This window comes from Oratosquilla oratoria, chromosome 10, assembly GCF_046742065.1.
Source record: "Oratosquilla oratoria isolate Oo_2021 chromosome 10, ASM4674206v1, whole genome shotgun sequence".
Taxonomy (NCBI): domain Eukaryota; kingdom Metazoa; phylum Arthropoda; class Malacostraca; order Stomatopoda; family Squillidae; genus Oratosquilla; species Oratosquilla oratoria.
The window spans coordinates 43,491,272-43,552,219 of record NC_134786.1 but is presented as its reverse complement, the minus strand read 5'-3'; the positions used below and the strand labels follow the sequence as shown (position 1 = coordinate 43,552,219).

Sequence of the window (60,948 nt, the reverse complement as noted above, 5' to 3'; positions counted from 1 at the left end):
CCGATAGATTAATATTAGCTTTCTTGTACCATGACTGATACAACCAAACGTTTGATGGCAATTGTAGTTGTTGGTGCAGGGCGGTAGACTTTCGTTCATAATCGAAATATTTTAAATGTATTTATATTATTCAAGTAATCAACAATAACATATAAAAAATATTTTTCATGATATGGTCAAAACATTACACTATATAATGACAAAATAATTTTATTTATTTCATTATGAATCAAAAGCAGTCTTAATATACACAAGATTGACACAAACTTGTGAACTGCCTCCTCGCACATTTATACGGCCTGGTTATGGAAGGTGCTTGTGCTAACACAGGCAGAAATACGCGTTATATGATGGAAGGTGTTGGCGCAAGGGTGATCCGTGGTCCTGACTGGAAATGGGGCAAACAAGTATGTTTTGTAGAGGTCTCAGATACATTCACAGATTGGGGCTGGTTTCATTCTTGGACCAGATTTACAATGTGTCTATGTACATTTTCCGGCAGCCCGTTTAAGTATTTGGTCATGCTTTCTACTTCACTGTAATTGCATACCATTCTAATTTTAATCTGAGAAAGTATTTTAGTCAAACAAATAGCTTCAGATTGGGAATAGGGAGATGTAGGAGAAAGGTATTTTCATTGCATAGACATAATGTAGTTATATTACATTTAATTTTGTTTGATTGTCATTGGCTTTTTTGGCAAACATTCTTGAGATTAAGTTAGGTTATTGTTTATATTTCATAAAATCTTAAAGTTTTTATAAAACCTATATTGAAATTAGAATTATACCCATTACTATGTAGTAGACGGATATAGCATGATAAAGCCAAGGTAGTCGTAATGTGTACAATGTCTGGGCTTAAAGGGATTTTGTGTAGATACTAAAGAACCTATGACAGTTTTAACAAGATGAAAAATATGGAATGGAGGGAACATTTGTACAAGTTTATCCAGTCATGTAATTCATTGCCACAAATCATTGAGGAAACCTGTGGTTCCAAGGTAACCAGCCACATAAACTAATTTAGCTTAAAATTCACTCGGAGAAGAAGTTTTGCATTACTTGGATAGGATGATAGTATCACAAATTAGAATGAGGTGACAAGTGTGTGATTGTTACATCTGGGGTAAGCAAGTCTCCAAACAGGACAGTTCTCTGTTGGTAAAGTTTTAATGCAGGGAGGTTACCTGAATTCAGTCATGCCTTTGTGCTTTGTACTTGCCTTCAGAACTTTCTAAATTTGATTAATGTCTGGAGGAGCCTAGATATTTTGAAAACTTCAGGGCCCATTATAGAATGTTTATTTTGTGATCAGAGGTTATGTACTCTAGTTTGGGTGTGTCGAGCCATTGAGACAAGTTGTTATAGATGTTTGAGTAGTAATTTGCTGGGATTATTTTATTATTATTATTTACTTATTTTTGCTCCGTTGTATGGGCTGCACTTGATATGATGTGAGGATTCAAAGGGTCTGAGGGCTCTTCTGTAGAAGTGTGTGCTGTTCAATGGAAAGGTTTTTAGTGGTTCACATGAAGAATTGTCATCCCAGACTTCAACAGGGTGACAATTCTTTATGTGGGTTATCCTAGGGTGACAATTCTTTATGTGGGCCATCCTGGGTTTAGGATTCATTGGTTGTATATGTTGATGACAATAAGCATAACCCTCATTCAACCTAACCTAACCTAATCTTTATTTTGCTATTGATATTCGGTGTACTGGGGTGACAATTCTTCAGGTAGGATTTCATGGGGTGATGATCTTCATGTGGGCATTCTGTGGTGACAATTCTTCATGTGACCCTTTTTAGTTACAGTATAGATGTTTTATTAAGGTTTAGTGTGGCCAGTTAGTATTCTTGATACTTTATTTTATTTATATTATGTCTTTCTTTTCTTAATTGTTAGGTGTCATGCTTTGAATTGTAGAGGTAATTTTGTTAATGATGAAATTGTGAAGTGACTTTTGGGTCAAACTGGTGGTTGTGGCCAGTTATATGGGGCAGTGGATTGTAAAGCATTAAGTACCCACATTTTAGGTGAAATTTATACTAAAAAGGTAATAGTGAAGTTTTTGGTCAGAGGGTAAAATCTTTTTAAACCACTTGATAGATTTATTGTTTTTTGAGCATACCTAACAGCTGTACAGTTTGTATAAAACTATACATTTATATATTTTTTAACCTCTTGACAGATTTTATTAAAGGTAACTATACCTTGTGCATTTTCTTGCAAATGCTGCAGTCTTTTTTTGCATTAATTATTCACAGTTGGACAGGTTTTAATTCCTGCCAAACTTTTTGATTTGTGAGATTTTTCATAATCATCACAAACCTAAAGTCTACAGATGGAAATATTGTGAAATTAATTATATACTACTAAAGTAAGAAAACATCCCTTTTGTTTCTATAAATAGCCCTTGATGGGAAGAGAGGGAGCTGTAAAGGTCACATGTTAGTATAAATACAAATGGATACTTACATACATATACCAAGGCTTTTTCCCCCTTACAAGGGAGGTAGCCAAAAAGGAAAAGGCATAAAATCATTCCCACCCATTCCATCCCTGAATACACTCCACACCCCTCCACCCCTCTTATCTTAGCACCTCCTGGAATACAAATGCACTAAAAGGAAATGTAAACCCTTCCTCCAACATACAGTACATCAAAATGATAACAAGCTTCCTTCTAGATTGGTAGGACACAGGTACACAGAAGCTTCCAAAATCAGAAATTAGTTCCTGTCCAATGAACGATTAGTACAAAAGTGATTGCAAGTAATTAAACAATGCTGAATGTAGTGTCACTTTCAACAACATCTGTCTGCATGGAGACTAGCTATCCATTAACATTTTAAATTATTTGAAATACTAATTTCCAAATGTGTAAAACTAAAGTAGCTGTAGGGGTCATTTTATTTTTTAAAATTTCATAATTATAAACAGGATGGTGGTGAGGGCCATGTCGGGACTGTTCGCAACTTTGAGTCCCCGGAAGAAGTTGTAGTTGTCTGGGACAATGGCACAGCCGCCAATTATCGCTGTGCTGGTGCTTATGACCTACGGGTCTTGGAGTCTGCACCAACAGGTGAGATTGTGCTTGACTGGCAGCATGCAAACTGTCATGTGCATTCATCACATCAGGTAAATGTTTTGCAATTTTTATAACTGGAAATAATGTTCATGAACAGTAATTGCATACAGTTTGTAAACATGTGGCATCATAGCATACATACTCATTGACACAGGTACAGCATTGAATTGAATCAAATCAAGGCCCTTCATCATATTTCATAAACAAAGTACAATTTCCTAATTGGGAAATAGCATATATAAAGATGGTGTAATTTTGGGGTATATTTGGTCATTTGAATTGTATAATCCTCGTATTTCATCATAGGGATCCCCCATCTTACCAGCTGTTACTTGTTTGGTATAATCTGATGAATTATGAGGTGGAGACAGGAATGATATGATTTTGAATAGGTGGGGTCTTGGTCAACATGGATACAATTTTGTTCAATTTTGAATACAATTGTGTGACGAGATCCAGAACAATATTTGAACTGCATTGCCATGATGAAGAGGTTATACCCTTCTATTTAACGATGACATATACTAGTTTTTTTTAGGTCAACATCAGTCTTGGGATGAAATGGCTCTTCATTGGTCGAGACCTTGAGTCTGCCTCTCAACTAAATAACATCTGGTGTTCATTGGAACAAAGTCTGAATGGCATGTGAATTGATTAGATAAAGATTAATTGTTAGTAATTGTATGTCTATACTGGCTTCATTTCAGGTCAGGTTCTTTCATTCTCTTGTTTATACAAGGTGCTGAGAGGGAAAATAAATTGCTTTCATTGGTATTTTTCATATACAGGGTCTAACAGATAAATCCGTACAAACTTTGAAGAGGTTTTAAGCACTTAAAAAGTAACATATGGCAATTCTGATTGTTTCCAGATACTTCCATTTGTCTAATAATTTAGCCAGTTGTATACTAGCACCGGTGCAATAAACATTAAGCAATGGAACAAGCCAAACGTTCAGCCATATGCGAACTTCGTCGCGCGGGTCACACTCCTAGCGCCATAATAAGGATGCTAAAATACTCCAGACAAACTGTTTACGATGTTTGTAAACGTTTTGATGAGACTGGCGAAGACCAACGAGCTGCTCACAAGCACAGAAGGGGCAGAATTCTAACACCTCGCTTTTTAGCTGGTCTCAAGAGAAGTGTCAATGCAAATCCAGCCTTACCATTATCGACATTGGCAAAGAAGAGAGGTGTCAGCACAATGACAATTCACAAAGCATTAAAGAAATTGGGATTACCCTCATTCTCACAAGGAAAAAGACATCTTTTGACACGAAAAATGAAAGAAATCCGCTTGACCAGGTGCCAAAAGCTGTTGAACTGGATGAAGTCGAATGGCTCAGTCATCAATTTTTTTTCCGACGAGAAGATTTTCACGGTTGATGCGACTTTCAATAAGCGGAATGATCGCTGGATAGCCTCCTCATCCTCAGAGGTTCAACACAAGACAACGACAAAGAAACCAGCAAGTGTCATGGTGCTCTGTGTGGTGTCAACTGAGGGGGACGTCTTCACTCACTTCTTCAACAACAAGGAGAAAGTCAATGCCGTTGTCTATTGCAAAGTTCTAGAAGAGAAAATAATACCCTGGATGAAAGATAAGGCTAGTGGCAACCAGTTTGTCTTCCAACAAGACTCGGCTCCAGCCCACACAGCGAAGAGGACCACCAACCTTCTCGAAGGGTCAAATGTGCAGTTCTGGAACAAAGAGTTGTGGCCCTCAAATTCGCCAGACCTAAACCCTTTAGATTATTATTTTTGGGCGCGAATTGAGGCCAAGGCATGTGACAAGCCACACAGAAGTATAACAACCCTGAAGACAGACATCAAGAAGGCTGTGGGTTCATTATCAAAGTCTGAGATCATCAACGCTGTATCCAAGATTCGTAAACGCGTTGAAAGCGTCATAACAGCTGAAGGTGGTTACATTGAATGAAATCATTGTTCTTATTGCCTTTTCTAAATATACTGAAAATTTCATAACTCTCTGTTTATTATAACCCGAGATATTAATCTTAAAACATGTGATAAGAAGTTGTACGGATTTATCTGTTAGACCCTGTACAGTGAATTGAGAAGTCACAGTGCAGTGTAGAACTTTATTTGTGTCTGAAAGCTTTTAGAATTTTGTATGTGATTATTGATATGTTGAGATAAAATCAGTAGCCCTGATGCCATTAAGTTTATTTAGGAAATTGGTGTTTCTTTCCTTGAAAATGTCCACTTTGGTGTGATGTCTTGGAGATTAATTAAACAGTTCAGATGTCTTTTGGACAAAAATTGTGCCCATGTACCTTCACAGTCATGTTGCTTGGTAACTTGAAAAGTCCTGATACAAACTGTTGACTTAATTAATGTATTCAGTATGGCCCCCCAAGCTTGATAAAAAGTCATTAGTTATTTAAATTATATATATGGATATATATATATATATATGTATATATATATGTATATATATATATGTATATATATATATATATATATATCCATATACATATGTATATGCATGTATGTATATATACATATGTATGCATATATGTATATGTATATATAATTTACATATGTACATATATATGTATGTATATATATATATATATATATATATATGTATATATATATGTATATATATATATATATATATATATATATACAGGTAAACGTCGACTTACGATGGCCGCGACTTACGATTGTTCGACTTTACGATGACGACGACGACGACGATATGATAATTTAACCCCTTCCATACGGTGCCGCACACGTAGGCGTCTTGATTATATTTATTGTAGTCGCCCCTGTGTTTTTACATTCTCTCAAATGATTCATTCTCTGTGGTTTTCAAAATTCGCGGGTGAAAGAGAGAACGATCGATATAAGCGGTGACTATATTTTATGATGCGAGTATTATTACGTCACGTCGTACGGCTGGCATTGGCTGAAAATACATATTATAGTGTTTGAATATGGTAAAAAGGATAAAAATAATTAAATAAACTACTGTACATGTTTAATAGGCTATATTCAGTATCTCTGGTGGTTAATATACAGGTAGGCTAGGTACAGTGACCACGGAACAGAGTGGGGATCGACTTACGATGAGATCGTCTTACGATGGCTCTATCGAAACCTAATGCCATCGTAAGTCGACGTTTACCTGTATATGTATATATATATATATATGTATATATATGTATATATATATATATATATGTATATATATATATATATATATATATATATGTGTATATATATTATATATGTATATATATATATATATATAGATATATATATATATATATATATGTATATACATATATGTATATATATATATATATATGTATATATATATGTATATATATATATATATATATATATGTAGATCAGATGTGGGAAATACTTCAAAACATGCTCACTAAGATGATTCATACTTACATTTCTTTTAAGGACAGACGTCCCCCTAATCAGGCTCGCCCAAAGTGGCTCGACAAAGAAACTGAAAAAAGTATTGCTAAAAAAGAGACAGGCTTATAAGAAATATAAGTGCTCGGGTACATCTAATGACTATGAAAGTTATGTATCAATGCAGAGAGATTTAAAAAAGACAAGAAAAAAAAGAAAGCGACAATACGAAATGAATATCACTGATAAATCCAAAGAGGATCCCAAAGAATTCTCTAGTTACATTAGAGATAAAGAGGTTGTTAGGAATCACATTGGTCCACTATTATCTGCTGACGGTCAACTTGAATATTCAAATGAAGGAATGCGTAATATTTTAAACAATTATTTTAGGTCTGTATGTGTAAACGAAACACCTCAAAGTGAACTCCAAACTGAAACCTGTGAACAGTCTAGGGTAAACTTTCTACGGTAAATATAACAAAAGAAAAAATTAAAATGTGTATAGAGACACTCAAAGTTAATAAAACACCAGGTCCTGATGGTTGGCATCCAAGAATCTTATAGGAAATGAAAAATGAGATTGTTGTTCCAATAGAAATTATTTTCAAGAAATCCATCATATCTGGAGATGTCCCAAGAGAATGGAAGCTAGCTAACATTACTCCCATATTCAAAAAAGGTGACAAAAAGAAGGAAAAATAATGGAAACTATCATCAGAGATGCTATCGAACATCATTTAGAAAGTAACCGTTTGATAAATGATAGCCAGCATGGTTTCAGATAGAAACGTTCTTGCGTGACTAACTTACTCCAATTCTACAACACAGTTATCTCGAATTATGACAAAAGAAACAATATAGATTTAATATATCTAGACTTTGCGAAATCTTTTGATATCGTCCCCCACGAAAGACTATTCACTAAATTAGCTTCACATGGAATAAGTGGTAGCCTATTAAGTTGGACTAGTAATTGGTTGAATTGGTCAAAAACAGAGAGTTGTTTTAAATGGAAAAACTTCTAGATGGAAAATTTTTATGAGTGGAGTTCATCAAGGTTCCGTTCTTGGACCACTTCTATTCATAGTATATATGTAAATGATATAGACCAGTGGTTCCCAAACTTATTTTGGCTGTGACCCAAATCCAGATCTGGTGAAGATGTGGCGACCCAAGCATCAAAAAGCAATTTCGAAAGTCTTCTTTTATTGAAAACACAAGTGTAGGGTAGCTTTTAATTGAAATTATTTTTTTTTCTAACAAGGTCTCACGACCCATTCTTGAATACTTCGCGACCCATAGTTTGGGAATCGCTGATATAGACCATGGACTAAAATCTATTGTTTCCAAATTTGCTGATGATACAAAACTGTGCAGAATGACGAATGATCACTTAAACCAATTAGATATTCAAGAAACCAATTAGATATTCACTGAATCTCATTAAAGACATTGACAGACTGGAAAAAGTACAATGGCGAGCCACAAAACTGATTTCAAATATCAAAAATAGATCATATGAAAATCGACTAAAACATATGAATCTGTTTTCCCTAAAAAAGCGTAGACTCGGAGGTGACTTGATACAAGTCTTTAAAATTCTAAAGGGAATTGACAACATCAAAAGTGACCAAATTTTTACACTGAATGAGAATCAGACAAGAAACAATGGTCTCAAACTGTCCGGAAATAGATTCAATTTGGAAGTGAGTAGAAATAACTTCGCCAACCGTGCAGTTAATGAATGGAATAAACTTCTTGCAGAGGCAGTGCAATGAAGTTCAGTTCGAAGCTTTAAGAATCATTTAGATAAACACCTAAGCAAGATGCTGTAATGATTATCATTTATTTTATATTATTTGTTTTTGTTTTGTTACCATTTGTCCGTTTGATTCTCATTAATGATTAGTTATATGTCAGTTTATTATCATTTACTATTTATCTGTTTGTTTATTATTTATACCTTTGCATTTATTTATGTATTTTATTTGTTATTTATATTATTATAGTTTTTATTTATTCATTTATTATTATTTTGATTTTTTTTTCGCATCCAACCTAGATATGGACCAAAAGGTCTCCTGTTGGCATGCTCCGCCTTTGTAATCCTTTGTAATATACCAACAGCCTTTTCTCCATTATAAGGGTGGTAGCCAAGTCAAAGGCATGTACCTACTTCACCCAATCCACTCTCTCATCTTAGCTCCTTATGGATGATGGGTCATCACTGTATCCTGCCCACTGCCCTGGCTCAGAGGCAATGCAGCAAGACACAGTACATCCACAGCAAGGCCGCTTCACTTAATCAGTGACACACACCCCTCTATCCCTTCATGCAGAAAAAGAGAAGACTGGGAGAAATTCCATAGGACTACATCAAAATATTTTTCACAAATAAGCTCCCCCATCCACCCCACCCTGCCTTGCATAACAGTAACAAAGCTATTTGAATTAAGTGATAAAATATATGTTCATGCATCCATAAATTTTGAGAACTTTCCTAACTTAGTTTGTATACTTAATTGATGTTAAATTTGCCAGGTGTGAAACATGAAGGTGCTATGTGTGATACCTGTCGACAGCAGCCCATCTTTGGAATCAGATGGAAATGTGCCGAATGTACCAATTATGACCTGTGTTCAGTTTGTTATCACAGTGATAAGCACCATCTCAGACATCGCTTCTATCGCATTACCACCACAGGATGTGAAAGGTATGGTTGAAAGTGGCATTAGTTATATATTACTAATTTTGTCTTTATTCCTTTTTAATTCAAATTTGATAGATATTATCCCATTGTCATTATCCAGGTATTCTATTATTTTCATTATGTCAGTCATGCTGTAATTAATAGAAATTGTACTACAATTTTTCTAGGTTCTTTTTATTACTTTACAGTATGCTTTATAAGCAGTTTTCCCCCATGTGCAGGTGACATATAAGATCTCAAGAAAGGTTTTATAGATTTTAAAATGCAATAAGAGGAGATTGTATGAAAGGGTAATTGTGCCGATAGCATTGTATAGGGCAGAAACATGGAACATAAGAGAGGAAGAGTTTAAATGTGTTTGAGATTAAATGCCTGAGAAGTGTGGTAGGGGTTACTAGGCTGGATAGAGTGAGAAAAGAGGAGGTGAGGAGGAGAGCAGAGGTGGAGAAGAAGTTGGGACATAAGGTTGATGGAAGAGTATTGGGATGGTTTGGACACAAGAAAAGAATGGGTGAAGAAAGATTAGTAAAAGTAGTGTGGAAGGCACAGGTGGAGGTAGTGAACATGAGGGAGTGACCAAGGATAAGAGGGATGGATGGGGTAAAGGGGTCATTGGGAAAGAGGCGGATGTCTGTTGAGGAAGGAAGGGAGAAGACAGAAGATAGGGGCAAGTGGAGAATGGTTGTGTATGGATGATGCTGTGATGTATGGAAGGGAGAGGATGGGGGATGGGGGTGTAGGGAGTATGTGTGAATGATATTTTGATGCAGCGTTAAGGGATTTCTTCCTGTCTTCTCTTTCTCTGCATGAGGGGATGGAGAGGTGGGGTCACCAATTAAATAAAGTGGCCTTGCTGTGGATGTGCTGTGTCTTGCTTCATTGCTTGTGACCCAGGGCAGTGGGCTAGATGCATGGATGACTATTGACCAATTATCTAGGAGGAGCCAAGAAAAGAGGAAGGGACAGATGATAATGGGATTGGAGTATGTGGGGATGAAATGTGTGGGAGTGTATTTATACTTTTGACTTTGGCTACCTCCCTTGTAAGGGGGAAAAGGCCCTTGGTAAATGAATGTATGTATGTAAGATGCAATAAAGCAATTACATAGAGTTTGAATTACTAATAGAGTTTGAATGAAAACAACAGAACCATGTAGATAGGAATGACAAACATAGAGAAGGAAGATTAATGTACAACAAAACGGATTTTGTAAAACTAAGAATTTTTTTCCAAAACACATAAATACATACATATACCAAGGCTTTTCCCCCCTTACAAGGGAGGTAGCCAAAAAGGGAAAGGCACAAAATCACTTCCACCCATTCCATCCCTGAATACACTCCACACCCCTCCACCCTCCCTCTTATCTGAGCACCTCCTGGATGACGGGTCATCCCTGCACCTTGTCCACTGCCCTGGGTCAGAAGCAGTGTCGCAAAACACAGCACATCCACAGCAAGGCTGCTTCATTAAATCAGCGACCCCCCCTCTCCGTCCCCCCATTGCACAAACTGTGATAAATTCTCTAAAGAGGAAACAAAGATGGAAGACAAATGGAACATATTCAAAGAAAAGTACAAGGAAGGAATTAACAAATATGTTCCAAAAAAGAAACAAAAAGAGATCTACATAAAGTGTTGGTTTAACAAAAGATGTAGTGAGGCTAGAGACAGGAAAGAAAGCCTGGAAAAGATGGAAAAAAGGATGAAAAAAGCATCCAAATGGCAAACATGTACAAAACTTAGGAACGAATATGTGAATATACGCAGGAAAGTAAAAAGAAATTATGAAAAAGATATTATAGACAAATGTAAGGATCAACCTAAACTCTTTTACTGATATATAAATGAAAAACTAAAGGATAAACATGAAATAGTGAAATTGCGTGGAGATAAAGAATATATAGATGACACAGAGATGGCAGAAGTTTTGATCAGACATTTCAGGTCTTTTTTTACACTAGAGCTCACAATCTTGGGAAGATGGACAACAAGAAAGATCACCCATGATGAAAGAAATAAAGGTAACACAAAAAGAAATAAGAGACCAGATAAAAAACCTAGAGGTCAGGAAATCGCATGGACCAGATGGAATCGCAAATTGTATACTGAAAGAGTGTATAGACAAAATGACAGACAAATGACCTCTCACTCAAAGAGGGAAAGGTGCCTCAAGATTGAAAAGATGCAAATATAGTACCAATATATAAAGGAGGAAATAGGGAAGATCCTACAAACTTCAGACCGGTATCCCTTACAAGCACAGTAGCAAAAATATGCGAAAAGGTCATCAGAAACAAATGGACCAAACACTTGGAAGAAAATAAAATAATAAACCCCAAACAATTTGGCTTTAGAAGTGGCAGATCGTGCACCACAAACCTAATCTGCTTTTACTCGAGATTAATTGAGATAATACAAGAAAGAGATGGCTGGGCAGATTGCGCCTTCTTGAATTTGCAGAAGGCGTTTGACAAAGTACCACAAAAAATTAATAAGAAAAATTGAAACACTAGGAGGAATACAAGGTGAACTGCTGGAATGGATGAAGGATTTCTTAACTGGGAGAAAAATGAAAGTGGTACTTAGAAACAAAAATTCGAACTGGGAAGATGTGAAAAGTGGCATCCCGCAAGGCTCTGTATTGGCTCCATTAATGTTTGCCATATATATAGATGATATGGATGAGGGAGTAAATTGTTACATGAACTTCTTTGCTGACAATGCCAAATTACTTAAGAGAGTAAGAACAGAAGACGATTGCAGATTACTGCAAGATGACCTAAACAAAATATGGGAATGGAGTTGGAGGTGTGAGATGAACTTAAGCATTAAAAAATGTAGCATAATGGAATTTGGAAAAAGTAAAAACAGAGTATTGGGACAGTATAAAATTGGAAACAAAGAAGTCAAAGTCAATTCAGAAAGGGATCTAGGAATAATTATCTCAAGTGACTTGACACCTGTTAAACATGTCAATAAATTATTCAGAGGGACTAACTTATTGAGATCAATGAAAGTGGCCTTCGGCTACATAGATGAGGAGATGGTAAAAAAAAATAATGGTACACTGATAAGACCTAAACTAGAATATGCTGCAACACTATGGGCACCTAGCACAAAGAAGAACATAAGAAAATTAGAAAGAATCCAAAGAGCAGCGACAAAAATGTCAAATCTGATATACAAACAAAGATTGGAGAAATTACATCTGTTAATCCCTTCCATACGGTGCCGCACACGTAGGCGTCATGAGGAGCAAGTGGATTTGCGACGCTGCCATATCGGCGTCTTGATTATATTTATTGTAGTCGCCCCTGTGTTTTTACATTCTCCCAAATGCGCCCTTAATCCCATTCTCTGTGGTTTTCAAAATTCGCGGGTGAAAGAGAGAACGATCGATATAAGCGGCGACTATATTTTATGATGCGAATATTATTTCGTTACGTCGTACGGATGGCATTGGCTGCTGCCCGCGAGATTTAAGTCCCGTATTGAAGTGGTTAACAATGGAACAGAGAAGAGAAAGATGTGATTTGTTGACAATTTTCAGAGTTATGAAAGGGATGGAAATTCTTGATAGAGACAACTTATTAAAGTGGGACAGAAGAGAAACAAGAGGACATGAAGAGAAACTAAAGAAAGACAGTTACAGAAGAGACCTGAAAATGAATAGCTTCCCACATAGAGTGATTGATGTCTGGAACAAACTGAATGGAGAAACAGTGAATGCCAGAACTATTCATGATTTTAAGAATAAACTGAATGTAGAGAGATACGAAAATGGGTCACTATGAGCATAGCTCTCATCCTGTAAAATACAACTAGGTAAATACATAAATTGTATAACTAAATTGAAATTTAAGGTAATGGGAATAGAAGGGATGAATGAATGGTGTATGCATATATTGTCAGACATAGAGAGTATGGTTAGGGAGCTATGTGAGGCTTGAGAATACTTACAAACATGACATGAGCACCTTGATCCTATTCTTCCATAGGGTCTGCAGCTTCTTTTGCTAAATTGTCTATAGAATATTAAGACCTGGGAAGAGGGTGCAAAAGATACAAGCATTTGGAGGTAGATTGTGAATTGATGAAGGGATAACATGACCAGAGAGTATGTTCTTATCTGTTAGTTAAACGGTTCTTGAGTGAATGAAAAGGGAAATCATGATATGATGAAGTGGTAAGGTGAATCTGTTCTTGATTATCTGGCCCTGCTGTGTAAAAGTGAAGCCTCATTTAGCCTTTGATTGATACATTGTGATGGGGACAGGAATGACCCTTCCATCTCTGGGGTACAGGTTGACATTCAAAAATCCGGCAACCATAAATCCGGGACAGATTTCGGGAGCGCATTTTGATTTTCATATTTCCCGCGTTGGTGCGCCACTGTTTTCTGGAGCTGCTGCTTATGCCAGAATCAGCTGTTGGTTCATGCTTCCACCTGCTAACAAGTAATCCTGCTAATTTTTCTCAATATTCTCCTTATTATAGCATTTATTTGTTGCTGTATAGCCCCAATATGGAATCAACAAAGAAGAAAGGTGGCATAAAACGCAAACATCATGCGTTATCGATCGCAGAGAAAGTGAAAATATAAAAAAACTTGGTAATAATGTGTCTGTGCGAACCATTTGTGAAACTTACGACATTATATGTAAAAAGCCCATCTGCTATTTAGCTTCTTTCCTAAGAAGTACAGTATGGAGTATTTTATTTAGTTTAATTAAAATTCTTCGGAGGATCAGTTTTATATATTTTATTAGAATTGAATTAAAATTCTGTATAACTATCTTTACTGTATTTTATTTAGTTCGTGAATAATAAAACTTCATTTGCTTATCACTAAGTGTTTATTTTTTCCATTAAAGGACTGTACAAGTGGTAATTTTCTTTAAATATATACAGGGTACACCATACAAAATGATAAACTTCAAAAATCCGGCATTTTCAAAAATCCGGCAGTCCTCAGGTCCCGAGGTTGCCGGATTTTTGAATGTCAACCTGTACTAAGGTGGGAGGGGTGGTGAAACATTTTAATTGTGTACAAAGTGGACCTCTGTAAGGGACACTGTCCTAGCCTCCTGATAGTAGGAGTTTCATGATATTAAACCAAATCATCACTAAGTGGGTGTGTGCTTTGACTTGGCCAACCCCTTTTTAAGGTGGAAAGAGTCTTAGGTATATGTATGTACCTCTTTGAACTATATTCCTGTTAGTTTTGTTTAACTATATCTTCACTCCAGAGTATTGATGGAACCACGACGAAAAAGCAAAAAGATAGGAGTTCGAGGAATCTTTCCAAGTGCGCGTGTCGTGCGTGGTGTGGACTGGCAGTGGGAAGACCAGGATGGTGGCAATGGACGTCGAGGAAAAGTATCTGAAATCCAGGATTGGTCAGCTGCTTCCCCACGTTCAGCTGCGTATGTCATCTGGGATAATGGAGCCAAGAACCTATATCGGGTTGGCTTTGAAGGAATGGTAAAGGACATTATGGTTTTGGTTATATTCATTAGAAGGAAACTGTGTTAACACAATTAATTTATTAAAAAATATATATATTTTTGAGCAGGGTACAAGGGTACAAGGAACTAAAGGCATGTTTTGCTTGGTACAATTATTAGTCTACCACAGCCAATGGCTGGTGACACATCATACCTGGCATCATATTTGGATAAATTATCAGGCTCCTATTTTGCAGCTTGAAGCAAAATAGCCCCATTCAGAAACAAAGAATTAGTGTCCAAGCCAATTGTTTGATGATCAACATCAAGCCATGAATGATCATCGTTGAGCAATAATCACACTGAGCAAAACATGTATACATACATAATACATACATATACCAATGGCTTTTTCCCCTTACAAGGGAAGTAGCCAAAGTCAAAGGCATAAATCCACTCCCACTCATTTCATTCCCACATACTCCACTCCCATTCACCACCCCTCCCTCCCTCTTTTCTTGGCTCCTCTGGGATGATGGGTCATCCCTGCATCTTACCTACTGCCTTGGGTCAGAAACAATATAGCAAGACACAGCACATCCACAGCAAGGCTGCTTCAGTTAATTGGTAACCCCCCTTCTCTGTGTCTTCATCTAGAAAAAGAGAAGACAGGTAGAAATCCCTTCAGACTGCATCAAAATATCCTTCACATCACATTAACTCCCTCAATCCCTAGTCCCCCACACACTCCCTTCCATGTACCACAGCATCATCCATACACAACTATTTTCCACTCATCCCTATCTTCTATCTTCTCCTTTCCTCAAAAGCAAAATATTCCTTAAGATAAAAGGGACAACAAATGGGTCTGGCATTGGTAATAGTTGGGTGAACCAACCCACCCCCCCTTACATGAGGAAAAGGGTCTTTAGGTATATTTGTATGTATGTATTGATATATATATATATATATATATTTACCTAGTTGTTTACCTTTTTTTGCCTACCCTGTGGTGGGGGAAGAGAATGCTACCACCAAGTCTTTCCACTTGAGTCGTAAGAGGTGACAAAAAATGGGACGGGGGATGGGATTAGGAGTCCTACTACCTGTAGCCCCAAATTGGACATTCCTAAAAAAAATTTAAGTCATAAGAGGGTCTGGGAGTTTTCCAACTAGTACCCTAAGGTTTGGGTCTTTTAATGTGTGTGGATGTGGTACAGATGAGAGTAAAAGGGAAGAGATAGGCAGTATGTTTGCAAGAAGATGGATGTGCTGGCTTTGAGTGAAACTAAAATGAAAGGGAAGGGAGAGTGTGAGTTTGGGAGTGTAGCTGGGAGGTACTCAGGAGTGAAGAGGGGACGAGGGAGAGAAGGGGTATACTGTCACGGAGTGGAGATGGGAAAGGAGAAAATTTTAAAAATGGATGATGGCAAATTTTGCCTAAGTCAAGAAACGACTGTTCTAATCCCCAACCCTATCGCACTCCGTGTCCAGGTTCTTTAAAAGAGGGGTAAGTTTTAAATATTTATTTACAAAAATAAACAATATGTAAATCGAATAAACAAACCCCAAAAACTATACACATCTGACTGAAACTATCACTGTATGAAAATGAATTTACACAAGATTGATAACAAAGAAATTTATAAAGGTAAAAAGATCTTACAAATTTACATTCAAAAACAAATCTAAATTTAAAAATTCACGTGAGATATAACCCGAATCGGATTGATTGAATTCAAAACTATTAAAAACTGCTATTAACACAAAGGTACAAAATATGTCACTTAATGAAGTTCAAAATGAAACTAGAATAGAACACATACGGGTAAGAAAATGGACAAGCCAGAAAGACCCTCCTACATTCTAATTTTCCCCAAAATGTGATCTAAGAAAAATGGTAAAATACCCCGTAGTAAAAATGACACGTAAGTTAAATATAAAATAAAAAGGTGGAGAGAAAAACAGAGATGAACTAAAAGTCTAATTGACAAAGTTCAACTCAAAACTATCCCCAAAAGGTATCTACACCAAGGGAAATAGAAACAAAATTTGATCACCCACGAGAAAACCTAATCTAACTTAACCCAAAAAAAAGGAAATTTCCACAGAGTTAATAAAAGGACACTGGCAAAAGCCTTCCGACACGCCAGGTCCAGAATTGGTATCTCCAAAAGGGGATCCTACCTCTCACACACAAAAAAACTTACGGTACTACCTAGGTGCCTTGCACACCTTAGGTGACGGGGGAAAATGTCTCCCTCAAGGAGACGAGAGCGGCACGGATTGTCGACCCGTGGCCGATGAGAACGAAAAAGCTCTCGAAACGAGAAGGTTCCGGGTTTTATAGTACAGGGATGACCCAAGATGGTCAGAATGCCAAAAGTTACAGAACAGGAAGAGTTTCCCTATTCTATATGCACACGGCACAGAAATCTAATCCTAACTACACTTTTCTAAGGGAACCCATACAGAAAACATATACAAATACATACATAAAAAATAAATCTTAATTCTAATACAATAAAAAGTATATAATATACAATTGGATGGCAACATCAACGACATATCTGTGTGTGACCCAGCCGACCGGGCAATTGAATGTTGCCATACGCGGTCAAATTAAGATATTCAAGGTGTCCAGGATTGTGCGACGCAGCGCATGTCTGGACACAGAAATACAACAAAAATACAAAAAGGAATGCACAAGTGACCAGTTAACCACTTCAGTACGGGACTTAAATCTCGCGGGCAGCAGCCAATGCCAGCCGTATGACGTCACGTAATAATATTCTTATCATAAAATATAGTTGCCGCTTATATCGATCGTTCTCTCTTTCACCCGCGAATTTTGAAAACCACAGAGAATGGGATTCAGGGCACATTTGGGAGAATGTAAAAACACAGGGGCGACTACAATAAATATAATCAAGACGCCGATATGGCAGCGTCGCGAATCCACTTGCTCCTCATGACGCCTACGTGTGCGGCACCGTATGGAAGGGGTTAAAAGTAATCTGGTTACACACAGAAGAAAAGAACATTCCACATTAAAAAGTAAAAGAAAATATTCAACTTAGCAATAAGTCGAGACGACACAAACGGCTACGGCCTGTCTTGACCCAAAGCAATTAGCCAAGACCTGACCGGTTCTGACCCTGCTTGGGTCAACTTGGACCAGGTGTGTGAGGGGGGGGTGACGTGACGTGCATGTCGACTGTGTGCAACCATCCACATCACGAAAGAAATCACGTGACGCTTTGAATACGTGACAATACTAGAAAGTGAAGAGATAAGTAAGCATGTAGTGAAGTGGAAGGAGGTTTCATCAAGGTTGATGTAGATGAAGGTGAAGCTGGGAAGGGAGATATGGGTATTTGTAAATGCGTATGGGCCTGGTAGAAGAGCGTAGATAAAAGGGAGGTTCTTTGGGTAGATATAAATGAGTGCATAGAGGGATTAGGGAGAAATGTCAATATAGTTGTTTTGGGAGACCTTAATGCTAGGGTAGGGAATGAACCAATAGACAGAGTGATTGGGAAGTATGGAGTTCCAGGTAAAAATTGTAGTGGATAATTGATGGTGGAGATTTGTCTTGAAAGAGAGTTGATGATAGCAAATACAGTGTTTAGGAAGAAAGTCAAGCATAAGTACACATGGGAGAGGGTGGTGGATGGAAGGGTGGCAGATAGAGCATTAATGGACTATATAGTGGTGACCAGGAGTATGGTAGGAAGAGTTAAGGATGCACATGTTTTAAGGGGGGAGAGTAGCGGAATATCAGATCATTTTCTGGTGGAAGGTAAATTGAGAGTGGAGAATAGGTGGAGAAAGAGGAAAAGGGGCAGAAGGTAGGGAGGTACTTTGAGTGAACTTCTTAAATGAGAAAGAAAAGGAGGAGTATAAGAAGCTGAGAGAGGAGTGGGAAGGAGTGAAGGATAGAGTGGAACTAGGAGTGGAGGAGGAAGGGGGATGGTTCAAGGAGGGAGTCATAGGGTGTACAAAGATGGTGTGTGGAATAAGGAGAGCAGGAGAAAATAGAAGGAAGGGTAATGATTGGTGGGATGAGGAAGCAAAGAAGGGTGTAGAAGAGAAGAAATAGGCATTCATAGATTGGCTACAAATTAGGAAGAGGGAATTGTGTGAGAGGTACAAAGTAAAGAGAAGGAAAGTTAAGCATAAGATAAAGGAGGCAAAGAGGAGAGCAGATGTGAAATGGGATAAGAGTATGACAAATTTTGAAAGTAATAAAAAGATGTTTTGGAAAGAAATTAAGAGAGGAGGAGGAGGTGAATGTAGTTGCAGTGGGAAGCACTAAGAAAATGACAGTGATGAGTGAGGAAAATTAAGGAGAAATAGGGAAAGATGAAGTGAAAGCAGCTGTTAAGTTGATGAGAGCAGGTAAGGCACCTGGGTTCGATGGATGCCATGCAGAATGTCTGAAGAAAGGAGGTACAATTATGGTGGACTGACTGGTGAGGTTATTTAATGATTTTTTAAGAGAGGGTAGAGTGCCGGAGGACTGGAGGAGTGCCATTTAACTTTGGCTACCTCCCATGTAAAGGGGAAAAGCCCTTAGTATATGTATGTTTTAATTTTATTTGTTTTTATATAATGTATAAGAGAGGAAGAGTTTAAATGTGTTTGAGATGAAATGTGTGAGAAGTATGGTAGGGGTTACAAGGCTGGATAGAATGAGAAACAAGGAGGTGAGGAGGAGATTGGGGAGTAGAAAAGGAGTTGGGAGATAGGGTTGATGAAATAGTATTGGGATGGTTTAGACATGGAAAGATTAGTAAAAGAAGTGTGAAAGGCAAAGATGGTTGGAGTGAACATGACCAAGGATGGGATGGATGGATGGGGTAAAAGGGACATTGAGAAAGAGGGAGATGGTTGTTGAGGAAGGAAAGAAGACAGAAGATAGAGGTCAGTGGAGAATGGTTGTGTATGGATGATACTGTGATGCATGGAAGGGAGTGGGTGATTGTTTTGGGTGTTAGGGAGTGGTTATGTGTGAATGATATTTTGACGTAGCCCATAGCAATTTCTCCCCATCTTCTCTTTTTCTGCAAGAAGGAACGAAGGGGAGGGGGGTTGCCAATTAAATGAAGCAGCCTTGCTGTGGATGTGCTGTGTCTTGCCGTATTGCTTCTGACCCAGGGCAGTGGGCAAAATGCAGGGGATGACCCGTCATCCATTAGGAGCTAAGATAAAAGGAGGGTAAATAGGAGTGGAGTGGGTGGGGATGAAATGGATGGGAGTGGAATTATGCCTTTTGACTGGCTATTTCTCTTGTAAGAGGGAAAAAGCCCTTGGTATATGTATGTATTTATATATATGTATTAAACTTAAGAGTATGTTGTAGTACATAGAAACACGTGTAAAAAAAAATTAATCTGAATTATTATTTCTTGTAACAGCAACTTAAACATGTCATTGATTTGTATAGGCTGACCTAAAAGTGGTGAATGATGCCAAAGGGGGAACTGTGTATCGTGACCACCTTCCACATCTCGGTGAGCAAAATCCAGGCCGGTCAGGTCCTCACGGTTTAGCCATCGGAGATCAAGTAAGTGTAAGAATTGTTCCACGGCTGCCTTGTTCCTGTCTTGGGTAGATGTAACATTCAGGTGTGAGAGGTGAGATGGGTTACTTGGGTAGGTTATTTATATGATTTTTTTTTTTTTTTTTTTTTTTTTTCTCCTCCTCTCTCTGTTTCTGATAAGGATTTTCAGTGTTATATCTATAGGGAATAACTTATATTTTTCCACTGTTAGGTCTGAGAATAGGATTTTGAGAAGAAAGATATACCTATGACTATGAAATGAATGATTATTTGATGTGACCCAAAAGGATTTCTTCTTGAGTTAATGAGGAGTAAGGGTTGCTGTATGATGAAATAGTCAGAATAAACCAGTTTCAGGTGTCAGACCTGCTGTGGAGGTGCTGTATTTTGCTGCATTGCATCTGACACATGCAGTGGATGAGGTACAAGGATGACTTTATTTTCATAAGGAGCTGGGGGAAAACATGGTTGAAAGGGTGGGTGCATACCTTGGATGGCCACCTCCCTTATAAGGGGGGAAGGCTATTTGATATATATGTTTGTATTCATAGTATAATTTTATATTTGGATAGTCCCATGCTACAAGAGGCAGAGATAAAGGGGACAACAAATGGGCATTGTATGGGTGAAGGGTAGGCATATGCCTTGTCTGGGCCCCTACCCCCCTTAGAAGGGGGAAGGCCTTTTTACTATATGTATTCATGTTTGTAAGAAGGTAAATGGGTGACAGTCCTCATAGAGCCAACATGTGGTGGTAGTTAGGGTTTAGTCAGAATTTTCTGATCTCTGACAAAGGTATTTATACCTAACTACCTTACACAACAGTTAACCTCAGAAACTATGTGTAAAAATGAATCTAAATGGAATGGAGGTGAATTTATTTTAACCAGTAAGGAAAGAAATCCTAATATGGGAGTAGTCTGTGGCCTTAATGTAGATGATAGATAGGTTTTAGTGGAATAGTGTGAACAGAGATGTTGCTTGAGGTTTTAGGACATAGTTGTGAAGAAATGAATGTAACCCATCCAGTCTCTCACCTGACACCTGTAATCACCTGCCTGCTGCATCCCATTACCGCTTGTCCAATTAATGTGTATGTAATGGACTTGAATGGCAAGTAGTTACATTTTCGTGTTATTTTTTGACAGTAAATAATCATTTCTATGAAGTCTGTTTCCTTGTTGTTTGAGTTGTTGTAAATTATATTTCATTGTATAATATAAGAACATGTGTATTTTTGTATGTGTGAAGTGTTGTAATTTTTTTGATGGATTGCTTTTGAATGCATGGTAAGATGCAAAAATCAACATATTTAATAAGAACTTTAGATCCTATAGATGTGTAAAAGGTAATATGACACATTTTGAAGCAGGAATAATTAAATTTGTTTTACATAAAGGACTGTTTATATTTGTAAATTTAGATAAGTTTTTCAAACCAATTTTGCTACAGGACATATGGTTTTGGCTGCATATTATTGTGGCATTAAAAGCTGCTAAGTAGCATGCAGCTGATATTTTAGGGTCTATATGTGGTGCCTCTACGGACCAGAGCCACGTGTCATTTTTGTGGTAGAGGAAATCTCTATTCACAGAGAAATGATGATACTTTATTATACTGTGACTGTCCCTCCATTATGCTGTCCTCCCACTCTTGTTACTGTCCTGTACCATTTCTCTGAATATTCATTTTCTCATTTTGCCTAACCCTGTGGTGGGGGATAAGAATACTGCCACCAAGTCTTTCCACTTGAGTCGTATGAGGCAACAAAAATGGGACGGGGATAGGACTAGGCATCCTTCTCCCTGTAGCCCCAAAGGGGACATTCCTAAAAAAAGTAAAGGCATAAGAGGGTCTGGGAGGAGTTTTCCAACCAGTACCCTAAGGTTTGGGTCTTTTAATGTACATGGATGTGGTACAGATGAGAGTTAAAGAGAAAAGATAGGCAGTATGTTTGTGAGAAGAAGGATGTGTTGGCTTTGAGTGAAACTAAATTGAAAGGGGGCCAAGTGTGAGTTTGGAAATGTAGTTGGGAGGATCTCAGGAGTGAAGAGAGGATGAAGGAAAGAAGGGGTGGCTATACTAGTAAGTGAAGAGATAGGTAAGTGTGTAGTGGAGTGGAAGGAGGTTTCTTTAAGGTTAATGTGGATGAAGGTGAAACTGGGAAGGGCGATGTGGGTTTTTGTAAATGCATATAGACCTGGTAGTGAGAAGAGTGTAGAAGAAAGGGAGGCTTTTTGGATAGATTTAAATGAGTGCATAGATGGTTTAGGGAGAGGAAAGGGTGGTAGAGAGAGCATTAATGGACTATATAGTGGTAACCAGGAGTATAGTAGGAATAGTTAAGGATGTACATGTTCTAAGGGGAGAGAGTGGGGGAATATCAGATCATTTTTTGGTGGAAGGTAAGTTGAGAGTGGAGGATAGATGGAGAAAGAGGAAAAGGACAGAAGGTAGGGAGGTACTTAAAGTGAACTGCTTAAATGAGAAAGAAAAGGAGGAGTACAAGAAGAAGCTGAGAGAGGAGTGGGAGGGAGTGAAGGATAGAGTAGAACTAGGAGTGGAGGAGGAATGGGGATGGTTCAAGGAGGGAGTCACAAGGTGTGCAAAGATGGTGTATGGAACAAGGAGGATGGGAGGAAATAGAAGGAAGGGTAGTGAGTGGTGGGATGATGAAGCAAGGAAGTTTGTAGAAGAGAAGAAGCGAGCTTTCACAGATTGGTTACAAAATCAGATAAGAGAATCGTATGAAAAGTACTAATAAAAGAGAAGTAAAGCATAAGATAAAGGGGCCAAAGAGGAGAGCAGATGTGAAATGGGGTAAAAGTATGACAGAAAATTTTGAATGTAATAAAAAGATGTTTTGGAACGAAATTAAGATAGGAAGAGGATCTGAATCAAGTAGAGAAGAAAAGATAAAAGGTGCAGATACATGATAATGGAAGAGAATGCAGTGAGAGGAAGATGGGCAGAGTATTTTAGGGAGTTGTTAAATGTGAAGGAGGATAGGGAGGGAAAGGTAGTTGCAGTGGGTGGAAAGTGCAAAGAAAATGACCATGATGAGTGAGGAAAAGGGAGGAGAAATAAGGAAAGGTAAAGGGGCATAGGGAAAGGGGGATATCTGTTGAGGAAAGAAGGGAGGAGACAGAAAATAGGGGTGAGTGTAAAATGGTTGTGTATGGATGATGCTGTGGTACATGGAAAGGAGTGGGTAGGGGGTTAGGTAGTATGTGTGAATGATCTTTTGACACAGCCCAAAGGGATTTCTCCCCATCTCTCTGCATGAGGGAATGGAGATGGGTTGTCGTCAATTAAACATAGCAGCCTTGCTGTGGATGTGCTGTGTCTTGTTGCATTGCTTCTGACCCAGGGCAATGGGTGAGATGCAGGGATGACCTGTCATCCAGGAGGATCCAAGAAAAGAGAGAGGGAGGGGTGGTAAATGGGAGTAGTGTATGTGAGGGTGAAATGTGTGGGACTTTGGCTACTTTCCTTCTAATGGGGAAAAATCCTTTGGTATATGTATGTATGTATGTATGTACATATGGTTTGTGTAGATAATGTGTAAAATTGTTGTAGAAGCTGAGGTTGAAAAAAACACATCCGAAGCTTTGGGCTGATTTACTCAGACTTATTTATATACACTTGGCCGGCCATGACATCAGGTCAGTTCTGAAGCTTCGAAACCCGACACAAACAAACGAGTGGTTACAATCAACAGCTTATGACCAATGGATGAACTCGTGACACACATCACAGGTTGGGAAACAGGTTGTCATGGAATAAGGCAGTTAGAAGAGCCCTGAGCAAATCATATACATACACATCCTCTACATACATAGATATGTACCTGCCAACAGCCATATATACACTACAATTGCATTGCCACTGTTTACAGTAAACTGATGCATGTTTTTAAATGAGTAGTATTGGAAATTCATTTACATTGTGTTTCCAAAACTGCTCATTTATAAACATGTACCATTTTATTATAAACACTGACAGTAGAATTTTATACATTATCTACACAAGTCATATGTATTGTAACATTATTTTGTGGATGTGGTGTGTCTTCCTGCATTGCTTTTGACCTGGGCAGTGGGTAGGAGACAGAGATGACCCTTGATCTATGAGGAGCTAAGATGAGAGGGAAACAAGGGTAGTGGATGGGAGTGGAATAGGTTGGAGTGGGTGCATGCCTTGATTGGTTACCTCCCTTGTAAGAGGGAAGAAGCCCTTGGTATGTAGATAGATAGCATTGGAAATAATTTTAATACAGAAGGGATTAAATAGAATTGTTAGAACAGTGATATAACAAGAAGAGATTAGTTCATCATTTCTGGACAAATCAAGCACTTTTTCAATGTGAACAAATTGTGAGTTTCATCACATAAGAGTATGGTGGTCAGTCTTGGAGTGCTTGTTTTGTGATGTGAGTGTGCACCTGTTTTTGTGTGGATTTTGTATTGATCTTGCTAGGAGGGACCAATGACTGATACCTGCATTTGATGGTCCAGCAAGATGGAGAGCAAAGTCCATTTTCAGAGCCCATCAAACCCCTCACCTCCTTCAGGAGGTGCAGCCCTAAGGGGCATGACACTCTCCAGACCAGGCTCAAGATCTATTAACTCTAACTCTATGATATTTTGACATTGCCGGGAGGGATTTCTCCCCCATTTTCTCTTTTTTCTGCATGAGGGGACAGAGAGGTGGGGTGGCCAATTAAATGAAGCAGCCTTGCTGTGGATGTAATGTGTCTTGCTACATTGCTTCTGACCCAGGGCAGCAGGCAGGATACAGGGATGATCCTTCATCCATAAGAAGCCAAGATGAGGGGGAGGAAAGTGTGGTGGATGGGAGTGGAATGGGTGGGAATGGATATGTGCCTTTTGATTTGGCTACATCCCTTATAAGGGGGGACAAAGCCCTTGTTATATAGAACAGATAAAATAGTATTTATTACACTTTTTCACACATGGAGAGCTGACAACTGGCAACTGCTCCCTCCTACTACTTTCAGCCATTGACAGAAACAATTCCACACTGATACAACAGGATAGCAGTCCAAAGTTTCTTCCTAGAGAAATCTGTGGGAGGTTTCAAGGACCTTTGCCAGGCACTGTGGGGCTGTGGGTTTTCCACTTGGTGAAACGTGATGCACCAACTGATTTGATTTGCTTGAGGTTGTGCAGGAGGAATTCAGTCATTTCTAATGTGGGCAGCAAGTATGCCATTCTTGAGGCATATGGACAGGTACAGTGTAGGTGTCTATGGAATCTTCGAAGGATTGAAAGTTGAAAAACATTATGAAAGATTGTAATAGTTTGGGAACTCTTGATCTGCTGGATATTTTAGCAACTTAAATTGTAGATGTCCAAGGAGGGTAATCGTCTTCGCCATGTGAGCTTTTCACTGAAGTACTGTGGAAGGCACCTGTGCTGAGGTTTAGTTTGAATGAATGGCATGAACTGTTTATCACTTTGATAGTCATATATAAAGTACATATTTCAGTATTGATTTTTTTCCATATATGTGTGTGTGTGTTGGCATGAATATTTTGAATTTGTAGATTGACAATGTTCTCCATTCACAGCATGGTGGCAGCCATTCTTGAATTTTGCCTTAAGTGAAGCAGATTTATGTCATTATAGATGTTTTAGATTATAAGAAATGGTTGACAGATAAGTCCATTTAGATGATAGACCCTGAAGTGACATACAAGTGTAGTTAAAGTGTATATAAGATAATTTCCTTGTATATAGTTGTGATATACATCATTAAATTTGTTTAAGATAAAAAAAATGTAGATATGGTAACAGTATAGAAATGGTGATATATTTTCATGTGGCAAGAGGTTGATAGTAATATAGAGGTTTTAACATGTGAACAGCTAAATTGCAGAATATTTGCTCGATACATGATAGGTGATCAATGTATAATTTAATGTTTTATTTTTTACTTCAGGTGAATGTAGATCTTGAACTGGAGATAGTGCAGAGTCTGCAACATGGCCATGGGGGATGGACAGACGGAATGTTTGAATGTCTAGGCACTACAGGAACAGTAGTTGGCATTGATGAGGACCATGACATTGTTGTAGCCTATCCTTCTGGCAACAGGTATTTCAGAACTTGTTCAGTAATTGAGACATTCCCTTTTGGCCTTTTGCGATTTTCAAAGTATTAAAATGAATTGCACTGGCAGATTACAGTGGTTGGCTCCCTCCCTTGTTTAATATACTTACATTCCACCCAGACATTTACTTGCTTCCTTTATCTCGATTCACCCCCACATCCAGGGCCCTCATATGGGGAGGGGGGGCATATGCCCTGGAGCGGCACATTTAGGGGGGCGGCAATTCTAGTCTGGACATGCTGCCTGCAAGGTTGACAAAATAATTATAATAAAAGAAGGTCAAAGGAGCCCTGAATATTTTACCGTAATATACGAATTTTGAGTTAGAACCAATGGAATATGAAATATTTTTCCCTTATCCTTTCTGCAATAGGGACTTTAGATATAATTTTTAAAATCTGTTAAATTATTTTGCAAGCCAATAGCTAAAACAGGCTCTAAGGGATGGTGGAGATGGAAAGTGGTGATGGGAGGGGGGTGGGGGGGCACATCACAGAGAACTTTGCCCCAGGGCAGCACTTTGCCTCGGGGTGGCACTTGGGCATGTAAGGGCTCTGCTTACATCTACACCATTTACTACTTAAGTCTCCGGACTCCCAGAAGCCTCTTGCTCTTCATTCACACATTAATCCTGCCACCATTTCATTCCTAGTAAATCTCTTCACTTACTTTTGCCCTCATTCAGATTGAACTTTTTCACATTCCATTCCAAACTTGATAACAATTGTTTCAGTCTCTCCTCAGAGTTTGCTGCAAACATAGTGTTAAAAATAAAATGGCTCACTACTAGTGTCCTTACATTCTCATTTGTTGTGTAGGTTCTAGTTCCCTTCAGTTCTGTTCATCTGAAAACTAACATTTACATCCTTGTCATTAAAGCCTGTGCATGCATGTTCCCTTTTCCTTCACCATTACAGTTCAGAGCTAAGAGGAGAGGAAAACAAATGGGTGGTGGATGGGAGTGGAATGAACATAAAAAAAGGAGACTGCAAGAGACCATAAGGCTTACGTTAGGCAGTTCCATATAAATTACCACCTATCATCTCTATCCATACATACATACACCAAAGGCTTTTTCCCCCCTTATATGGGAGATAGCCAAAAGACAAGGTATAGAAACCACTCCCACTCATTCCATCCCCTACATACTCCACTCCCCTCTACTCTCTTCCCTCCCCTTATCTTGGCACCACCTGTATGGGGCAGAAACATGGAACATAAGAGAGGAAGAGAGAAGGAGTTTGAATGTGTTTGAGATGAGTTGTCTGAGAAGTATGATGGGGGTTACTAGGCTAGATAGAGTGAGAAATGAGGAGGTGAGGAGGAGAACAGGGGTGGAAAAGGAGCTGGGAGATAGGGTTGATGAAAGAATATTAGGATGGTTTGAACACATGGAAAGAATGAGTGAAGAAAGACTAGTAAAAGAGGTATGGAAGGCAGATGTGGGGGGAGTGAACATGAGGGGACGTCATAGGATGAGGTGGATGGATGGGGTGAAGGGGCTTTGGGGAAGAGGGGAATGTCTGTTGAGGAAGGACGGGAGAGGACAGAAGACAGGGGTGAATGGAGAATGGTTGTATATGGATGATGTTGTGATTGCATGAGGTGGAATGGGCGGGGTGGTGGGGGATGAGGTAGTATGCGTGAGCAAAAGTTGATGCAGCCCGAAGGGATTTCTCCCCATCCTCTCCTTTTATGCAATGGGAGGACGGAGAGGGGGGGGTCGCCAATTTAATGAAGCGGCCTTGCTGTGGATGTGCTGTGTCTTGCGACGCTGCTTCTGACCCAGGGCAGTGGACAAGGTGCAGGGATGACCCGTCATCCAGGAGGTGCTCAGATAAGAGGGAGGGTGGAGGGGTGTGTAGTGTATTCAGGGATGGAATGGGTGGAAATGATTTTATGCCTTTCCCTTTTTGGCTACCTCCCTTGTAAGGGGGAAAAAGCCTTGGTATATGTATGTATGTACCTGGATGATGGGTCATTCCTGCATCTTGTCCACTACCCTGGGTCAGAAGCACTGTCACAAGACACGGCACATCCACAGTAAGGCCGCTTCATTAATTCGGCGATCCCCCCCCCTCTCTGTCCCCTCATCCAGAAAAGGGGAAGATGGGGAGAAATCCCTTAGGGCTGCATCAATTTATTTCTCATACATACTCCCTCACCCGTCATGCATCACAGCATCATCCATACGCAATCATTCTACATTCACCCCTATCTTCTGTCCTCTCCCATCCTTCCTCAACAGACATTCATCTCTCTCCCAATGCCCCTTTTATCCCATCCATCCATCTCATCCTAGGACACCCCCTCCTGTTCACTCCTTCCACCTCTGCCTTCCACACCTCTTTTACTAATCTTTCTACACTCATTCTTTCCATGTGTCCAAGCCATCCTAATACTCTTTCATCCACCCTATCTCCCAACACCCTTTCCACCACTGTTCTCCTCCTCACATCCTCATTGCTCACTCTATCCAGCCTAGTAACCCCCATCATACTTCTCAGGCATTTCATCTCAAACCTATTCAAACTCCTTCTCTCTTCCTCTCTTATGCTCCATGTTTCTACCCCATATAGTGCTGTTGGCACAATCACTCCTTCATACAATCTCCTCTTAGTATCCATTCCCAAATGTCTATTTCTCATTACACTTTTTAATCCCCCAAGGCATTTACTTGCTTCTCTCAATCTATATTCTACTTCCACCCCCACTCCTCCCTTTCCTGTCATATTTGCACCCAAGTATCTAAAACTATCCACTTCCTCCAGTCTCTCTCTCTTAATACTCACTTCCAGTCTGCTGCCACTCTCTCCCCTTGTACATCACATCACTTTATTTTTATCCACATTTATCTTCAACGTCCCTCTTTCACACACCTTCCCAAACTCTGTCACTAACTTCCTCAGTCCCTCTGATCCTGCTACAAGTGCAGTGTCATCAGCAAACAACAGCTGGCTTATCTTCCCATTTTCTCCATTTTCTTTAACCATCTCCAATCCTCAACCCACCACCCTTGCATTCACCTCTCACACCTCCCCATCCATGTATAAATTGAACAGCCAGGGCAACATAACACATCCCTGACGAAGTCCCACCTTTACCTCAAACCACTCACTCTCTCCATTTCTAATCCTAACACAAGCTCTACTACTCTTGTAAAAACTCTTGACTGCTCTTAACAGCTTTCCTCCTATCCCATATATCTGCAATACCTCCCACAATACCTTCCTCTCTACCCTGTCATAAACCTTTTCCAAATCCATGAAAGCCCAAAAAAAAAACATCCTTACTGTTTCCTGTTGCTTTCTCACATGTCTGTCTTACCACAAAAATCTGATCTACACAATCCCTACCTGTCCTAAATCCACACTGTTCCTCACCAATTACTCCCTCTGTTCCTCTCCTGATCCTCTCAATCAAGATCCTCCCATAACCCTTCCCAACTACTCTCCTCTGGCACTCTACCCTCTCTTAAAAAAACATTAAATAACCTCACCAGCCAGTCCACCATAACTGTACCTCCTTTTTTCAGACATTCTGCATGATATCCATCCAACCCAGGTGCCTTACCTGCTCTCATCATTTTAAAAGCTGCTTTCACTTCATATATCCTTATTTCTCTTCCATTTTCCTCACTCATCACGGTCAGTTTCTTAACGCCTCTCACTGCAACTACCTTTCCCTCCTATCCTCCTTCATATTTAGCAACTCTCTAAAATACTCTGCCCACCGTCCTCTCACTGCATTCCCCTCCTCTTTCTCTTTTAATTTCTTTCCAAGATATTTTTTTTTATTACTTTCAAAATTTTCTGTCATACTCTTACCCCATTTCACATCTTCTCTCCTCTTTGCCTCCTTTATCTTATGCTTTACATCTCTTCTCTCTTTACTTTGTACCTCTCATACGATTCCCTTGTCCTGATTTGTAACCAATCTATGAAAGCTTGCTTCTTCTCTTCTACACCCTTCTTCGCTTCCTCATCCCACCACTTACTACCCTTCCTTATATTTCCTCCTGTCCTCCTTGTTCCACACACCATCTTTGCACACCTTGTGACTCCTTGAACCATCCCCATTCCTCCTCCACTCCTAGTTCTACTCTAACCTTCACTCCCTCCCACTTCTCTTTCAGCTTCTTCTTGTACTCCTCCTTTTGTTTCTCATTTAAGAAGTTCACTCTAAGTACCTCCCTACCCTCTGTCCTTTTCCTCTTTCTCCACCTATTCTCCACTCTCAGCTTACCTTCCACCAAAAAATGATCTGATATTCCCCCACTCTTTCCCCATAGAACATGTACATCCTTAACTCTTCTTACTATACTCCTGGTTACCACTATATAGTCCATTAACACTCTATCTGCCACCCTTCCATCCACCACCCTCTCCCATGTGTACTTATGCTTGACTTTCTTCCTAAACACTGTATTTGCTATCATCAACTCTCTTTCGAGACGCATCTCCACCATCAACTCTCCTTTATGAACTCTATACTTCCCAATCACTGTCTATTTCTTCATTTCCTACCCTAACATTAAACAATTCACTCCGGACTTAAATCTCGTGGGCAGCAGCCAATGCCAGCCGTACGACGTGTTGTAATAATACTCGCATCATAAAATATAGTCACCGCTTATATCGATCGTTCTCTCTTTCACCCGCGAATTTTGAAAACCACAGAGAATGGGATTCAGGGCACATTTGGGAGAATGTAAAAACACAGGGGCGACTACAATAAATATAATCAAGACGCCGACATCGGCATCCTCGCGTACCCACTTGCTCTTCATGACGCCTATGTAGGCATCATTGTATGGAAGGGGTTAAGGTCTCCCGATACAACTACATTGACATTTCTCCCTAATCCCTCTATGCTCTCATTTAAATCTACCGAAAAAGCCTCCCTTTCCTCTATGCTCTTCTCACTACCAGGCCCATACGTACTTACAAAAACCCACCTCTCCCTTTCCAGCTTCACCTTCGTCCACATTAACCCTGAAGAAACCTTCCACTCCACTACACGTTTACTTATCTCTTCATTTACTAGTATAGCCACCCCTTCTCTCCCACGTCCCCTCTTCACTCCTGAGAACCTCCCAACTACACTCCCAAACTCACTCTCCCCTCCTTTTCAACTTAGTTTCACTCAATGGCTATTTTGTTTATATGTTTATCCGGCCTGTATGGGGCAGAAACATGGAACATAAGAGAGGAAGAGAGAAGGAGTTTGAATGTGTTTGAGATGAGGTGTCTGAGAAGTATGATGGGGGTTACTAGGCTGGATAGAGTGAGAAATGAGGAGGTGAGGAGGAGAACAGGGTGGAAAGGGGGTTGGGAGATAGGGTGGATGAAAGAGTATTAGGATGGTTTGGACACATGGAAAGAATGAGTGAAGAAAGACTAGTAAAAGAGGTATGGAAGGCAGATGTGGAGGGAGTGAACATGAAGGGATGTCCTAGGATGAGGTGGATGGATGGGGTGAAGGGGGCTTTGGGGAAGAGGGAAATGTCTGTTGAGGAAGGACAGAAGACGGGTGAATGGAGAATGGTTGTGTATGGATAATGTTGTGATGCATGAGGTGGAATGGGCGGGTGGATAGGGGGTGAGGTAGTATGTGTGAGCAAAATTTGACGCAGCCCAAAGGGATTTCTCCCCGTCTTCTCCTTTTCTGCATGGGGGGATGGAGAGGGGGGTCGCCGATTTAATGAAGTGGCCTTGCTGTGGATGTGCTGTGTCTTGCGACACTGCTTCTGACCCAGGGCAGTGGACAAGGTGCAGGGATGACCTGTCATCTGGGAGGTGCTAATATGAGAGGGAGGGTGGAGGGGTGTGGAGTGTATTCAGGGATGGAATGGGTGGGAGTGATTTTATGCCTTTTCCTTTTTGGCTACCTCCCTTGTAAGGGGGAAAAAGCCTTGGTATATTTATGTATGGTTTAGGTTTAACGTCACATACTCCTCCCATCGGAAGGCTAGGACAGTGCCCCTTACAGAGGACTTTGTAGCATGGAATTTAATGAACCATGCCCTTGGTTCAACTTTGCCGGTGACAGGATTCGAACCGCGATCCCCTCAATGTTTGCCACAAGTAACAACACCCTAACCTGCTCAGCCAGCAAGCTTCACTGGATTATATTATAATTATGATAAATAGCCTTGGCTGAGTTTCTGCTTATAATTATGAGGGGGAAGAGGCCCTTGGCAAATATAGATAATCTGTACCGGATTCCTTTCCTTCCATATAAGTGGGTGGCTGAGTCAAAGTACATTAAACATTTGTCTTGTTGGATTAATATTCATTACTGATTGTTTATTTCATATTTTACAGATGGACTTTTAATCCAGCTGTTTTAACCAAAGTGGGTGGAGGTGTTGTCGTAACAACAGAAAATGGAAGTGGACAACAATTTAGTGTTGGTGACTCAGTCCAGATATGTGCCGACTTGGAACGAATGAAGATCCTTCAACGAGGACATGGGGAATGGGCAGAAGCAATGGTTCCGGTAAGAAAAGTGTTTTATCTTCTTGTCACTTTGATATCTTTCCTAAATGGTATATATATTGGAATAGGATGTGTTTGTTTTATAGAACAGTGGTGGAAAGGGGGTTGGGAGAGGGTTGATGAAAGAGTATTAGGATGGTTTGGACACATGGAAAGAATGAGTGAAGAAAGACTAGTAAAAGAGGTATGGAAGGCAGATGTGGAGGGAGTGAACATGAGGGGACGTCCTAGGATGAGATGGATGGATGGGGTGAATGGGGCTTTGGGGAAGAGGGGAATGTCTGTTGAGGAAGGACGGGAGAGGACAGAAGACAGGGGTGAATGGAGAGTGATTGTATATGAATGATGTGGGGATGCATGAGGTGGAATGGGCGGGGGGATGGGGGGTGAGGTAGTATGTGTGAGCAAATTTTTGACGCAGCCCGAAGGGATTTCTCCCCGTCTTCTTCTTTATGCATGGGGGGATGGAGAGGGGGGGGGGTCGCCAATTTAATGAAGCAGCCTTGCTGTGGATGTGCTGTACCTTGTGACACTGCTTCTGACCTAGGGCAGTGGACAAGGTGCAGGAATGACCCATCATCCTGGAGGTGCTAAGATGGGAGGGAGGGTGGAGGGGTGTGGAGTGTGTTCAGGGATGGAATGGGTGGGAGTGATTTTATGCCTTTTCCTTTTTGGCTACCTCCCTTGTAAGGAGGAAAAAGCCTTGGTATATGTATGTATGTATGTTCAATTTATACATGGATGGGGTGTTGCGAGAGGTAAATGCAAGGGTGGTGGGTCAGTGATTGGAGATGGTTAAAGAAAATGGAGAAAAGTGGGATGTATGCCAGCTGTTGTGTACAGATGACACTGCACTTGTAGCAGGATCAGGGGAGGGAATGAGGAAGTTAGTGACAGAGTTTGGGAGAGTGTGTGAAAGAAGGAAGTTGAAGATAAATGTGGGTAAAAGTAAAGTGATGAGATGTACAAGGGGTAAAAGTGGCAGCAGACTGGAAGTGAGCATTAAGGGAGAGAGGCTTGAGGAAATGGATAGTTTTAGATAGGTCCAAATGTGGCAGGAAAGGGAGGAGTGGAGGTGGAGGTAGAATGTAGGTTGAGAGAAGCGAGTAAATGCCTTGGTGGATTAAAAATGTAATGAGAAATAGACATTTGGGAATGGATGCTAAGAAGAGATTGTATGAAGAAGTGATTGTGCCACCAGCACTGTATGGGGCAGAAACATGGAACATAAGAGAGGAAGAGAAGAGTTTGAATGTGTTTGAGATGAGGTGTCTGAGAAGTATGATAGGGGTTACTAGGCTGGATAGAGTGAGAAATGAGGAGGTGAGGAGAACAAGGGTGGAAAGGGAGTTGGGAGATTGGGTAAATGAAAGAATATTGGGATAGTTTGGACACATGGAAAGAATAAGTGAAGAAAAACTAGTAAAAGAGGTGTGGAAGGCAGAGGTGGAAGGAATGAACATGAGGGGTCAACCTAGTATGAGATGGATGGATGGGGTAAAAGGGGCTTTGGGGAAGAGGGGAATGTCTGTTGAGGAAGGATGGGAGAGGACAGAAGACGGGTAAACGGAGAATGGTTGTATATGGATGATGATGTGATGCATGAGGTGGAATGGGTGGGGGGTGGGGGGTGAGGTAGTATGTGTGAGAAAAATCTGACGCAGCCCGAAGGGATCTCTCCCAGTCTTCTCCTTTTCTGCATAAGGGGACAGAGAGGGGGGGTTGCCGATTTAATGAAGCGGCCTTGCTGTGGATGTGCTGTGTCTTGCGACACTGCTTCTGACCCAGGGCAGTGGACAAGATGCAGAGATGAACCATCATCCAGGAGGTGTGAAGATAAGGGGGAGGGAAGAGGGTGGAGGGGAGTGGAGTGTATTGGGGATGAAATGGGTGAGAGTGGGTTTTTATGCCTTTGTTTTTTGACTACCTCCCTTGTAAGGGGAAAAAAGCCTTTGGTATGTATGTATGTAAAAGTAAGGTGATGAGATGCACAAGGGGTGAAAGTGGCAGCAGACTGGAAGTGAGTATTAAGGGAGAGAGATTAGAGGAAGTGGATAGTTTTAGATACTTGGGTGCAAATGTGGCAGGAAAGGGAGGAGTGGAGGTGGAGGTAGAGTGTAGATTGAGAGAAGCACGTAAATGCCTTGGTGGATTAAAAGTGTAATGAGAAATAGACATTTGTGAATGGATACTAGAAGGAGATTGTATGAAGGATTGATTGTACCAACAGCATTGTATGGGGCAGAAACATGGAACATAAGAGAGGAGGAGTTTGAATGTGTTTGAGATGAAGTGTCTGAGAAGTATGATAGGGGCTACTAGGCTGGATAGAGTGAGAAATGAGGAGGTGAGGAGGAGAACGGGGGTGGAAAGGGAGTTGGGAGATAGGGTTGATGAAAGAGTATTGGGATGGTTTGGACACACGCAAAGAATGAGTGAAAAAAGACAAGTAAAAGAGTTGTGGAAGGCAGATGTGGAAGAAGTGAACATGAGGGGATGACCTAGGATGCAGGGATGACCCGTCATCCAGGAGGGGCCAAGATGAGAGGGAGGGAAGAGGGTGGAGAGGAGTGGAGTGTGATAGGGATGGAATGGATGGGAGGGGAGTGTGATAGGGATGGAATGGATGGGAGTGGTTTTTATGCCTTTGATTTTTTGGCTACCTCCTTTATAAGGGGGGGAAAAAGCCTTTGGTATATGTATTTATGTATGTACAAGGTTGAATAGAGTGAGAAACAAGGAGGTGAGGCGGAGAGCAGTGGTGGAAATGCAGATGGGAGATAGGGTTGATGAAAGAGTATTGGGATGGTTTGGACACATTGAAAGACTGAGTGAAGAAAGATTAATAAAAGAAGTGTGGAAGGGAGAGGTGGATGGAGTGAGCATGAGGGAACAACCAAGGTTGGGATAGATGGATGGGGTAAAAAGGGTGTTCAGCAAGAGGGGGATGTCTGTTGAGGAAGGAAGGGGGAAGGCAGAAGATAGGGGTGAGTGGAGAATGGCTGTGTATGGATGATACTGTGGTGGAAGGGAGTAGGTTGGAGATGTGGGGGGTTGTTGTTAGGGAGTGGTTATGTGTGAGTGATATTTTGATGCAGTCCGAATGTATTTCTCCCCATCTTCAGTGTTACTGCATAAGGGGATGGAGGGGGAGGACTCACCGATTAGATGAAGTGGCCTTCTTGTGGATGTGCTGTGTCATGCTACATTGCTTCTGACCCAGGGTGATGGGCGAGATGCAGGGATGACCCATCATCCAAGAGGAGCCAAGACAAGAGGGAGGGAGGGGTGGTGAATGGAGGTGGAATGGGTGGGAGTGGAGTTATGCCTTTTAACTTTGGTTACCTACCTTGTAAAGGGGTAAAAGCCCTTGATATATGTATGTATATGTGTGTGTGCAGAAAGTATATAGGTATTGATATAATTTTTAGTAATATTTCTGTTGTTACTTGGATTATTTTTTAAGTAGTAATTACATTTTGGGGTTGCCAGTTTATGTGGAGTGGCCTTGCTGTGGATGTAGTGTCTTGCTGCATTGGTTCTGACTCAGGGCAGTGGATGGGAGACAGGAATGACCATTCATCCACAAGGAGCTAAGATGAGAGGGAGGCAAGTGTAGAAGATGGGAATGGGTGTGTGCCTTTGGGTTTTGTTCCATCCCTAATAAGGGGGGAAAGTCCTTGGTATATCAGTAGAATTACATTTCTGAATCTTTATTAAATGGTATATACTGTACAATCAATCCATTACTACTGGCATTTCTTACAGAAGACCTACAGCTTCCAGATTGATTGATTGATTGGTATACATACATATTTGTTTTTTACATAGTATAAGACATGAGTACTTCATGTAATTTATTTTTATTCATTGATTGATTTATTTATATTTTTATTTCTTTATTTATTTTTTACCTTTTCTTGGCAGACCTTGGGAAAAATAGGACGTGTTCAGCAAATTTACCATGACAATGACCTGAAGGTGGAAGTTTGTGGGACCTCTTGGACTTACAATCCTGCAGCTGTCACCAAGGTTGCATCAGATGGATCTGTCCCTGGAGCAGCGAGTGGAGGTGACATAGTGTTAGATGGAGATGTACTTTATTGCATGTTACTGTACAAATGTCGAGAAAATAGGCTTGTGTTTCCAAGAGAATATAGCATATGTATCTTGTAGAAAATTGTGAAAATAAAATTTTAAGGAAATATCTAGACATCTTATAGTAGTCTCAACATGGTGCTAGTTTAGTAGCTGCTAGTGCCAGCTGCAAGTTAACTTTAGCAAGTCAGTGTTAACACTAGGATAGTTTGGAGGCAAGTTTATTAACTTTCCATTGACAATGGGCAAGTAGAGGGGTAGTTTACAAGTCATTAGCACCAACAGCTACTAAACTAGCCCCATGCCAACAGGGTGTGGGGAGAGTGTTGAACCTTTGCCTTGATAACTAAAGGTTGTTTGAGATCCAACAGGAACAGTAGGGATAAATGTATATATTAGTCCAATTGTAATATACATGAAAGAGTTATGCTTATGGGGTCCTATCTTTTTCTCATTTCTCATACCCAGTTTAAAACTTTGTGGTTTTAAATAGGTCTTTGTCCTCTTTTAGGCTATTCCATTTGCCTCCATCTTTATTGAAATGTGATATGGCTTGATTATAGTTACATATACCAAAGGCTCTTTCCCCTTACAAGGAAGGTAGCCAAAAAACATACATACATACATATGCCAAAGGCTTTTTCCCCCTTACAAAGGAGGTAGCCAAAAAACAAAGACATAAAAATCACTCCCATCCATTCCATCACCAACATACTCCACTCCCCTTCACCCTCTTCCCTCCGTCTTATCTTGGCACCTCCTGGATGACTGGTCATCCCTGCATCTTGCCCACTGCTCTGGGTCAGAAACACTGTCGCAAGACACAGCACATCCACAGCAAGGCCGCTTCATTAAATCAGCGACCCCCCCTCTCTGTCCCCTTATGTAGAAAAGGAGAAGACAGGGAGAAATCCCTTCAGGCTGTGTCAATTTATTGCTCACACATACTCCCTCACCCCCATCCCCTATCCACTCCCCCTCATGCATCACAACATCATACATACACAACTATTCTCCATTCACCCCTATCTTATGTTCTCTCCTGTCCGTCCTTAACAGACATTCCCCTCTTTCCCAATGGCCCTTTTACTCCATCCATCTCATCCTAGGTCACCCCTCCTGTTCACTCCTTCCACCTCTGTCTTCCACATCTCTTTTACTAATCTTTCTACACTCATTTTTTCCATGTGTCTAAACCATCCCAATATTCTTTCATCAACCCTATCTCCCAACTCCCTTTCCACCCCCATTCTCCTCCTCACCACCTCATTTCTCACTCTATCCAGCTTAGTAACCCCTCTCATACTTTTCAGGCATCTCATCTCAAAATTATTCAAACTCCTCTATTCCTCTCTTATGGTCCATGTTTCTGCCCCATACAGTGCTGTCAGTACAATCACTCCTTCATACAATCTCCTCTTAGCATCCATTTCCAAATGTCTATTTCTCATTACACTTTTTAATCCCCCATGGCATTTACTCTCTTCTCTCAATCTACATTCTACCTCCACCTCCATTCCTCCCTTTCCTGCCACATTCACACCCAAGTGTTTAATACTATCCACTTCCTCCAGTCTTTCTCCCTTAATACTCACTTCCAGTCTGCTGCCACTTTCTCCCCTTGTACATCTTGGTGACTTACTTTTACCCACATTTATCTTTCACACACCGTCCCACTCTGTCACTAACTTCCTCAATCCCTCCTTTGATCCTGCTACAAGGGCAATGTTGTCAGCAAACAACAACTGATTTATTTCCCATTTTTCTCCATTTTCTTTAACCCTCTCCAGTCCCTGACCCACTATCTTTGTGTTTACCTCTCACACCACCCCATCCATGTATAAATTGAACAGCCAGGGTGACATAACACATCCCTGATGAAGTCCCACCTTTACCTCAGACCACTCACTCTCTCCATTTCTAATCCTAACACAAGCTCTACTACTCTTGTAAAAACTCTTGACTGCTCCTAAAAGCTTTCCTCCTATTCCATAAATCTGCAATACCTCCCAGTGCCTTCCTGTGTACCCTGTCATAAGCCTTTTCCATTTCCATAAAAGCCCCAAAAAACATACTTACCTTTTCCTATAGCTTTCTCACATATCTGTCTTACCACAAAAATCTGATCTATGCAACCCCTACCTGTCCTAAACCCACACTGTTCCTCACCAAATAATTCTATGTTCCTCTCCTAATCCTCTCAATCAAGACCCTCCCATAAGCCTTCCCAACTACACTTAACAAGCTGACCCCTCTGAAACTACTACACTCACACTTGTCCCCTTTTCCCTTGTAAAGTGGAACTATACAGGCACTCCTCCAGTCCACCAGTACTCTACCCTCTCTTAAACAAACATTAAATAACCTCACTGGCCAGTCCACCATTACTGTGCCACCTTTTTTTTTGGACGTTCTGCATGATGTCCATCCAACCCAGGTGCCTTACCTGCTCTCATCATCTTAATAAATGCCTTCACTTCATCTTTCCTTATTTCTCCTCCATTTTCCTCACTGATCATGGTCATTTTCTTAGTGTCTCCCACTGTAACTACCTTTCCCTCCCTATCCTCCATCACATTTAGCAACTTCTTAAAATACTCTTCCCATCTTCCTCTTACTGCCTTCTTTTCCATTATCATCTCTCCATCTGCACCTCTCTACTTGATTCGCCTCTTCTTCTCTTAATTTCTTTCCGAAACATTATTTATTACTTTCAAAATTTGGTCATACTCATATCTCATTTCACATCTTCTCTCCTCTTTACCTCCTTTATCTTATGCTTTACTTCTCTTTTCTTTGTACTTCTCATATGATTCCCTCATCCTATTTTGTAACCAATCTGTGAAAGCTCACTTCTGTTGAATGGGTATTCAACACTGTCCCCACTTGGATTAAAGGAGACACGGAGACACTTCCTTTATTTATCCAGTCCACACTCTGACTAACTCTGCGTTCTTCCTAGGCGCAGAGTTGTACCTTCACTCCCTCCCACTTCTTTCTCAGCTTCTTGTATTCCTTCTCCTTTTATTTATCATTTAAGCAGTTCACTTTAAGCACCTCCCTATCTTCTTTCCTTTTCCTCTTCACCAAAAAATGATCTGATATTCCTCCACTCTCTTCCCTTAGAACATGTTATAGTTACATACACATACATATGTATATATACCAAGGCTTTTTCCCCCCTTACAAGGGAGGTAGCCAAAAGGAAAAGGCATAAAATCATTCCCACCCATTCCATCCCTGAATACACTCCACGCCCCTCCACCCTCCCTCTTATCTTAGCACCTCCTGGATGACGGTCATCCCTGCACCTTGTTTAGCATATAATTCTTGACTAACCATAACATAAAAGTTATGTTATAGTTAGTCAAGAATTATATGCTAAATATTTAATCTTTGATTCATATATCATTTGCAGTGGTATTTTACATTCATGAATGATATTGTGATTATGAAATATTTCAGTGTCGGTATGTTTCATATTTTTTTCTTGAGGATATGCATTAATGAATTTTGAGTTATGATTATTTTTTCTTATTCTTGTCAGAACGTCTTAGTGCACTGCTTAAAAAAATATTTGAAGCTCATGTTTCTGGAGATCTAAATGAGGAACTTGTGAAAGCAGCAGCTACTGGTGATGCACAGAAGGTGGAAGAGATATTGAAGAAAGGAGATGTTGATGTGAATGGAGTGTTTGCAGGTCATACAGCTTTGCAAGCTGCAAGTCAAAATGGTCACCTAGAAGTCATCCACATTCTGCTTCGATATCATGCAGATGTCGAAAAGGATGTGAGTTTAAGTTTTTTAGTTACATAGTTTGAGGTACTGGCTGCATGTTACCTCATCTGGGGTATTGGCTGCATGTTATTAAGGGGTTAAAAGCTGCTCAATAGCATGCAGCTGATACTTTAGAGTCTATATGGGTGCCCCTATGGACCAGAACCATATATCATATTGTCTGTAATAAAGGAAATCTCTATTCAAATAGAAATGATTCTTTGTTACACTGCAACTGTCCCTCCATTATGCTGTCCCCCCTCTCTTGTTACTGTTCTGAATATTTGTTTTCTTGTTTTGCTGAACCCTTGGGGGGGGGGGGAAGAATACTGCCACCAAGAGTTCCCACGTGAGTTATAATAGGTGATGAAAAAAACAGGACAGTGATAGGACTAGGCATCCTGTAGCCCCTAGGGGGACATCCTAAAAAAAACAAAGTCAAAGGAGGGGCTAGGAGGAGGTTTCCAACCAGAACCGTTGGATATTTTAATGCATGTGGAGGAAGGAGATAGGCATTATGTTTGTGAGAAGAAAGATAGATGTGTTGGCATGGAGTGAAACTAGGTTGAGTTTGAGTTTGGAAGTGTAGTTGGGAGGGTCTCAGGAGTGAAGAAAGGATGAGGGAAAGAAGGGGTGGCTATACTAGTAAGTGAAGAGATAGGTAAATGTGTGGTGGAATGGAAAGAGGTTTCTTCAAGGTTAATGTGGATGAAGGTGAAACTGGGGAGATGTGGGTTTTTGTAAGGGCATATGGGCCTGGTAGTGAGAGGAGTGTAGAGGAAAGGGAGGCTTTTTTGGATAGATTTAGATGAATGCATAGAGGGTTTAGGGAGAAATGTCAGTGTAGTGGTATTGGGAGACCTTAATGCTAGGGTAGGAAATGAACCAATAGACAGAGTGGTTGATAAGTGTGGAGTTCCAGGAAAAAATCGTAGTGGAGAGTTGATGGTGGAGATGTATCTAGAAAGAGAACTAATTTACCTAGTTGTATTATACAGGAAGGGGAGCTATGCTTGTGGTGACCCGTTTTTGTGTCTCACAAGATCAAGTTTGTCTGGGACATGTGATTTGTTAATGTCAAGCTTTAGTATTTGATTCCTTATTTCATTCTGAGTAATGTTTAATTTCTTCAATGGAGGAAATCTTACTTCAATTCTTTGATCACTGTTTTGTAGATTTTTTCCCCCTTGGTGAATACAGATTTGAAATGTTTGTTCATAATATCTGCCATTTCTATATCTTCTGTGTATTCTCTATTACCTTGATGTAATTTGTGTATTTCCTGTTTATTTTTTAGCTTGCTGTTTACATATCTATAAAATAGTTTGGGTTGATCTTTACATTTATCTATGATGTCCTTTTCATAATTTCTCTTTTCTTCTCTACATAATTTTACATATTCATTTTCTTAGTTTGGTGTATATTTTCCATTTTTTTTTTTTTTTTTTTTTCCCACCTTTTCCAGGCTTTCTTCTGTATTTTGACTTTGCTGCATTTTTTATTATACCAGAATTTTATATATACCTTTTCATGTTTTTGTCTAGATACTTATCCACACCTTCATTATAAATTTCCTTCCAAACAGTCCATTTCTCTTCCACCTTTGTTTCTTCATTATTATTTTTTTTCCAATTTGTTTCTTGGAAGAATTTTCTAAGTTTCTCAAGATCTGTTTTGTTGTATATTAATCTTCCTTTTCTGTGTTTTTTGTTAAATTCTGTTTGCTTCTTCATTTAATTCTAGTTCCATTAGTATGTGATAACTTTTTCCAATTGGTGTCTTGTATTTGATTTTATCCACAATTTCAGGTTCTGATATGAATATCAAATCCAATCTTGAGGGTTCATTATTATTTCTATATCTGGTGTTTTCCTTGACCCATTGCGTCAATGTGTAATCAATGGTCATTTCCAGTAATATGGTTCCCCAGTGATCTTCTCCTTTCATAGTCATCTCTTCCCAACATATTTCTTTTGAGTTCAAATGACCCATAATTACCTGATAACAATAACAATACAGTGTTTAGGAAAAAAGTCAAGCATAAATAAACATGTAAGAGGGTGGTGGATGGAAGGGTGGTAGATAGGGCTTTAATAGACCATACTGTATACTGGTAGCCAGGAGAACAGTAGGAAGTTCTAAAGGGAGAGTGGGGGAATATCAGATCATTTTCTGGTGGTAGGTAAGTTGAGAGTGGAGGATACATGGAGAAAGAGGAAAAGGACAGAAGGTAAGGAGATGTTTAAAGTAAACTGCCTAAATGAGAAAGAAAAGGAGAAGTAGTACAGGAAGAAGCTGAGAGAGGAGTGGGAGGGAGGGAAGGTTAGGGTAAAACTAGGAGTAGAGGAGGAATGGGGATGGTTCAAGGAGGGAGTCACAAGGTGTGCAAAGATGGTATGTGGAACAAGGAAGACAGGAGGAAATAGAACGAAGGGTAGGTAGTGAGTGGTGGGATGAGGAAATGAAAGACGTTGTAAAGGAGAAGCAAGCTTTTTTTTCTACTTTGTAAAGGGGAAAAACCTTCAGTATATGTATACATGGGAAAGGGTAGTAGATGAGCAAGTGATTGAGAGGGCATTAATGCGCTGCAATGGTAGCCAAAGGGAGGATTGAAGGAGCTTTTAAAATTGATGTCTTCAGGGGATAGAGGGGTTGTCAGATCATGAAGTGGTAGAAAGGAAATTTCTTGAATGGAGGAAGAGTGGAGAAGGAAGAAAAAAAAATGTAGCAAGAAAAGTGTGGAGGGAAACCAAATTAAATAAGAAAAGGAGAAAACAAAGAGAAGCTGAAAAAAGTATGGGAGATAGTGAAGGATAAGAGAAACTGGAGGAGAGGAAGAATGGGTATGTTTGAAGAAAAAAAAAACAAGGGCACAAAGATGGTATGTTGGATGAGGAAAAAGGGAAGAAACAAGGAGAGGTGGGATGAAAAAGTAAAGGCAATGGTGGAAGAAAAGAAGCAAGCTTCTAAGGATTGGTTACAAGATAGTTGAAGCATATGAGAAGTACAGGAGGAAGAGAGGAAAACCAAACTGTTAGGTGAGGGAGGCAAAGAAGAGAGCAAATGAGAAGTCCGATTGAAAAATTTTCATCCTCTGCCAATTCACCTCATTATTGGTCTTCCTTTCAAGCTCACTCCATCCATTTCTGCCTTCCTGTTCCTTCTGCTAATGTTCTTTCCTCTCCTTGTTCCCATATGTCCAAGTCATCTGAACCCTCTTCAATCTACCCCATTTGACAACTTGTTAAACTACTGCTTTCTGCCTTACTTCAGAATTTCTCACTCTGTTTTTCCAAAGAGGCAAGGCAATAAATCTTAACACTATAAATTCTGTTTACATATATTATTCCTATTCTTAACATAGGACAAGGATGGAGACAGAGCAATCCACCATGCAGCCTATGGGGATGAACCAGCTGTGGTACAATTACTGGCCAGTGCTTGTGCAGACCTGAATGCTCGAAGCAAGCGACGACAAACACCATTGCATGTGGCTGTAAATAAAGGACATGTTGGTGTTGTCAAAACTCTTCTTGAACTGGGATCACATGCAAGTTTGCAGGTATGTATCTGAATATTTACTTTTATCATATTTAGGTTGTGTCCCAACTTTTCATGGAAGGAAAATACCAAGTGGAGGATCTTTGGTCCCTTCATGCTTCATAAATCTCTGGTGGAAGAATTTTTGGATTGATGTCTGTTGTGCTAGTGTGGGAATATTTGTCACCAGTTTGTTGTAGGGGAGAAATAGCCAGCTGTCAGTTCTTGTGTGAGTACATACATATACCAAGGCTTTTTCCCCCTTACCAGGGAGGTAGCCAAAAAGGAAAAGGCATAAAATCATTCCCACCCATTCCATCCCTGAAAACACTCCACACCCCTCCACCCTCCCTCCCATCTTAAAAAGCTTGTGTGAGTAGGTGCAGAAAATGTAGTCACAGTTGATAGAGACAGTGTCAGTTCTTTTGAGATGAACCTACTGATGTAGGTGAGGATGTTGGTGGGTTCTGAAGACAGGCACCAGAAACTGAGTCCAACGTCCTTCTTGAAGGACCACCTCATGCAGGCACATGTCATTCCACCCTTATTAATTCCTATCTGAGGTATTTGCTGCATGTTATTGTTGGGTTTAAAAGCTGCTCAGTAGCATGTAGCTGATACTTTAGAGTCTATATGGGGTGCCCCTGTGGACCAGAGCCATGCATCATTTTTGTCTGTGGTAGAGGAAATCTCTATTCATAGAGAAATGATACTTTATTATACTGCAACTGTCCTCCAACTCTTAATACTGCCCTGCACCACTTCTCTGAATGTTCATTTCCTCTCTTTGCTGAACCCTGTGGTTGGGGAGAAGAATATTGCCACCAAGTGCTTGCACTTGTCTTAAAAAGTGACAGAAATGGGATGGTGATAGGACCAGGCATCCTTCTCTCTGTAGTCCCAAAGGGAAGAGATAGGCAATATGCTTGTGAAAAGAAATATGGATGTGTTGGCACTGGGTGAAACTAAGTTGAAAGGGAGGGGTGAATTTGAGTTTGGAAGTGTAGTTGAGAGGGTCTCAGGAGTAAAGTGAGGATGGGGGAGAGAAGGGGTGGCCATACTAGTAAGTGAAGAGATAGGTAAATGTGTGGTGGAATGGAAGGAGGTTTCTTCAAGGTTAATGTGGATGAAAGTGATACTGGGAAAGGGAGATGTGAGTTTTTGTAAGTGCATAATGGTCTGGTAGCAAGAAGAGTGTAGAGGAAAGGGAGGCTTTTTGGATAGATTTAAACAAGTACATAGAAGGATTAGGGAGGAATGTCAATGTAGTAGTATTGGGAGATCTTAATGGTAAGGTAGGAAATGAACCAATAGATGGAGTGGTTGGTAAGTGTGGAGTTCTAGGAAAAATTTGTAGTGGAATGTTGATGGTGGAGATGTGTCTAGAGCAGTGTCTCTCAACCTTTTTACCCTTGCATAACCTTTAAGATAAATTGCACGTCTCGAGGAACCCCTGTGCAAAAAAAAAAAAAAAAAAAAAAAAAAAAAAAACGTACAGATTGACCTCTCATTAACAGACACCGCATTACCAGATATCAGATGCAACGGACAAAATCCATTGGTCCAGTCAGAAATCCGCTGGTCCGGTCCGACAGTCTAAATTTCGCGGGTAGAGTGAATGCGTCCCTTAGTTCGGCTGATGGTGTGATGGCGCGCACTTTGTTTTGTTTACTAGTTAACAAAATCGTGATCGGTGTGGATATTTGCATGTTTATTAGCTGTGTTTGTGGTGTTTTTGGTGCTGTTGTTTAGTGCTGTGCAATCACTATGCCACCTAGAGCTAAAGCAAAGTGTGTTAATCAAAATATTAAGAAGAAATTAGAGCTAATCAATTATTAGTATTAGTACATACATACATACATATACCAAGGCTTTTTCCCCCTTACAAGGGGGGTAGCCAAAAAGAAAAAGGCATAAAATCATTCCCACCCATTCCATCCCTGAATACACTCCACACCCCTCCACCCTTCCTCTTATCTTAGCACCTCCTGAATGACAGGTCATCCCTGCACCTTGTCCACTGCCCTGGGTCAGAAGCAGTGTCGCAAAACACAGCACATCCACAGCAAGGCCGCTTCATTAAATCGGCGACCCCCCCTCTCCGTCCCCCCATTAGTATTAGTACATACTAATTACATTATTACAGGTATTTTGGTATTAATATGAACTTAGGAGGTGATCTCCCCCCCCCCCAATACACACACACACAAAAACCACTCCAAATCAACGGATTATTCACATCAATGGACACCGTTACCCCCCTGTTTTAGTCCGTTAATGAGAGGTCAATCTGTATACCATATCTTTCTCATTTTATTTTCATTGTGATAATAGGTTAGGTAGGATGATGTCTATATACATTATTACAATAACCAAGAATATGTTATGTGTGTTTAATTATATTACATACATACATACATATACCAAGGCTTTTTCCCCCTTCCAAGGGAGGTAGCCAAAAAGGGAAAGGCATAAAAACACTCCCACCCATTTCATCCCTAAATACACTCCACACCCCTCCCACCCTTCCTCTCATCTGAGCACCTCCTGGATGACGGGTCATCCCTGCACCCTGCCCACCGCCCTGGGTCAGAAGCAGTGTCGCAAGACACAGTACATCCACAGCAAGGCCGCTTCATTTAATTATATTACATATATGAAATAAAAAATCAAAAGTGCATTAGCTTATCTCACTTGTCCTTGCGGAACCCTTAGGGACCTTTTGCAGAACCTTAGGGATCTGGGGAACCCTGGTTGAGAATTGCTGGTCTAGAGAGATAATGATAAATACAATGTTTAGGAAGGTCAAGCATAAGCACACATGGGGGAGGGTGGTGGATGGGTGGTAGATAAGGCTTTAACAGACTATATAGTGGTAACCAGGAGAAGAGTAGGAAGAGTTTTAGATGTACATGTTCTAAGGGGAGAGAATGAGGGAATATCCAATCATTTTTTGGTGGAAGGTAAGTTGAGAGTGGAGGATAGATGGAGAAAGAGGAAAAGGACAGAAGGTAAGGAGATGCTTTAGATAAACTGCTTAAATGAGAAAGAAAAGGAATACAGGAAGAAACAGAGAGGAGTGTGAGGGAGTGAAGGATAGAGTAGAACTAGGAGTGGAGGAGGAATGGGGATAGTTCAAGGAAGGAGCCACAAGTTGTGCAAAGATAGTGTGTGGAACAAGGAGAATGGGAGGAAATAAAATGACGGGTAGTGAGTGGTGGGATGAGGAAGCAAAATAGGTTGTAGAAGAGAAGCAAGCACTCACAGATTGGTTACAAATATAGGATGAATCATATGAGGGGTAAAAAGAAAAGAGAATTCGCTTGATGTTATACCTGGTGTGATTCTAATGGCACTGGCTTTCTGGAGTGTGTCTGGGTGTAATTGTGAGAGAAGGTGAAAGTATGCATTGAGGGAAACTATATTATCCAATGAAATTGTGTTGTTTGAGACCCAGTCTGAGTTTTTGAGACTTTCTCTGAGTTCGCTCTTAAATGCTGAAGCTATTTTGACCGCCTTTTCTTTAGTGGTGTGTGGGCCATGATTGTACATTTTTGCAAGAGAATATAAGGGGGAAAGTGCTCCAAGTGACTCAAAAGCCACAAATGACTTTTTAAATTGTTCTACAAATGTATTAAATGAATGTGTTTCCTCAAGCAAGTCAGACTAAATGATGTCACCAGGTAAAGTGTTGTGCTTGTGTATTTTGGATGTTCAGATGTATGTCTTTGTTTTGTTGTCTTTGACATTCCTACATAGTATCTCTGAGTGAACTTCAGTGAGGAAGGTGTGTACAGGAATGTTCCTACTGTTAATGAGTGGTAAACTTGTCTTACCCTTAACCCCTTCCATACGGTGCCGCACACGTAGGCGTCATGGGGAGCGAGTGTATTCGCGAGGCTGCCATATCGGCGTCTTGATTATATTTATTGTAGTCGCCCCTCCATAATGACATTCTTTCTAATTCTTTTGTAATCGCATTTTCTATGGTTATCAAAATTCACGGGTGAAGAGAGAACGATCGATATAAGCGGTGACTATATTTTATGATGCGAGTATTATTACGACACGTCGTACGGCTGGCATTGGCTGCTGCCACCGAGATCTAAGTCCATGACGCCTACGTGTGCGGCACCGTATGGAAGGGGTTAATAACTGTGATGAGGTTCAGTGTTGTCCTGGTGTTGTGAGGAGTTGAATTGTCCGAAGGGTTGGAAGTAGAAGGGGGGGGGGGACATGGTGGAAACATAGCTTGGCTCCATGTATAGTCGGTATGTTGAGTCAGAGAGGGTTTTGGACACATTCATATATTAAGAAAAATATGTGTGGAGACTGTGTTGCTCCTAGGTGGCACTGAGAATGGAAAAATATCTACTTACCCAATGTGATGTTGGAGTATGGCGGTGAGTGATGGGGCTGCAGTGGGGCGAGAAGATGGAAAGATGCACTGCTGGAAACAGGAAACAATTAGTATTTGGTTATAGTGAGAAGAGTTAGAAAATATGTAACCAAGATTTATATCAATAGAAGAGAAAATAAGGGTGAAAGTGGAGATTCTTGTGCAGTTTATATGCGGGGAGTGGAGGAGCGTTGCTTGTAGATCCTGTGGCAATCTCTGGCATGGAGAGATGATCGGGCAGAGCGTGATGTGATGTTGGAGGGGGAGATGGTCTGACTTGTGCAGTGGTGGAGAAGGATAGTCCAACATCTCTGTGTTGTTGTGGTGGAGGTGGTAGGTGTCGTGGTGGTGGAGAAATGCCTCCGATGGGAATTTTCTTGTTGGAGAATGTGTCCATGTTGACATGGTGGAGTAGGCATCGTGCTCTGGTGGAGATTTCCTTGTTATGTTGGAGAATGCGTCTATGTTGACACGGAGCAGGTGTCGAGCTCTGGTGGAGATTTCCATGTAATGTTGGAGAATGGATCTATGTTGACATAGTGGAGAATACAGCTAAGAGGGATCAGCGTAGAGCTAGGGCTTCATATCGTAGTCGCTGGAGGTGGGCGAAACCGTGAAGAACATCGGTGCTTCTGGTTTGTAAGTGGAATGCTGGAAAATGCTTCGAAGGAATTAGTGTTGCACTGCTGTTTCAATGTCCATGGCTGTAGAATGTAGTGTTGATTCGAATCTCTCCAGAATGTAGGTGTCTCATAGCTTTAGTTCTTCAGCTGCCCATCAGAATGTAGTAGTGTTGTTGTCGTAATCCCTCCGCTGTCCACCAGAATGTAGGTGTAGTGTTGTTGTCCCACTGCTGCCCACCAGAATGTAGGTTGTGGTACTCTACATTTGGAATTGGTGGTGAAAAAAAACTCGGGCGGAGTTCTTGGCTTTACTTCTCCCAGTTCGGATCTAACTACTACATACAGTACACATCAAGCCCTCAGGAAGGCTCAGTGTTGGTGTTTTCTTTCACCTTCCTATCACTCTTGTCCTTAACACAATAATTATTTGTTGCCCTAGGGTTAGCTCTGTAGTGTTCTTTTATTTTATGTCTGGAAGTTTTCCTCTTGTTTCTAGGTGAATCTGAAAATTTGGCATTACTCTACATTCCTGTGTTCTATGTCCTACTCTTTTGTGATACAAACAAAAAGTTGGATTGTACAATGATACTCATCATGACCCTCATATTTGTAGTTCCTACAAATAGTCTCATAATAACACATTTGTGATTTATGCCCATTGATTACAATTATAACATTCAAATCTAACATTCCTTGAATTGGTTCTAACTCTGTTCAGATCCTCTGTTTCTGTAATCACTTAAAGAGTTCCTTTCTCCATTCTCCCAATTTTCATCACAGTTTGTGTTTCCCACTGTTATATGTGATTAGTCACTCACAGTTTTAGTCGGTAGGCCCTGTGCCTCCAATCATCCACTGTTAATTTTTTTCCCCTTTAGTTATAGTCTTCAGTTGAGGGTAAAGTAAACTTGTGATGATTTTTCTTGATTTTCTTCAAAATTATTGCAACTTGCTTTTCTGAGTTACACTTAAGGAATCCCCAAAGAAAACACAAGCAAGGTCCTAGGTGAGCTTTACTGTGACATAGTGATTTCTTTAGTCCAGTGATCTTTATATTTAAGATCCTCCCCAAAGGGCATGATCTTACAATCGTGAACCAATTGAATTTTCTCCACCCTCTCCCCAATCATTGTTATAAATCAATAAGCAATATTGTTTACTTAAGCAATTTCGAATCTCTGCATATCTCAGTTTACAAGTCAGCAAAACGTGGTACACATCAATGGATACAGGTCCCCCAGCCATTGTTTATAAATATAATGCTGAGAGCGAACTTATGCAACTCTCACCTTCAGCTGTGTTATTTACCAACCACCCAACCCATAAAAATGCAACACTCACCGTCTACCCCTGCTTCTACCAACTTATCTACTAGCCTCTTACAGAAAAGGAGATGGGAGATAGGGTTGATGAAAGAGTATTGGAATGGTTTGGACATGTGGAAAGATTGAGTGAAGAAAGATTAATAAAACAAGTGTGGAAGGCAGAGGTGGATGGAGTGAACATGAGGGGATGACCAAGAATGAGATGAATGGATAGGGTAAAAAGGGGCATTGAACAAGAGAGGGATGTCTATTAAGGAAGAAAGGGAGAAGGCAGAAGATACGGGTGAGTGGAGAATGGCTGTGTATAGATGATACGGTGATGAATGTAAGGGAATGGATGGGGGGTTTGGGAGTGCTTATGTGTGAATGATATTTTGATGCAGCCTGGAGGGATTTCTTCCAGTCTTTAATTACAGGACAGAATGGGGATCACTGATTTAATGAAGTGGCCTTGCTGTGAATGTGCTGTGTCTTGCTGCATTGCTTCTGACCCAGGGCGATGGGCAAGATGCAGGGATGCTCCGTCATTCATGAGGAGGCAAGATGAGAAGGATGGAGGGAGGGGTTGTTAATGGGGGAAGAATAGGTGGGAGTGGAATTATGCCTTTTGACTGTGGCTACCTACCTGTAAGGGGAAAGGGCCCTTGGTATATGTATGTATTATTTATTATTTGGTATATGTATGTTATATATATATCCAGGAATGCTTTTTGTCATGACCTTGTATTTGTATCACCCATCAGGATCATGAAGGAGACACACCACTCCATGATGCAATTTCCAAGAAACGTGATGACATCTTAACACTACTTCTTGATCATTCTGCGGACATCACACGGACCAACAACAATGGATTCAACGCTCTACACCATGCAGCTCTTCGCGGCAATCCAAGGTATGTGTTGAATTGAACAGTTATGGGGCAGAAAGGAAAATTGGAGGAGTGATTGATCATAACACTTACCATACTTCTCAACTGAAACATATTTAGGTGGTTCTTTTCTACTTCCCTCAAATTCCAAGCTCTGTTGTTGTTGTCATTCTCTAGACTGGCTGAGCAGTCCCATTGCCCTAAGGAATGCCCCGGCTGAAATGGGTTTTTTCCACAAATCCTTTCTAGAATGTATGTTGTGTTGTTGGCATATGAGATTATGTACATTGCAGTCTTCCATAATGTGTTATATAGTGTGAGGTGAAGTGTTGCATCTTAGACAGTTATCTGCAATGCAGTCATACAGCTTCTTCTGGGAGCTTAGAGTTGCTGGATGGTGGTGGTGCCACCTACGTAGTGCTGGTGGCAAGGATTTTTTGTGGCTAGTTGGCCCCCAGCTCTTGGGGTTGGGAGTTGGTCCCATGAGGATGATGCTACCACACCAGGACTTCCAAGTCTCTGTTTCATACAGTGGTGTGGGCACACTCTTGAGCAATCTTCACTTTCCATTCATCCCCAGCTAACTATTTCTCATTACACTTCATTCCCTCCAAAATGTACTTGCTTCCTTTACTCTAAAATTCACCACCTCCATTCCCACAATCCCCCCCAAATATATACTTGGTTCTTTATGATTCACTCCTACTCCCCCACCCAGTACTACGTGTGACCCCTAATACTTAAAACTCCTCACTTCTTGTCCAGTCCACCAACACCACCACTTTGTACATCTTGTCACCTTCATTTATTCATTTATTTTTGGCTTTCTCCATTCAAACATCATCCCAAACTCTGCCAGCAACTACTTTGTGTGTATGTTTTTTTTTTTTTTTTTTTTTTCTACATAATTGTAGTATACAGGAAAGGAGCAAAGGTTTAGGCCGGGTGTGTGTCAGACAGGTTGTAGTATGATAAAAGTTTTATAAAAAATTTTTTTTCATTTTGCCCTTAATATTTTGTTGGGCATCCTTTGTGTTTCTTGACATCCCTCAGGCATCGTGGCATGGACATAGCAAGATTCATGTAGCTTCTTGGTAGGTATAGCATTCCAACAAGCCCTAATTTCCTTCTCCAGCTTGGGGAGACTGCTGACGTCCTTTCCTTGTAACCTGTGTATAACCACCTGTCAGAGATTCTCAATCGGGTTTAAATCTGGACTGTTTCCGGGTCAATCCTCAATGAACATAATCTCACAGTCTTTAAGCCAGGTTATAACAGATTTGGTAGTGTGGCAGGGGGCACTATTATGTTAGAACACGCTTGTGCCTGTTAACCACTTCAATACGGGACTTAAATCTCGCGGGCAGCAGCCAATGCCAGCCGTACGACGTAACGAAATAATATTCGCATCATAAAATATAGTCGCCGCTTATATCGATCGTTCTCTCTTTCACCCGCGAATTTTGAAAACCACAGAGAATGGGATTAAGGGCGCATTTGGGAGAATGTAAAAACACAGGGGCGACTACAATAAATATAATCAAGACGCCGATATGGCAGCGTCGCGAATCCACTTGCTCCTCATGACGCCTACGTGTGCGGCACCGTATGGAAGGGGTTAACTCAGAGCACTCCTCCAGATGTTCATTTAGCAGCTCTTAATAAATGTACTGGTTGATTTTAATGTTGGCAGGCAACACAACAAGCCTCCCCAAGCCCCTGCCTGAGAAACCCCATACCATTAATGAACTGGGGTGTTTCACGGTTCCACAAAGGTAGCATGAGTCAAAGAGGTCACTGCCACGCTTCCAATACACGTTACCACCCCTCCCCTCAGTCACTGTGAACATTGCTTCATCAGACCAAAGCATGTCCAGAAAGTCAGCATCATCCGACTGAAAATATTATAGGGCATAAGCGACCCTATGAACCTTCTGCACTCGGATGAGAATTGGTTTCTTGACGGGACGGTGTCTTGTGTAACCAAACTCATGAACATGTTGACTAACAGTACACACAGACACTTCACAGAACAGACCACTATTATTTTCTTTAATTTTATGGGCTGAAACATGAGAACTCTTCTCTAGGTCTCTTATCAATGTTATCAAAACACCTAGAGGTCTTATGAGGCCTACCAGACTGCTTTTTCTGGGTTGGTATGGAATCACACTCTCCCTCTCTCCACCTAGCAATGTAACACCTCACAACATGATCACTTATTATAAGTTGGTTGTTTATTTCCTTAGTTTGCTTACCGGCCTTCTCGAGAGTGATAATCTGGACAATAGTTTCAAACAATAACTGCCTTGCTTTCCCCATAAGGCCACAAACACTCCCAAACTAAATAAAAAAGTCACGAAATGGTGTAAGTCAGGAGAACACAACAAAATTCTCTTGCTACAGTGGCCAAGCCAACACTGAGCGTGTCCTTGCAGGGTGAGCGGGAAATTGGAGGGATGCAGTGATGTCATGCAGCCAGCCCAAACTTGACTAAATTAAATTGCCCTCATCTATGCCATTCTTTTTTAGACATAAATTTAATCCGCCCCCGCTCACCCAGCATAAACTTTTGTCGAGCACTGTATTGTTTATGTAATTTTTAATATACTTGGCTATCTCCCTTATGATGGGGAAGAAGCCCTTGGTGTAAAGAATATACAGGAAAGAAACAATGCTCATGGGGTCCTGTCTCTTACTCTTCAATTTATTGTGGTGTATTAAGTTTTACCTCATTGTAGTATACAGGAAAGGAGCAACACTCATGAGGTAGTATTTTTTTACTCTCCAATACGTGTGTGTGTATTTACCTAGTTGTATCTTACGGGAAGGGGAGCTATGCTCATTGTGTCCATGTATGGTTTTTGCACACTTGTTTCTTTCAATTTGTTCCAGACATCCATGTGTGGAAAGCTGTCTCTTTTTTTTTTTTCTATAACTGTCCTTTTTGGGTTTCTTTTCATGTCCCTTTATATTTCTCTTATCCCAATTTAGTAAGTCCTCTCTATCAAGGACTTCCATGCCTTTCATGATTCTGTAGATGGTCAGCAGGTCACCTCTTTCTTTTCTTTGTTCCAGCATCGGGAAATTCAGTTTTGATCATTTCTTCTCGTATGACAGGTTTGAAAGTGCTGGGGCTATCTTCATAGTTGCTTTCTGGATTCTTTCAATCTTCTTTATATTCTTTTTGTTACTGGGTGACCATAGTGTCACAGCATACTCTAGTCAAGGCCTTGTTAGTGCGACTAGTAGTATTTTTTTTTTTTTTTTTTTTTTTTTTTTTTTTACCAAAATAAATAAAAGCCACCTTTGTTGATCTTACCAAATTGTAGGATTCTCCAACAATTTTGTTTGTTTATCAGGGGACATGTTGTTTGTGATGATTACTCCCAGGTCTTTTTCAGATTCCACTGTCTTTACTTCCTTTGTTTCAATTTTATATTGTCCTGATTTTTTTTTTTTTTTCTCTCCAAATTCCTTTATGCTACATTTCTTGATGTTGAAGTCTGTTTCCCACTTCTGACTCTATTTCCATACTTTGTTCAGGTCTCTCTGCAGTGATTCACAATCCATTTCAGTATTCACTTTCCTCAGCAATTTAGCTTTGTCTGCAAAGAAGCTCATGTAACATTCCACATCTTCATCCATGTCATTCACATAAATAGCAAACATTATTGGATCCAATGCTGATCCCTGTGAAACTCCACTAATCACCTCCTCCCAAGCTGAATTCTTTTCCTTGCAAAAAAAATCCTCCATCCAGTTTAGTAATTTACCTTGTGTCCCCCTTACGTTTTCCAATTTTTTAAAATATTTTCTTATGTGGGACTTTGTCAAAGACTTTTTGTAAGTCTAGGAAAGCACAATCAGCCCATCCATCCCTTTCTTGTATTATATCTATTAGTCTTGAGTAGAAACAGATTAAGTTTGTGGTACATGATCTTCCCTGTCTGAATCCACATTGCCTTGGGTTTATTGTTTTCTTCCAGGTGTTTTATCAATCTACTCTTAATAACTTTTTCACAAATTTTGGCTGCAGTGCTTGTAAGGGAAACTGGTCTTTAATTTGTTGGATCTTCTTTGTTTCTTCTATATATTGGTACAACATTGGCATTTTTCCAGTCATTTGGTATTTTTCCTTCTTTGAGTGAGCAGCTTATGTTATATATTTTGTCTATTGATTCTTCTTTACATTCTTTAAGCATCCAGTTTGCTATTCCATCTGAGCTGTGTGATTTCCTGACATCAAGGTTCATTAATTAATCCATTATTTCTTTTTGTGTTATTTTTATTTCCCTCATGGGGGGGGGGGGCACTCTTTGTTCCCTTCATCCCAATGCTGTATTTTTTCTCTAATGAAGACCAACTTGAAGTAATTGTTTATGACTTTAACCATTTCTAAATCTTCTGTGTACTCTGTATTTCCATGACATACTTTCACCATTTCCTGTTTATTTTAAGTTTACTATTCATATATCTATCGAATAACTTAGGTTGATCTTTACATTTATCTATGATGTCTTTTTCATAATTTCTTTTTTCTTCTGCATAAGCATTTCCTTGGTTGATATATATTTGCCACTTTCCAGTTTTTTTGGGGTATTGGCTGCATGTTATTGTGGCAAAGTAGCATGCAGTTGATACTTTAGGGTCTATATGGGGTGCCCCTATGGACCAGAGCCACACATTATTTTGTCTATGATAGAGGAAAACTCTGTTCATAGAGAAAGGATGACACTTTTATACTATGACTGTCCCTCCGTTATGCTGTCCCCCAACCCCTTGTTGCTGTCCTGTACCATTTCTCTGAGTATTCATTTTCTGTTTTTGCCGACCTTGTGGTGGGGGAAGAGAATGCTACCACCAAGTCTTTCCACTTGAGTCGTAAAAGGCGACAAAAAACGGGACGGGGATGGGATTAGGAGTCCTACTACCTGTAGCCCCGAAAGGGGACATTCCTAAAAAGAAAAGAAAAGGCATAAGAGGTTCTAGGAGTTTTCCAACCAGTACCCTAAGGTTTGGGTCTTTTAATGTGCATGGATGTGGTACAGATGAGAGTAAAAGGGAAGAGATAGGCAGTATGTTTGTGAGAAGAAAGATGGATGTGCTGGCTTTGAGTGAAACTAAAATGAAAGGAAAGGGAAACTGAGTTTGGGAGTGTAGCTGGGAGGTACTCAGGAGTGAAGAGGGGACGAGGGAGAGAAGGGGTGGCTATACTAGTAAGTGAAGAGATTAAGCGTGTAGTGGAGTGGAAGGAGGTTTCATCAAGGTTGATGTGGATGAAGGTGAACCTGGAAAGGGAGATGTGGGTTTTTGTAACTGCGTAAGGACCTTGTAGTGAGAGGAGCATAGAGGAAAGGGAGGCTTTTTGGGTAGATTTTACAAAGGCAGAGCATACCGACAGGAGACCTTTTGATCCATATCTAGGTCGGATGCGAAAAAAAAAATCATATTAATAATAAGATAATAAATAAAAACTATAATAATGTAAATAACAAATAAAATAAATAAATGCATAGGTATAGTTAAATAATAAACAAACAGGTAAATAGTAAATAATAAATTGACATATAACTAATAACAAATGAAAATCAGACAGACAAAAGATAACAAAACAAAAACAAATAATATAAGATAAATTATAATCATTACAGCATCTTACTTAGGTATTTATCTAAATGATTCTTAAAGCTATGAACTGAACTACATTGCACTACCTGTGCAGGAAGTTTATTCCATTCATTAACTACACGGTTGGCATATAAATGAGTGCATAGAGGAATTAGGGAGAAATGTCAATGTAGTTGTATTGGGAGACCTTAATGCTAGGGTAAGAAATGAACCAATAGACGGAGTGATTGGGAAGTATGGAGTTCCAGGTAAAAATCGTAGTGGAGAAATGATGGTGGAGATGTGTCTTGAAAGAGAAGTGATGATAGCAAATATAGTGTTTAAGAAGAAAGTCAAGCATAAGTACACATGGGAGAGGGTGGTGAATGGAAGGGTGGCAGATAGAGCATTAATGGACTATATAGTGGTGACCAGGAGTATGATTGGAAGAGTTAAGGATGTACATATTCTAAGGGGAGAGAGTGGGGGAATATCAGATCATTTTTTGGTGGAAGGTAAAATGAGAGTGGAGAATAGGTGGAGAAAGAGGAAAAGGGCAGAAGGTAGGGAGGTACTTAGAGTGAACTGCTTAAATGAGGAAAAAAAGGAGAGTGAGTTTAAGAAGAAACTGAAAGAGGAGTGGGAGGGAGTAAAGGATAGAGTAGAACTAGTAGTGGAGGAGGAATGGGAATGGTTCAAGGAGGGAGTCATAAGGTGTGCAAAGATGGTGTGTGGAACAAGGAGGGCGGGAGGAAAAAGAAGGAAGGGTAGTGAGTGGTGGGATGAGGAAGCAAAGAAATGTGTAGAAGAGAAGAAGCAGGCATTTATAGATTGGCTGCAAATTAGGATGAGGGAATCGTATGAGAGGTACAAAGTAAAGAGAAGGGAAGCTAAGCATAAGATAAAGGAAGCAAAGAGGAGAGCAGATGTGAAATGGGGTAAAAGTATGACAGAAAATTTTGAAAGCAATAAAAAGATGTTTTGGAAGGAAATTAAAAGAGAAAAAGGAGGCGAATCAAGTAGTGAAGAAAAGGTAAAAGGTGCAGATGGAGAGATGATAATGGAAGAGAAGGCAGTGAGAGGAAGGTGGGCAGAGTATTTTAGGGAGTTGCTAAATGTGAAGGAGGATAGGGAGGGGAAGGTAGTTGCAGTGGGAAGCACTAAGAAAATGAGTGATGAGTGAGGAAAATGGAGGAGAAATAGGGAAGGATGAAGTGAAAGCAGCTGTTAAGATGATGAGAGCAGGTAAGGCACCTGGTCTAGATGGATGCCATGCAGAATGTCTGAAGAAAGGAGGTACAGTGATGGTGGACTGGCTGGTGAAATTATTTAATGTTTGTTTGAGAGAGGGTAGAGTGCCGGAGGACTGGAGGAGTGCCTGTATAGTTCCTCTTTACAAGGGAAAGGGGGACAAGTGTGAGTGTAGTAGTTTAAGAGGGATCAGCTTGTTAACCTCTTCACTCTGGGGCACATCGCACGTCTGGCAGCATTAGCTGCCCGATGTGCGATGTTGCGTCATAATAATCGCATAAAAAAAATAAAGTCAGTGCTCAATTGTTCGTTCTCTTTCACCTGTGAATTTTGATAACCATAGAAAATATGATGAAGCCAGTTTAGAGAGAATGGAGGTTACGTAGGTAAGACTACAATAAATATAATTAAGATGCCGATGTCGGCATCATCGCATACCCACTTGCTCCTCATGCCGCCTACGTAGGCATCACCGTATGGAAGTGGTTAAGTGTAGCTGGGAAGGCTTATGGGAGGGTCTTGATTGAGAGGATTAGAAGAGGAACAGAGGGAGTAATTGGTGAGGAACAGTGTGGGTTTAGGACAGGTAGGGGTTGTGTAGATCAGATCTTTGTGGTAAGACAGATATGTGAGAAAGCTATAGGAAAAGGTAAGGATGTTTTTTTTTTTGGGGCTTTTATGGATCTGGAAAAGGCTATGACAGGGTAGACAGGAAGGCACTGTGGGAGGTACTGCAGATATATGAGATAGGAGGAAAGCTGTTAAGAGCAGTCAAGAGTTTTTACGAGAGTAGTGGAGCTTGCATGAGGATTAGAAATGGAGAGAGTGAATGGTTTGAGGTAAAGGTGGGACTTCGTCAGGGATGTGTTATGTCGCCCTGGCTGTTCAATCTTTACATGGATGGGGTGGTGCGAGAGGTGAATGCAAGGGTAGTGGGTCAGGGGTTGGTGATGTTTAAAGAAAATGGAGAAAAGTGGGAGGTGAGCCAGCTGTTGTTTGCTGACGACACTGCGCTTGTAGCAGGATCAGAGGAGGGATTGAGGAAGTTAGTGACAGAGTTTGAGAAGGTGTGCGAAAGAAGGAAACTGAAGATAAATGTGGGTAAAGGTAAGGTGATGAGATGTACAAGGGGAGAGAGTGACAGCAGGCTGGAGGTGAGCATTAAGGGTGAAAGACTGGAGGAAGTGGATAGTTTTAGATACTTGGGTGCGAATGTGGCAGGAAAGGGAGGAGTTGGGGTGGAGGTAGAATGTAGATTGAGAGAAGTGAGTAAATGCCTTGGTGGATTGAAAAGTGTAATGAGAAATAGACATCTGGGAATGGATGCTAAGAGGAGGTTATATGAAGGAGTGATTGTGCCAACAGCATTGTACGGGGCAGAAACATGGAACATGAGAGAGGAAAAGAGGAGTTTGAATGTGTTTGAGATAAAATGTCTGAGAAGTATGATAGGGGTTATAAGGCTAGATAGAGTGAGAAATGTGGAGGTGAGGAGGAGAACAGGGGTGGAAAGGGAACTGGGAGATAGGGTTGATGAAAGAGTATTAGGATGGTTTGGACACATGGAAAGAATGAGTGAAGAAAGATTAGTAAAAGTGTGGAGGGCAGAGGTGGAAGGAGTGAATATGAGGGGGCGTCCTAGGATGAGATGGATGGATGGGGTGAAAGGGGCATTACGAAAGAGAGGAATGTCTGTGGAGGAAGGACGGGAGAGGACAGAAGATAGGGGTGAATGGAGAGGGGTTGTGTATAGATGATGCTGTGATGCATGAGGGAGAGTGGGTGGGGGATGGGGAGGTGAGGAAGTATGTATGAGAAAAACAAAAATTGACACAGCCGGAAGGGATTTCTCCCCGTCTCCTCCTTTTCTGCATGAGGGGACAGAGGGGGGGTTGCCGAATTTATGAAGTGGCCTTGCTGTGGATGTGCTGTGTCTTGCGACACTGCTTCTGACCCAGGGCAGTGGACAGGATGCAGGGATGACCTGTCATCCAGGTGGTGCCAAGATAAGAGGGTGGGAAGAAGGTGGAATATATAGAAAATGGAATGGGTGGGAGTGGTTTCTATGCCTTTTTCTTTTTGGCTACCTCCCATGTAGGGGGAAAAAGCCTTTGGTATATGTATGTATGTATGTATGTATCTTTTTTCCATCTTTTCCAAGCTTTATCTCTTCTATCTTTCACCTCACTGCATCTTCTGTTGAACCAGCGCTTATTATACACCTTTTCCTGTTTCTGTCTTGGTACATATTTATTCACCCCTTCATTATAAATTTCCATCAAAATCCTCCATTTCTCTTCCACTTGTGTCTCTTCATTGTAGAATTTCCCCAATTTGCATTTTGAAAGAAGTTTCCCAAAGTCTGTTTTACTGTACATCAGTCTTCCTTTTCTGTATTTCTCATTTCTCTCTTTATATAATTCCTCCTGTAGTTCAAATTCTATTAATACAGTATGTGGTCACTCTTCCCTAATGGTGTCTTGTATTCAATTTTATCCACAATTTCAGGTGCTGTTGTAAATATTCTTCAGTACTTCTATATCGAGTATTTTCTTTTACCCATTGTGTCATTTATGTTCTATAGTCATGTCAAG

General features: G+C 40.4%; 1 protein-coding gene across 1 annotated transcript; it reads left to right on the top strand.

Annotated features, from left to right (window-relative positions):
• Nucleotides 1-256: 256 nt before the first annotated feature.
• Nucleotides 257-51,796, top strand: mib1 (E3 ubiquitin-protein ligase mind bomb 1). The gene is made up of 12 exons (XM_076191237.1): nucleotides 257-407; nucleotides 2,948-3,089; nucleotides 9,041-9,212; nucleotides 14,462-14,696; nucleotides 20,109-20,228; nucleotides 26,190-26,344; nucleotides 32,687-32,861; nucleotides 36,788-36,932; nucleotides 40,506-40,747; nucleotides 44,100-44,297; nucleotides 51,366-51,517; nucleotides 51,787-51,796. The coding sequence occupies exons 1-12, from the start codon at nucleotides 306-308 to the stop codon at nucleotides 51,794-51,796; spliced, it is 1,848 nt and encodes a 615-aa protein (XP_076047352.1). The 5' UTR covers nucleotides 257-305.
• Nucleotides 51,797-60,948: the final 9,152 nt, after the last annotated feature.

Excerpts from the sequence above, each read along its gene's own strand:
- mib1 (XM_076191237.1), top strand. The coding sequence starts at position 306 with ATGGAAGGTGCTTGTGCTAACACAGGCAGAAATACGCGTTATATGATG. Across the intron at positions 3,090-9,040 it reads CTTGGAGTCTGCACCAACAG|GTGTGAAACATGAAGGTGCT; the intron begins GTGAGATTGTGC and ends TAAATTTGCCAG. Across the intron at positions 36,933-40,505 it reads CCCTGGAGCAGCGAGTGGAG|AACGTCTTAGTGCACTGCTT; the intron begins GTGACATAGTGT and ends TATTCTTGTCAG.